At 47.6% G+C, this 72,089-nt stretch overlaps 1 pseudogene; it reads right to left on the minus strand.

The window, feature by feature from the left end:
• Window positions 1–31,879: 31,879 nt before the first annotated feature.
• Window positions 31,880–54,984, minus strand: LOC147670621 (uncharacterized; annotated as a pseudogene).
• Between the last annotated feature and the right edge of the window lie 17,105 nt (window positions 54,985–72,089).

Consider the following 72,089-nt stretch of genomic DNA (forward strand, 5'->3'; position numbering starts at 1 on the left):
GTGTGCTACGACGCCTGATTACAGCGGAGCAGGTATGTCACTGTGTGTGCGGTGAAGGGTGATAAGTATGTGAGTTTAAAAACGGCTTGGCGGGGGTCCCAGTACCCGGAGGGTAAAGACACTTTATTATCTGGGCCTCCGTCAGCAGTTAAAAATAAGGCTGTGGGACGTTAGAGGCGAGTTACGACCTCCCACGTCCTTTATAGTGTCAACATGTTTCAGCCAGTGCCTTATCAATATGCTGGCTTTCTTCAGGACTGATAAAAAGGTGTGTGTAATTAAAACTAGTGGGTGTGTAGTGCGGGCTATGTGTCTACACGCCCTAAAGTGTATCTAAGTGTGAGAGGGGGGATTCCCTTCTCAAGATCACGCTAGTTTTAAGTTGTTTTCTCTTCAAGGTTATTGAAGTGGCAAGGGGTTGGCCAGGATTTCTGGCCAGCACTGGCTTTGGACCTGTTGTGCCTCCTTCGCAGAACCGGTGTTACACACACCTTTTTATCAGTCCTGAAGAAAGCCAGCATATTGATAAGGCACTGGCTGAAACATGTTGACACTATAAAGGACGTGGGAGGTCGTAACTCGCCTCTAACGTCCCACAGCCTTATTTTTAACTGCTGACGGAGGCCCAGATAATAAAGTGTCTTTACCCTCCGGGTACTGGGACCCCCGCCAAGCCGTTTTTAAACTCACATACTTATCACCCTTCACCGCACACAGTGACATACCTGCTCCGCTGTAATCAGGCGTCGTAGCACACCCGGGACACGCTAGGTGTCACTGGGTGGGCCCGATGATGAAGCATGCCACCAACTAGGTTGGTGGGTGAGGGCTTTTAAAAGACACCCAGCAGGTGCCACCACCAATTGACAAAACAAAACTGAGTCACCATGATCCTTATAATATAAATATCATGCCAACCGCATTCTTAGCTAGTCTCTTTTTGATTAACTAACACATTTTCACTCACATCAATATTGAGTAGGTCTAGTTCTCCTAGAGCACCCGCCTCCCCTTGTGTGACCTGCCCCCCCTGTTCCCCATCCCCTCTCCCCTCTGAGTGGGCCCTTACCCATGCCCTCAAGGCTGTACGGAGCTCCTCCTTTGCGGCTCTCCGCCCAACCGGCACCCCCATCCCATGACAAAATTCCCTTAGCTGCCCCACTGTATACTCTTCAAGATCGGCTAGCTGGAACTCCATTTTGACAGGTGGGGACCCAGATAAATCAAGGGAAAGATGCTAGGACGTAGGTAACAGGATTGGGTCAAAACAGGACTCTACACTCTCAGGTTAGACAGTGGTGGGTCAATTGCTTCGGCTTGTATACACAATAGGTGTCTAGTCTAATTGTGGTGCCCTCTGTCTCACTGGAGGGTGCTGTATAGCCACAGGTCCTGATCCCACCACTCGCCACCAATGTAGGAACTGGGGTCACCGGTTCCCCGGGGGGTAGCTTGGCTCGAGGAGGTAGGCACCCGAAAGCTTAGGTGTAAAGTGACCATAGAGCACACACATCCACTGAGGCAGGAAACACACACAATGACTGAGACCACACCAGGAAGTTTGATTCAAATCAATAAGCTTTATCTAAGATCAAGATCACGTCTGGTAAATCATTTAGAGCAAATCAATATTCACGGTAGCAATAACTCATTAAAGGCAGTTCATCAGGGGAGCAAAGGGAGCAGTTCATTAATCAATGTAGCATGTCGCAATAACCATTTTATTAGAAGAATAATCGCTGCATTACTCAGCAATAAATATTTCATGGAGTAGCTAAAGGCCCTCAGGAAACACTGCATTAGGCAGGAGCATAAGAAATTTCATCAAAGACCAGACAACATCTCATTACTCCAGAATAAACAGGTCATTAAGCAGGAGTCAACATTTCATTAGTCTCATTAGCAGTGATGAGCATTTCTTTAGGTAAAATAAACCCTTTCATATGAACTCAGGCCCCAAAGGGGTTGGGAAGGGCCCTGGCCTGGTCCTGGTATGAGGCTAATTGGGGCCAACGGGGCCCAGTCAACATTTTTTTTTTCTCAGGGGAGGGGCAAACTCTGGCCTCCTTCGGCCTTCCACCCTCCTCCCCAGGGGTTTACCTGGGTCTTCCGGCCTAAACGGCCCCTTGCGTCGGGTCTGATAATTTAATTTACCAGCCCTGGCACACTTAGTGCACTTTACTAGGGACCTACTTGTAAAACAATTACGCCAATCATGGATAACCAATCACAATAACAATTTACACAGAGAGCATATGCACTTTAGCACTGATCCGTAGTGGTAAAGTGCCCAGAGTCTTATAGCCAACAAACTCAGGTCAGGAAAATAAAATAGGAGGAAGCAGCAAAAAGTTTGGGGATAACCCTGCAAAAAGGGCCATTTCCAACACAACCCCCTTCCAGCCTAAACCCAGGGTACACCAATCAAAACCGCAATGGGCTTCCCGGCTAGGGATGACAGAACATGGAAACTGGCACGATCATCAGGGTCTATTCCTTTTCTACGCCTTCCTGAACCCAGTTGTATCTCTCTATTCATACTCTCAGGGCCCACTAGGCTAACCCATGGAGGACCCTTCTCTTTACCTGGGGACCCCATCTGTGCAGTGCCTAAACTTACTTTGCTCACAGAGGTGTCCCAACAGGTAGACAGAACCCACATGGCAAACATAGTGGTGTGGCCCAGTCCACCCCCGGGGTGTGACTCAAGCCCCCCTTTCAGGGCCGACTCTGTGCACCAGGACAACCAGCCACAGTGGCCACTGCCAGCTGTCAGTGACGAGAGCCAGGCCTCATGTCTTTCAGGCCTCTCTAACCTCTGTGGCGTTATAAAGTTGGGGGTGGTAGCCCCAGGTGCCTGGCACCTTTTCTCCACTCTCCCTCCTGCTAAGTCAGGTATGGAATCCTGACACTGTCCCACCAGCCCAGGGTCTGTACCCTGCAGCTTGACAAGATGCTGGGGTGGGTTCTCCCACACCCTGTCTTCCTCCCTGGGGGTCTGCACCCTCCCACCTGGAATGGTACCCCTAGATAATAACTTGGTTTGGGCACTGTTAGCAGTCGCCCCTTCCTCCAGAACAGGGGGGGACACCCAGAACCTGGTCCTCCAACCTAGGGTTTGTACCTTTAGGCTGGACCTGTGCCTGGCAACCCAGGACTTCCGGTACACCAACCCCCCCACGGGAAACACACTCCTCATGAGTGGTACGAGAGTTTGCCTGTCCACTTGACCGAGCATGAAGATCCCAAGGCCAGAAGTAGCCTCACCAGGGTCAGTCTTGTGGTGCTCTGACCTCAGAGCTGGTAACCTCTGACCCAATGGTCCTTCCACTGGGGACTGCGTCCCCCCTCACCCTTGTCTCTGGACTCCTGCATCCTCCCCACTGGAGCGGTGCTGCGAGACACCAGAACTGTTACAGCAGCCCCTCTTGTCTACCAGACACTTTGGGATCCCCCTCAGGAAATGGCCTCCCAGCAGAAACTAGGCCCCACTTCCGGTGTTCAGTTATGGAAACAACCAGGTCTTGGGACTGGGTTTCGGCCACCTTGGGACACAGCCCACTCCTCCTCCTCTGAGACAGGGAGTGGGACGCTACACCCCTCCCACTACACTGGGACCTATCTGGGCTACCACAAACCTCCCCTATCTCACTTGGTTGGGGAGAACCTGAGCCACCCCCTTCCCTTCAGGATCACTCCCAAAACCTTCTTCAGACTCTTTGGAATATACCCAAAGACCTGCCTCCAGTGCAAGCTCCCTGGGGTCAGAGAACTTCACCAGTCGTTGGCGTAGCTCTGGAAAATAGGGACTTAAAATATGCTTTCCAACAATCGAACCACACAGCCCCCATAGCTGTTAACCAAGCTACCCTAGAAGCTGCTCTTCCCACAGGCAGATCCTGTGATCTGAAACCATCCCCTTGTGCATCCTCGTCCATCTTTGCATCCTCTGCACCCCAGCCTCGCTGGCATCCCACCAGGCTCTAATGGCCTTCTGTAGCTCCTCCTTCCTGGAGCTGCTCTTCGTGGGACATCCAAAGTTCCTGCAGAACTGCTGGAGTTGGCCTACTTTGTAACTACTTAACATTTCAATTTCAAACTCCAGTTCTGCAACAACTTCTTGCTGGTTTACCCTTTTGAGACATGATGCATGGATTTTTTAGGGTTACTCAAAAATAGAACCATAAACAAAACACAGTATGTGGTTGCGTGGTGGTCTGCACTAAACTAGTGATGTGGGTCAAGTAAAAATACAGGATCAAATCCTCACCGCTGACCACCAATATTAGAAATGGGGGTCTCAAGTTGATAGAGGTAGCTACATTTGTCCTAATAGGGACCCTTGCTTCTAGTCAGGGTAAGGGGGATTACACACTTTACATAACCCCTGCTCACCCCCTTGGTAGCTTGGTATGAGTAGACAGGCTTACCCTAAAGACAACGTGCAAAGTATTTGTACCAACACTCACAGTAACACAGTGAAAACAATACTACAAGAGTTTTGTCCTTTGGGGAAAATATACCTATGTTTGCTATATATTCAAAGTATTCCACTCATTCTCTGTCACTCACACCCTCTGCATTCTTTGGAAGTGAGACCAAAGAATGCAGAGGGTGTGAGTGACAGAGAAAGGACACAACTCTTGTAATACTGTTATATTATACCCTATTCCTTTGGGAAGCAAGGGTTTCCTCTTTATTTTTCTAATTCACAGTTAAAACACCACAAAAGGACACCATACCACTTTAGAAAAATAAAGTATCTTTATCTAAACTAAACAAGACCAGAACAACAAACATCCAACATGCCTTGATCAAGAGCTTCTTGCATTGCCTCCAATAGGTGTGGAGCTAATGTGTTCATGTGTGGTCCAAGGAACTCCATGGGGAATCCATTGGGGCCGGGGCCCCGTCCTGGGCACATAGCGGCCAGCACTGCACTGAGCTCATCTGTTGTGATGGGGGCATCAAGTTGTTCCTGCGCCCATTTTGTGAGCTTTCAGGGAGTAATAGCTCTTAAGAATTTAGCTATTAAGGCCTCCGATAACTGATCATAGCGCGCGTAGAGTGAGGAGAAATAATGTGCAAACTCTCCAATCACCGTCCTGGGGGACGAGCGCAGGATACCATCTGTGTCTCTCAGCACTGGGACGCCCGCAGAGGACCTCACTGTGAGAAGTTAGCCTGGCATATGATGTCCACTATTCTAGTGGGCACCTTGCATCAGTCTAATCAACTCTTATTGATAGTACTTTGTAAAGTCAACCTTATAGAAAGCTATCCTAGTGGTAGCGAGGACCAGCAGTCATAGGCTAAGACTTCAGAGAGCACGTCAAGCTAGTTGTTTTACCAATTATAATCCCTTGAATAACAAATGAAAGGACACCACACAAGGTATAAATCAAATATATATGTATTTATTTCTAAACATAACCCCTCTGCACTCTTTATGAGGTCAGAGGCTAAAGTACATTACAAGATTCTTAATTAGCATACGATAAGTTGCACAATATACAGTAATGCCCTAGGGTCCTCACAAACCATATACTAAAAATGTGGTATAAGAACCACGTCTGGAATAGAAAGTAGGCCTAGGTCCTAGGGAATCGCTGGGGCTACACTAAGCAACCAAAGGTTAGGAAGTAGGAGGCCCACAGGAGACGGGTGCAGTGTCTAAACAGTCGCGAGTTACCATTGACTTTCTATGGGAAACGAAGAAGTTACAATTTAAGGACACTTCCGGATGGACTACGATGAAACCCCTTTAGACTAGGACACTTCGAGAGTCAAGACCCACGGGAGCACCGGAGTACTTGTGTTACCTCACCCAGGTAAGTCGGGTGCATGGAGATTTGCAAACAAGTGCTGCAGGCGACCAGAGGACAAGTGTCCGGGTGGATCCAAGGGTGGATCGAAGATCTGAAGAACCTGAAAGCAGAGGGGACAGAGTCTAGGTCACTAGCCAGTGACCAGGACGGAACCAGGCGATGTCGGGTGCTTTGCAGGTGAGGAGGTAAAGCTTGTCTCTGCAGCCATGAGGTCCAGGAGGCTTCAACGATGATCAGGCGCTGGATTCGAGCTGTCCCACAAAGGATCTAGTTGCCTGGGGTGTCGGTATCCAGATTGGACCCAACAAGCCTTGGCAAACGTAATCCGCGCCGGAGATGAAGATGGGTTTTTTTGCAGAACAGCAAGGTCTGTGGCGCTTCTCCTTTGCAGGGAAGCTGGAGCAAGCGTGGAGCAACCAGGAAAGCAGTTTGGTTCAAAAGGAAAGTCTTCAGGGGGCTCACTAGCCAACGGGCAAGGAACCGGGAAGACAGGTCAAGCTGAAATGCAAGAGCGGGCCCCACGCGGCACACGTGGAGTGTGGAGAGCTGAGCTTCAGTGCAAATGGTGCTCGGGTCTGGGGCTTCTCGTACCCCAAAGCACAACAGCAAGGGTACCTCAGGGGCGAGAAGTTAGCAAAATGTAGGATGTCCAGGAGTTCCGGTCCCACGTTTCCCGTGTCCGCCACGGGTCTCAGCTTTGCTGTGGTTTGGTGTCAGAGATGTCTGGAAGTCCGTGTCTTCTGTCGCAGAGTTGTCGAGTTCTGGTGGGAACTTAGGCAATGCAGACCGGCAAGTTATTTGATGGTGCCTGTTTGCACAGGGTGGTCTCTCCTTAACCACAAGGGAGATGTCTTCAGTCTTCCAGTCGAAATGGAACATCGAAGGTCCAGGATTTGTCTTGTGAAGATTCGCTCAGGATAATCTAAAGTCCTAGGGACACAGCTCCTATACTTATACGAAGGTTGGGGGCTGGATTACCTGTAAGGTCCCTCCTATGGTTGGGACCTGGGCAGGGGGTGGTTATACCCCCTTCCCTTTGTCTAGTTTTGCGACAGAGCGGAGCTGGAGTGCCTCAGCAACTGGTTTGAACCGGACTATGCATGGAGCACGTTGTGTGCCTGAGGCAGTGTCTGAAATGAATTCCCTGAATGCAGCCCTCCCTGCCCCAATACACATAAGCTTGTCTGGGGAGGTGCTGGCACCTCCTTGGGCAGGAAACCTATTGTCCAGGCCTCCCCTGCTGGAGTTTCGTCCAGCAGTAGGAGGTCAGACTTGTGTCTGTGGCAGCAGGATCCATTTTGTGATGCTGAGGCTCTGCTAAATGTAACCGTGTTTTACAGTAACAACAGGTCTTCTCCCTCTAGAAGGGTTGAATTCCACCCCCGCCGCCAGGACTGGCGTGGGGGTAGGATTCCAAAGTGTTTGACACCTTACACGACATGTTTTGATAAAGCCAATCCAAAGTTAGCATTAACCGAGAGGATATAATGCACTTAAGAGTATATGGTATGGCTATATCATAGAACAGCTATAAGGAGATGGTTCTGAAAGCTGCAGATGGGCTCAGCTCCTGCTAGGGCACCCTCTCACATAAAACCAAGCACTCTGCCTCCAGGATTGTCGAGTCCTATCATAGGAGTGGCTTATAGGTGTATATGTGTCTATATATATATATATATATATATATATATATATATATATATATATATATATATATATAGATATAGATATAGATATATGTATACTATATCTAAGTAAGGGGTGATTACACCACCTTACCCAGGTTACAATTGCAGACCTGTGGTGTCAGTTTGGAGGGCAGCCAAGGGTGGCATAATACATGCTGCAGCCCCTGGTAGGCCTTGGATGCACCTATGCACTGGGTACCTATGGTTCACTATACAGGGACTCACAGAGGTGACCCAATACCCAATCTGGTATGCACCTAAAGTACATGTTATCCAGTATTTGGGTGTCTTTCATAGATTCACATGCCTGAATCATTCCCCGTCGTCGAGACGGGAGCCTCCGGTATATAAAAAAGTAATGTCCTAAGACATACATAAAGAGATTGTCAAGTCAAGTCAGAGAATTTATATAGCGCACTACATACCCAGAGGGTCCCAAGGCGCTTAGAGAGGGGAGGAAGATTACTTGTCAAATATCCACGTTTTAAGCTGCTTTCTGAATGCTAGGTGGTTCTGGGTAAGGCGAAGGTAAGCGGGGAGTGAGTTCCATGTTTTAGCAGCCAGGTATGAGAAGGATCTGCCGCCCATGGTGGTCTTGTTGATGCGAGGTACAGTGGCGAGGGCTTGGCTGGAAGAACGTAGTTGGCGGGAGGGGGTGTAGAAGGACAGTCGTGAGTTGAGGCATTCTGGTCCGATGTCGTAGAGTGATTTGTGTGCGTGGGTTAGCAGTCGGAAAGTGATCCTCTTATTGACGGGTAGCCAGTGGAGGTCTTTAAGGTGACCGGAGATGTGTTCGTTGCGTGGGATGTCTAATATGATCCTGGCTGAGGCGTTTTGGATTCGTTGGAGTTTCTTCTGGAGTTTAGCGGTAATGCCTGCGTAGAGGGTGTTTCCGTAGTCCAGTCGGCTTGTGACCAGAGCATGGGTGACTGTTTTCCTTGTTTCGGTGGGGATCCAGCGAAATGTTTTTCTCAGCATGCGAAGAATGTTGAAGCAGGAAGAGGATACGGCGCTGACTTGTCTATCCATTGAGAGTGAAGAATCCAGTATGATGCCTAAGTTCCGTGCGTGGTCTGTCGCGATGGGTGCCTTTCCGAGGGCTTCCGGCCACCAGGAGTCGTCCCATGCAGAGGGGGATGTACCTAAGATGAGGACTTCTGTTTTGTCTGAGTTCAGTTTCAGACGGCTTTGTTTCATCCATTCGGCAACTTCTTTCATTCCTTCGTGTAGGTTAGTTTTGGCGGTGCTGGGGTCATTGGTGAGAGAAAGGATTAGTTGAGTGTCATCCGCGTAGGAGATGATGTTGAGGTTGTGTTGGCGGGCGATGGTCGCGAGGGGGCTCATGTATACGTTGAAGAGGGTGGGGCTGAGTGAGGATCCTTGTGGTACGCCACAGATGACTTCAGTGGCCTCGGACTTGAATGGCGGGAGGCGGACTTTCTGAGTTCTTCCAGTGAGGAACGAGGTGATCCATTCAAGTGCTTTTCCTTGGATTCCGATGTTATTGAGGCGTTGTAAAAGGGTGCTGTGGCAGACTGTGTCAAATGCTGCAGAGAGGTCGAGGAGGATGAGGGCGACTGTGTCTCCATTGTCCAGTAGAGTTCGAATGTCGTCTGTTGCTGCGATGAGGGCGGTCTCAGTGCTGTGTTTTGCTCGGAAGCCAGATTGTGAGGAGTCGAGGGATTTGTTGGCTTCGAGGAAGGCGGCGAGTTGGTTGTTGACAGCTTTCTCGATGACTTTGGCCGGGAATGGAAGGAGCGAGATGGGGCGGTAATTTTTGAGTTCGGTGGGGTCCGCTGTGGGTTTCTTCAGAAGGGCGGTGAGTTCAGCGTGTTTCCAGTCTTCCGGGAAGGTGGCGGAGTTGAGGGAGCTGTTGATGACGTCTCGGAGGTGCGGTGCTATGACGGAGTCTGCTTTGTTGAAGATGTGGTGAGGACATGGGTCTGTGGGGGATCCTGAGTGGATGGAATTCATCAGGCGGATAGTGTCCTCAGTGGAGATTGGGTTCCAGTCGTTAAGGGTGTTCACGGGGGGAGAATGTTCAGCACAAGGTAGGGTGGGTTGGTTTCCGGGTTGGTTGTCGAAGCTGTTGTGGATGTCTGCAATCTTGTTGTGGAAGAATGAGGCTAGGGAGTCGCAGAGGGCTTGAGAGGGGGTGATGTCGTTGGAGTTGGCCGAAGGACCAAAGTAAAAGAAACAACCAATCAGCTACTACCTCCCTCTAGAACCTTCCTGTGAGGAGCCTCAGTCTCTCAGATTTTCTACCGCACGTTGTGCTAGGGAGTCTCCACCTGAGTTCTCCTCAGGAATATTGGATTTTCTTCTAACTTTACAGTTTTTTCGACTTTCTGGCTATGGCTGATAGCAAGAAGAGAGCACTTTTTCGTCCCTGTGCCTCCTGTGGCAAACTGAGGCTTCACGTGGACGACGAACATGAGGAATGCCTATATTGTCTCTATCCTCACCACAAGTCCATAGACTGCAGGATTTGCCGTAAGTTCTCCCACAAGACCCAGAAAGACCGGGAAGGGAGACTTCTAATTTGGCTGAACAGGCTTAAGGACAAACCGGAAGGCGACCTGATTTCTGAAGGTGAGAGCATGTCTGGCGCCTCGCAGTTTTCCCTGAAGAGGCCTAGGGCTTCCTCGCCTGGCCACTCAGACACCCCTCCTAAGAAGTCCAAAAGGTCTTCAGAGGGCAAGCCTACCGTGTCTAGCAAGGACCTTCCTGTCCCCAGGAAGCAACCACTGCTTACTATGACGACGGCGCAATCGGCGACCACCTCATCGCTAAAGACCGTCTCTACATCGACGACGACGGTATCGACGACGATGGCATCGTTGGCGTCCTCCTCATCGACGACCCTAACTCACTCGTCGTCGGCAGGAAGACCGCTTTCATCCTCCGCTCCGTCGTTGACTAGGAGCACACCGTCGACGACACGTCCGTCGACGAGGACGTCGATGACGACACCGTCGACGAGGCCGTCGACGACGACACCATCGACGAAGGTCACACCGTCGACGAGGCCGTCGACGAAGGGCACTCCGCCGACGAAGGGCACTCCATCGACGACGGCGCCGACGACGAAGCAGTCGACAGCGGAAAAGTTACCAAAGGCACCGTCGACGAGAGCGTCGTCGACGGACGCACCGTCGACGAAGACCAAAATTCAACCAGTGACGGAAAGCTCCTTGACGAAGCCATCGTCACAAGTATCGACGGCGGCTGGTACCTGGAAAGAATCTGAGCTCCTATCACATGCGATGGACGCTCAAACATCCCATGTCTCCATCAGAATCTCCAAAATACCGATTACTCCGGAGATGACATCGCCTAGTAAGGTCCAACAGCTGACGCCATCCTGCCTCTTACAGGACCAAGAACCGGAGGAGGAAATGTTTACCCAGGCCACTAGCCCCTCAGACCTGATTGTCAAGTGCCAAAGTACGGACGAAGAGCAGGAGGTTGAAGACTCTGTTCCTCCAGTTGTGTCTACCCAAGTTCACAACCAGGTGACTCCAATGGTGTGCTTGCCAGCCTCCTTAGTTTCAGACTTGCGCTTCCTCATTCAGGACTACAAAGAGCGGTTTCCACAGAAGGCCACTCCTGTTGCTCCGCCAACTCCGCAGCCAGCTGTGACCGTTCCTGCGCAGGTGCCAAGACATAAGCCCCCTCCACTGGTTCTTCCTAGGACACAGGACCCTGCTCAAGACCCCGTCTCGTCCGAGGATGAGGAAAGGGAACATGAAGAAGGGGAAGTCCGAGACGACGATACGGACGTGGATGCAGACCAAGACTACGTCACTCACTCTCCAGCCTCTCCGGAGCCACAATCCTCTGAGTCTCCGCCGGCAGATATTGGAGGTTTCCATAACCTCATGGAAAGGGCAGCCAAAAGGTTCCATATGTCCATGGAAACTCAGGAAACTGACTGTTTCCTCTATGACTTTAAGGAACCAACAAAGAAAACTACTAGATCGATCCCGATCATTGATTACCTACTCAAACAGGGCAAACAGCTCATGCAGTCTCCAGCTTCCCTGCAGGTAATTGTACCCAGACTGGACAAAAAATATAGAGCTACGTCGTCGGCTCCAGCATGCCTTACGGGTCACCCCAAGGCGGACTCTGTGGTCACCCAGGCGGCGCAGAAGAACTTGCGTAACCCTGCATCACCTTTATCGACACCACCAGATAAAGAAGGCAGGAAGTTGGATGCAGTTGGGAAACGTTTTTCCACTACCTCTGCGACGACGGTGAAGATCGCCAATTCCTTTGCCCTTCTCGGGCGCTACAACCGTCAACTCTGGGCGGACATCGCGCCCTACCTTGCTGACCTGCCAGAAGATCTAAAAGCGGAGGCACACTCGCTCCTCCTCGAGGGCCAAACTTCGGCTTCAGAACTGATCGACTGCGCCATTGACGTGGCCATGACTGGATTCAGACAGCTGGCAGGCGCCGCTGTCCTCAGACGCCAAGGCTGGCTTAAGGCCACCTCTTTCAGACAGGAGGTCCAAACCAAAATTCTTGATATGCCTTATGATGGCGATCATCTTTTCGGCGAGAAGATTGACGAAGCCCTCACTGCAATCAAGAAGGACACCGACACAGCCAGAGCCCTAGGCACTCTGCAATCTCGCAATCAGTCCTTTCGTACCAACAGGGGGAGGGGACAATCCTCCTATAGAGGCTCTTATCAAAATAAGTCCTCTTACTCATACTCGCAGGGTAAGACGCAGTTTCAACAGCGCCAAAACCAGTCGGGACGTCAGTCCTCCTTCAACAAATCATCCTACAGAGGAAAAGGACAGAAGAGACCCGCAGGCAATCGCCAATGACTCTACCAATTGGCCAGCCCCTCCACCATCGCTTTCTTTGCGACTTGGAGGAAAACTTTCTTTTTACCTTCAAAATTGGCGGCAAATAACAACGGACCGGTGGGTTCTACAACTTCTTCAATTCGGCCACTCTCTGGAATTCCTCTCAAACCCCCCACGGACACCACCTGTCAAGCGCCCTCACAGACACCTACGGCTGCTTCTCCAAGAACTAGCTTCCATGCTTCAGAAGGGCGCAATAGAAAAAGTTCCACACGCCCAGAAGGGGGAGGGATTCTATTCCCACTTCTTCCTCATCCACAAAAAGGGGAAGAAATGGCGACCGATCCTCGACTTGAGAGCTCTCAATGTGTTTTTAAAGAAGCAGTCGTTCCGGATGGTCACGCTACAAGAGATCCTGGGACTCCTGGAAAAAGGCGACTATATGACATCACTGACCTACAGGACGCCTATTACCACATCCCTATCCTCAAGGGACACAGGAAGTTCCTAAGGTTTGCAGTCGCAGGGGTACACTACCAATTCCGCGTCCTCCCCTTCGGCCTCAAATCTGCTCCAAGGATCTTTACGAAATGCCTTTCTCCTGTCGCAGCCTATCTCCGCCAACAGGGACACCAGGTCTTCCCTTACCTGGACGACTGGCTGGTAAAGGCTCCGTCGAGAGCAGCCGCAGCCGCCTCTTCCAGCGCCTGTCTGCATCTTTTCCGCCGCCTCGGCTTGACCCTCAACAAGGAAAAGTCATCCCTAACACCAACCCAAGTCATCACTTTTCTTGGAGCGACCCTGGACACGGAATGCACAAAAGCCTTTCCATCACAGGAGAGAAAGTCGAGACTCATCTCCTTGGCCAGGTCAGTGGCATCCAAAAAGACTCTGACCGTCCGTGTCTTCAAGTCGCTCCTCGGCATGATGTCGTCATGCATCCTGCTCATCCCGCACTGCCGCCTAAAAATGCGCCCCCTGCAGGAAGAACTGTCAAAACAGTGGACACAAGCGGCGGGATCCTTCGAGGACCGCATACGAGTCACCCAACCTATGATCAACAGTCTACAATGGTGGAGATCAGCCAAACACCTGTCGCAAGGACTACCGTTCCTGCTTCCGGCGCAACCACATATCATCACCACGGACGCATCCTTGGAGGGCTGGGGTGCAGTCCTGCAAGAACTACAGACCAACGGAAAATGGACGCCACAGGAATCCAAACTCCACATCAACATTCTGGAGCTACGGGCAGTCTTCCTGGCGCTCCAATCGTTCCTCCCGCGCATCCGAAACTCCCCAGTGCTAGTCAGGACAGACAACACCACGACGATGCACTACCTGAACAAACAGGGAGGGACGCGCTCGCTCTCTCTCTCTCGAGAATCTCAGAGAGTTTGGAACTGGCTTCTACAACATGGCATCACCCTCAAAGCCGAATACGTTCCGGGCAAAGACAACGTCCTGGCGGACGCCCTGAGCAGAGAACAGTCCCTATCCCACGAATGGGAGTTAGACGCGAGTGCATTGGACTACATCTTCGCGAAGTGGGGGACACCACAGATAGACCTCTTTGCCACCAGGGAGAACGCCAAATGCCCAAGCTTCGCAAGCAGGCTTCCCCAACCAGGAACACTAGGGAATGCATTTTCCATAGCTTGGCAGAACGTGTTTGCTTACGCCTTTCCGCCATTCCCACTGATACCCAGGGTAATCAGGAAAATGAAATCGGAGCCCTGCACCCTGATCCTCATCGCCCCATCCTGGCCGAGGCAGCACTGGTACACGGAGCTCCATCGTCTATCGGTCCGTCCACCTCTTCGCCTACACAGTCACCCGACCCTACTAACGATGTCTCACGGGCAGGTTCTCCACCCGAACCTGGGCCCTCTGAAATTGTCAGCCTGGCTCCTGAATACCGCGAGTTCAGTCATCTAAACATACCACAAGAGTGCAGAGACGTCCTATCCAAAGCTAGAGCTGACAGCACAAAAAAGACTTATACTCTCAAATGGAAACGCTTCTGCGTCTGGTGTGAGAAGGAAGGTCTACATCCCTTCCAGGTCACTCCCCAACAACTCCTGCCATACCTCCTACACCTGGCGCACTCAGGCCTTGCCCATGCGTCCATCAAGGTCCACCTGGCAGCAATTTCTAGGTTCACTCGAACTTCTAGGGGCCCCTCCTTGTGGGCGGACAGGCTCATCAAACAATTCCTAAAGGGCCTTTTTAGGTCCTTCCCTAGACCAAAACCTGTCCCTCCAACATGGCAACTCAACGTAGTTCTTCACCAGTTGATGAGGCATCCCTTTGAGCCTATCCACAAATCGGATATCAAATTCCTGTTGTGGAAGACAGCCCTCCTACTGGCACTAACCTCGGCCAGAAGAGTAGGCGAATTGCAAGCCCTATCCATCCAGGACCCTTTCTTACAATTCAAAGAGGACAGAGTCATCCTGCGTACTAACCCACGATTCATACCCAAAGTCCCTTCAGACTTCCATTTAAATGAGCCCGTGGTTCTTAAATCATTCTTTCCGAACCCATCTACTCCGGCTGAGAGATCACTGCACTCTTTAGACCTTCAGAGATGCCTCAAATTCTATCTTGATAGAACAAGACAATTCAGGAAGTCGTCCCAACTCTTCGTCGCATTCAGCAGACCTAGGAAGGGCATGCCCCTATCAAAGCAAAGTATATCAAGATGGATCTCTTCAGCTATAACTCTCTGCCACGAAAAGGCAGGACGACCTCTGGGCTCACGGGCCACAGCCCACTCCACCAGGGCCATGTCTACGTCTGCGGCACTGTTTGCTGGAGTGCCACTCCTGGACATCTGTAGAGCGGCGACCTGGAAGTCCCCGCATACCTTTACCAGGCACTACTGCTTGGATGCTGAGCTGACGAAAGACGCAGCAGTGGGCAGAGCGGTGCTTCGCCATCTCTTCCAGTGAGGTGAGCCCTCCTACTTCCCACCATCCTGGACTGGTATGCACATTTCTTTATTACTAGATTCTGCATGACATTGTATGCTGTTGTTTATACAGTCACAAATGTTCCTTATTTGCAGGTGTATATGTTCTGTATCAACACAGGATGTGCATATTGTATTGCTTGCTACTCTGATTCAGGCATGTGAATCTATGAAAGACACCCAAATACTGGATAAGAAATGCGTTACTTACCTGTAACTGCAGTTATCCAGTATTAGTGTCTTTCATAGATTCACATGCACCCTCCCGCCTCCCCTGGCAGGACTCACCTCTCTCTAACAGGTTTACACCTACCAACTTGGTGCGTACGAAAATCTGAGAGACTGAGGCTCCTCACAGGAAGGTTCTAGAGGGAGGTAGTAGCTGATTGGTTGTTTCTTTTACGTTGGTCCTTTTTTACAAAAGGACTCAGATAGGCTACCAAGGTGGGACCCTGGAGCCTACTCTATTTGGTCCTTCCTGCATAAGGACCTAGATAGGTTACTAAGGTGAGACCCTTAGACCTAATCTCTTTATGTATGTCTAAGGACATTACTTTTTTATATACCGGAGGCTCCCGTCTCGACGACGGGGAATGATTCAGGCATGTGAATCTATGAAAGACACTAATACTGGATAACTGCAGTTACAGGTAAGTAACGCATTTCGTATCAATTTAGTGAGAGAACATCTAGGCTGTGGTCCTGTTTAGCAGGGCCACAGCCAGTCTAAAGTCGAAAAACCAGAAAATCCCATCAAAAAGTGGGGGTGATCATAGGAAGCAGACCCTACTCTCCTACACTCACTGCCTGGCATAGCCTATGGAGCAATATGCCTGATTTGTCCCCCCACTGGTAAATCCGGTGCTGCAACGCCATCCAGATTTCCTTGGCCTCACCCATAAGGTGTTGTTGTATGTGTTGCTGCGTCTGAAGCATATTACGTTGAAGGGGCGGGCTGGGATCAGGAACTAACTGCGCTTCTAAGACCTTCTGTCGAGTTTCCAATTCAACCAATTGCACGGAGCGTTTATGTTTTTCATTAGAACAAAAACTGATATCAATCCAGCGGATGGTGGGTTTTAAAAGCTTCCCACAGGATACCCTTGGATGGGGCCGAGGCCCCATTGGATTCAAGATAGTCAGAGTGAAGGCAATTTTAGCTTCTTGAGAGACAAAGACTCTTTCTTTTTAAACATATTTTTATTGATAATAACAGACAGCATTGAATATGTCACCCCCCAATCAAAACATACTTTGCAAATAGAAGACGTCATCAAGCTTTTGGTGTATAGCCGTTCCATCTAATGCGAGTTATGTGACATGTATAACAGATACAATGCATAACACATCATGCAGCTCGTCGTCTTTAGGTTTACCACTGGGGTGCGTGCCAATGCAATGAGTTATCCAGCCATTGCATAACGTGTTTAAGAGGACCTAACCTCATTTGAGAAGGGTATTTCTGAGGGGTGCCTTCAGCATATGTCTCAACTAATTTAACAGTCTACTATTCATGCACTTTTGTTCAGCAAATACTATGATGTACCACGTAAACGTTGGATTATTCCAATATTGCCATCTCAGGGCTTGAGGAGATGCCGTCCTGCCCTTCTGGCACTTCAACATTTAGAAACAGTATCAAATGCCAAATGTATAGCAATGTTTCTCAAAGGTTGCCTGAAAATTCGGAGTACCCATGATTAATTATATTCCTAGTGTTTTATTCAAATTGTCTCGGTCGGAATCCATAGTTTTTTATGTATGATACAACACAACTAGTTGGCAGTACCCAAACTTTTTCTCAAATAATAGTAGCTAAAACAAAAGGCTTTATTTTGCTCATGTATTTAACTGTTTAATACTAGTTTTAAATTTGCTTTTATGACTTGTGTATGAAATCGCATATTATGTCTGTCGCTTTTATGATTTTACCTTGTTTTAAAATCGAATAAAGATTTTTACTACTACAACTAATTTAACTTTCAAAAGAACTAATGCATGGCGGCCACAATAAACTGCTGATCTATAAACGGTCAAGGTGGAGGCGATGGGTGGAGTGAGTGGGGTCTGAGGCCTCATCTAAAAACATGTGTGATATATGGCTTCCCCAGTATAATCATGTTTGTGTGGGAGCCTGGGAAGGGGGTGGGGGGGTGGGAAGGTGTCTCTCGTACCTCTTTCCATTTGGGTGAAAAAAGTGTTGTGCAGCGGCCAGGGCAACTGATTCCGGAACCCGGGGGCTCACGGTTCGATCCCCGGCACCGGCGGCAGATTAGCCCAGCACCATGTGACTCTGGGCAATAGCTTGCTTAATCTTCCCGACAGCCACCTGCGCCTTGACACCTTCGGGTAGTTGTTCACACTTTACAAATACCGGATATTACATTTATTTACAATTGTAAAGTGTATTGGAATCTACTATTAGCGTCCTGTCTATTCTCTGGATCGTTAGCAAGGGTCTTCCCTTCTGCCAGTTACCCAAACTATAAGTGTGTGCCTCCACCTATCCGTATCTCACCCCTGTCTTACACTGAGTCTCGGTCAGGGTGTTCCCTGACGTCAATGACCTCCTTCCACTGCTCTGCTATGTGACGTCTCCTGTGATTCCTCTCTAAGTAGAACTCTTCCCTCTGCCCCTTCCCACTGAGTCACATCATTCATCCAGGTACGTACCACAGGCCCACCAATAGCCTTCCAGGCCATTGCTATCCTCCTTCTGGCCAGTACCAAGGCCAGATCAAGAAATCTATTTACAATCTTCCGTTTGGGTAATCGAGGAAAAAGTCCCAATAGACAGACCTCAGTAGTTGAGTCAAGTGTGCATCCTAGTGTTCACTCAGTGTTGGCAATACCGCATGCCATAACTGACGCAATATTGTGCATTCTCAGGTCTGTGTACAAAATCTGCATCAATATGTTTGCTCCTCAGGCATCAGCGACACTCGCCACCATATGAACGAATGAATGAAAGGCGTTTTATAACGCGCAAACTTAGCCCCAAGGGGCATCAAGGCGCAAAGACAGACACACAGAAGTCCAACACTACCAACTGCAAAATCAAAATACCGTTAGGGGCGGAGCCGCTAATATGCCTGAGAGAAAAGCCAGGTCTTCAGGCGCTTCCTAAAAACCACCAAAGAAGACTGGCTGGAGAGCTCCAGGGGGTGGGAGTTCCAAAGTTTTGGAGCCAAGATGGAAAATGCTCTACCTCCCCATTTAGCCTTCAAAAATCTAGGAACCGAGAGCATGTTCTTAGATGCCGAGCGGAGAGTTCTTTGAGGGGTATAGACGCGTAACAGGGACCCAATACCCTCTGAGCCATGAATTGCACCATGGGCTAGACAAAGAAGTTTGAAGGAAATCCGAGAGGAAATCGGTAGCCAATGGAGGTCCCTTCTGGCCATGGTTACAAAAGCAAGCCTAGGAAGATTCAAGACCATCCTGACCGCGGCATTCTGCACCATTTGGAGGTGGTGGATGGAGCTTTTGTTAATGCCACTATATAGGGCATTACAATAGTCTAGCCTAGATGAAACTAAGGCAACAGTGGATTGTTTCCAGGCTGCCTGAGATAAATACGGAGAAATCTTCCTCAGTGTTCTAATGATGCCACAGCAAGTAGACACCGTTCTGTTTACCTGAGAATCGAATGAGAGAACGGGGTCGATTAGGACACCAAGGTTCCTGGCGGAAAGAGTAGGAAGAGGGCAGTCCCCCAGTGAAGAAGGCTACTAGTCTTTTGACCACAGATCTTGACTGCCTCCAAAGAGCATAATTTCGGTCTTTTCACCGTTCAGTTGTAAAAAGTTATGCACCATCCACTGGGAGACTGCCTCCATACATGCTCTAAAATTGGACGCAGAGTCACTGGCCGACTGGGTAATAGATACCAGGATCTGGGTATCATCGGCATACGATAATACCTCAAGACCAAAGGATCTCACCACCTTGGCAAGTGGGGTAACATAGATGTTGAATAATAATGGGCTCAACAAGGAGCTCTGTGGTACCCCACATTGCACTTTTTGAGAGGCGGAGAGAAAATTGCCCATTTTAACTCTCTGCTCCCTGTGATGTAAGAAGGAGGAGAGTAAGCTGAGGGCAGTACCCTCTACTCCGATGTCCATGAGCCTGGAGATCAGGATTGACGGGGACAGAGTGTCAAACGCTGCTGTGAGATCTAATAACACTAGCAGAGTAGGATGTCCCCCATCAACCTCCATGCGGATGTTGTTAATCACAACCGTTAGGGCAGATTCGGTGCTATGAGCTGCCCGGAACCCATGTTGGGAGGCATCTAAGAGTTCAGAACTTTCAATAAAGGTAGAGAGGTTTTGGTTTATATGAGACTCCAGTATCTTAGCTGGGGCTGGGAGCAGGGAACTCCAGGGTCCAAAGAGGGCTTTTTGAGCAGTGGTTTAACAATGGCGGTCTTCCAGGATGAGGGGAAGACTCCCTCACTGATGGCCATGTTCATAACCTCCAAAAGAGGAGGGAGGACCGACCCTCTGCAAGTCTTCAAGGTTCTTAGGAGGTAGGGGTCGAGAGGTGAACAAGACTTGCTGGCATCAAGAAGGAGGTCGAGCTCTTCTAGAGTCAAAAGAGGAAAACAAGTAAGCTGTAGTTTAGAGGAAGCACCAACATTCTCAATAGAGGGAGAGGCAGGTAGAGGAAGGGAACCTACTGCGGTGACATCCAGCTCAAGATTGCGAGTTTCAAGAGAAGTACAGACGTCAGCAATCTTGGAGTGGAAGAAACTCGCAATATTATTACAGAGTTCCTGTTTTTCGATGGTAGGATCAGCTGTTTTAGGTGCCGAGAGTACATCAATTCTATTAAAAAGGTCCCTTGATGATTTGAGGGAGGCCGTAAGATTGGTGAAATGGCTCCTTTTTTCCTCAATGATGGCTTTCTTATAGTCTCTAAGTAGAGCTTTATGAAGGGCTTTTCCCGGTGGATCAGGGTGAACATGCCAGGTCCACTCCTGTTTCCTGCACTTCTGCCGCAGCAATCTTAAGCAATCAGAAAACCAGGGCTGGGAGGGGCTCTTTCGGGCTGAGTTGTGCCGTTTGGCCGGAGCAAGGGTGTCTATAGCGCCGGGAAGGACGTTGGAGAGGTTAAGGGCAGCCACGTTGGGATCAGATGGAGAGAGGTAACTAAGAGCGTCCATGAAGGGTGCTAGAGTATCATCATTGATCTCTCTATAGTTCCTTCTGGTCTCCCACCCGTTACTCTTAGGATTGTTAGGTAGAATAGGATTGATTTTACAATAAAAGGGAACTGCCAGATGGTCGGACCAGGAAAGAGGGATGGGTGTGGCGGTCATAATTCTGGCATCATTAGTAGACTACTAATAGACTACTTGGACTTTGTGGGGCGCCATGTAGGTCATATGCAAAGAGTTAAACTGCGTGTACTTTACACTAGTGTTTCTTGAGACCATTTTAGGGTAGGCTAGGATCTTATTCCACTCCGAGCCCAAACTTTTTCGATCTAAAACTGTCTCCCACCTCTGGCGCAACCTTGACAGAGGTTAACGGGTCATCTCTGACAACGTGCTATAGAAATACTTCACTAAATGCTTGGTTGTGACCAGGGTGAGCAAGGATTGTAGTACTCTATGCGTCTTGGGTTCCTCACGGCCTCCTCTCTAAAGTCCTCTGAAAGTGTGAACCAGGGCCTTACCCCGGAGGAACTGACCATCCTGTAGACCAGGGACTGCAACTAATTCCCTGAAAGGACATGGGTGATTTGTTGGTAACAGTCCCCTACTGTCTCCAACCTTGCGTCCGTTCAGGCTGATAGCGGTTCAGCTGTGAAAACCGTTAATGGGTTCCCATGTGGTAAGCCCACTAAGGGTAAGTCTGGCATGTATAAGGGAGTCCCTTTTGGCTTTACTATATAGCGCTTCCAGCACTGCAAAGCAGTAGTCCGCAATAGGGTCGGGCGAGCAATCTCACCTGCTCGTTTGAGCAGTCTAGCCAACAATTGGCTGGTGCGTGCTGTGGTCTCTGCCAGTTCTAACTCTTCTAGCCTAAGCCCGTCCAACTACTGCACAACCCACTGTGTTTGGGAGGCTAGGAAGTATAACTCGGAATTTGGAACTCATAAACCACGCTTTGCAACTGGGCACTGCAGAGTTTCCAAGGAGACCCTTTGCTGGCTCTAATCCCTGACCAGTTCTCGTAGCAAAGTATCAAGCTGGCGCAACCAGCACGAAGGAACAGTCACCGGGAGGTTGAGAAAAAAAGTACAGCAAATGTGCAAGCATGACCATTTTGAACAGCGATACTCGGGCCATAATCGACAGCCCTCATTCACTGCAGGTCGTATAACATATGTCCTGTGTGTATCCTCTGATGACTTGTTAGAGACTTGATGGATGACTAAGACTTTTCCCTCATTCACTGCAGGTGTATGTTTTTTCTCCTGTCTGTGCTTGCCGATGAATCTTCAGCTCTGTTGGCTGAAGCAAAATCTTCTCACATGTACTGCAGCTCTATGATATTTCTCCATTATGTGTTCGCTGATGTTTCTTGAGGTGTGATGACTGACTAAAAGGTCTTCCCACAGTCACTGCAGCCGTATGTTTTTAGGTCTCGCCTCTCAATGCGCATGCGCATTGAGCGAGACTATAGGGGCGTAAATAAGGTTTACCTAGACTGGCGATTGACTGACGATTTGATGCTGTGCCTGTACGCTTTTAGGTCAATGCACAAGCGCATTGACCTAAAATGCGCGTGCACATCATCAAATCGCCAGTCAATCGCCAGCAGCACTCCTCCCACACCTTTGAAGTGAAGCTTAGCTTTACTTCAAAGGCCCCTGCTGCTTCACACCCTCATCACCGCTCTCCCCGCTCGGCCCCCTCCCCTGCCCGCCGTGTCGCATTTCTCCTCCACCCTCCCCTTCCCTCCGTTTTTTTTTTTACCCGCTCCGCCCCCTCCCCTGCCCGCCGTGTCGCATTTCTCCTACCCCCTCCCCTTCTCTGCCTTCCCTCCGTCTTGTTTACTCTATCACTCCTAGGTATGGAAAACCAGTGACAGTCACCCGGTCATAAGTAGGGAAGTGAGGGGCGCAGCAGGGAGAGCAGCTCTTCCATCCCTCTCGGTCTCAAGGGGTCTGTTAAAAACTTTGTAATGAGCCCTTAATGTGCCTCAGGCTCAGCGTAGTTGTTATTAACCCCCTGCCCTCCTCCCAGTCCCTGCCCTCACATCGCAACGACTCCCGCCTCAACAACAAACTCCAGATTTTCTTAGCGTCCAGGACGCTGTCCCGGGGTCGATTTAGGGCCGACCCTGGTTCTGCTTCTAGTGTTTCACTGTTTACTAGTAAAACCAGTTCTGGAGGGCAGGGCGGGTTGTCAGCAAAGCAGACACTTCTAGACAACACTTGCAAGCCTGACATTGGCTGCTTAGCAAAATGACTTAAGTAGAAAGTATTGTTGCTGGCAAAACTAAAAGGCTTAGGAATTTATACTGCGCACGGACATGGCTTACGCTCTCATTTCTTTGCCACAATGCCTCGCCGCTCCCCGTCCGAGGCAGCAGCCAACTGACTGAAATACTCTAGTAAACAAGTACAACGTGTGGTGGGAATAGTGTGTTTTCTCATATTGACAACTACACACAGTTACATGTGCCTGTAGATTTTTAAAAAAATATTAGTTTGAATCCGTAAAGTCTATTTTGTAATGTTTACGTTTGAAAAAATAAAATCGACTTGTACAAACAACTCTATATTTTCTTCAGACAGCAATCCGTATATTTTTGCTAAATTTGAACGCATGGTGGTGTTAGTACATGTTTACAACCCAACTCCGTTTTGCAGTGGGCTACATTTTTTTAAACAATTTTATATAGCGCCAACTTGGCCCGAAGGTGTTGGTGCGCTCTTCGCACCGTTTACATTACACAAGGACACGTTCATTTGGTTGGTAGGGGGCGAGTAATGTGATTTTGCCTAGAATCACAAGATGTCCAGCTGACGCTGAGACTCGAATCTGGTTCCCCAGTCCCTACCTCCGCTGCTCTGGCCGTAAAGCCACAACCATGCTTAGCATAGTTTTAGAACTGGGCAAAGTGCCAATGGCTTTTTATGTAACAGAGGAGCAAAACCGTTTTGTCGGAATTTTGTTTTTAAATCATTTTTACTCGCCTTCAAAATTCCCGAAACGCACTGGAGAAAAGGCAGGCATGGCTGCAGCTCTTGGTTAACGTGTCCTCACAGCACAGTCCCAGCCAGAGGCATGCATATATATGAATAACAATTAAGCGACTCCAGGAGCTCTGTGAAGCCCTGGAATGGCCTCTAATTGCATCACTTTGCCTTGGATTTCATTTCCTGGCTCTCCCTCGGCTTTTCATTTCTCTTCTTTACGGCCTCTGTGCCTTCTCTTAAACAATGTAAACTTCGATCTGTCTTAATTTTCACGTACCTGAAGGGGGTAGTGTCATTTTAGAAAGTTGTATTTGGTCATTTTGTATGTCTTTCTTAACTCGTTTTGGAAATGTATACTATTATAGTTGATGCTGGTTGCTGGTGGCAGCCGTGTCTTAGCTATTGGCACACAGTGTAGCTGATGGGAACGATTTTTGCTGCTGGCGACGAGCTTATTTCACAAGGGTGCTTAGAACAGTAGCCCTTTTGTTTCTTTGATTTGTGAAGTAGTTCATAGACTAAGTGTTTTTATTCCACTGGGCCGCTCTCCTCAGATGTAGCATCTTAACCGAGTTAGTACTGAACATAATCGTCTTAAGAATTTAGAATTCTTACTTTGGCTCAATGTATTTTTCCTGTTATAATGAACTTTAGCGATAGGTGCATTATTTGGGGAAGAGTGTAAAGTTTACTAGGAGCCGTTTTCACTTTTTAGGCCTGAAACTCTAAAGTCTACACATTCTTTACAATACCTAGAGCTGTCTTTTGCACCTATCAGGGTAGTATTAATTCCCTCTTTGATGTATCCTTTCCCCTTCTATTAAATGCTTCCATTGCAGTGCACAAAGGACTGTTTTACATCTAAAATGTAATTGTCACTGTTTTTTATCTCATGATGTATTGCATACAGAAAATTTTAGTTTTTTTATCACAGTAGTCTTTTTAAAATATTTTAAATCAGTGCTCAATGTGCGAGCCAGGTCTATTGCCTTTGTCAATGCTTATTATCTTTGATAACAACATATACTTTGTCCAAACTGGTGATAAACTGAGTGTTTGGATTAATTTTTATTGCTTGGATGTTAAAGGATTTAAATCAAAATAACCTGAACAATGGTAGAAATTGATTGCAGCAAAGAATCAAACGTGTCTATTTAATGTTACTCTTAAAACTTACCTCTCCGGTATGTCCCTCCGCTGACATTTTCAGCTATTCCATCTTTTATGTAATCCTGGCCACTTTAGGCCACGTTTAAGACCAAGATGGTGTTCCAGGTTTCGTGTTGTGCACATCAGCAACAATGTAGTTAAAAAAATAAAAATAAAAAAATACCGGCTTCAGTACTTCCGTATGAACTAGTCACACCCTAAAATCATGAGTCCAAGGAATACGCATTTCTGGAATGAGTGATTCTAAAGCTGAATTGCTGGCTGTTGCTTCCAAGCTATGCTACTTCCGGGCTAGGCCACAAAATGACAGAACATACCCTTTGTTCAGACCAAATGTATGTTTCAGCGCTTTGGCACAAACACCCCTTCACCATCTTTAATATGATGCTGGTTAAGATGCCTGACTGGTTTTCAGCGAGGTGCTCCTGTTTATGAAGAACTGAGGCAAGCGTGACAGATGGCAGGCGCAATTACTTTAACTTAAAACAGTCCTTGTATGTTTTTGGACATTGATAATGCTCTGCCTAACTTCAAGCAATGGAAACCATGTCGAGGATGCGTGACTGGGTATTGCCTTGCTCTTGATTCTGTAAAGCGCTCGGATACCTTAGGGTCTAGCCAGCGCTATATAAAACTCATAAATAAATAAATAGCTGATCCATTATATTCTTGTGTCCCTCGGTAGCTGCCTTAGGAGAAGATACTATAATCGTACAAACTTTTTGCTCATCTTACAAATTGTTGTTTGTCTTAAACCCTTGGCATTAGAACACTGTTGTTTATAGCCTCTTAAGTTGTATGACTTGAGCACCTTCAAGCCACTAGGATCTTCGATACATAGACACCTTTTACCAGGCAACATTGTATGGTGTAGAATTCTCAGACGATACAGCCCACATTGAAGTAATATTATGCCATACAAATTACACAACTTACAAAAAAGGGTAGTGATGGGAAACTGATCGCACTTCTTTTGACATGTGCAAATTTAAGTAACATTTCGATTCATTTGTATTTTTCACGGTGCAGTTGGGTACATTTGCATCCAACTACCCAAAATGCAAAACCCACTTGAGCAATGCCTCTCGTGTTACACAGAAAATCTAGAGACCAACGCACTCCTGTAGACAAACTTAAAATAGTCAAACATACATATGTGTGATGCAGTCTGTAGATAGTTCAAGTTCAAGTTCAGAAATTTGTATAGCTCACTACTCACCCAGAGGGTTTTAAGGCGCTTGAGGGAGGGTAGGTGCTTTACTTATCGAATAGCCAGGTTTTTAGTTGCTTTCTGAAGGAGAGGTGGTTCTGTGTAAGGCGGAGGTGGGTGGGGAGAGTATTCCAGGTTTTGGCCGCTAAGTAGAAGGATCTTCCCCCCATGGTGGATCTATGGATGCGCGGAATATCGGCAAGGGCTTGATTGGACGATCGTAGTTGGCGGGTGGGGGTGTAGAAGGACAGTCGTGTGTTGAGGCATTCGGGTCCTAGGTCGTAGAGGGCCTTGTGTGCGTGGGTGAGGAGACGGAACGTTATTCTCTTGTTGATGGGGAGCCAGTGGAGGTCTTTCAGGTGACCGGAAATGTGAGCTTGACGGGTGATGTCTAGGATGAGTCTGGCTGAGGCGTTTTGAATGCGTTGGAGTTTTTTCTGTAGTTTGGCTGTGGTTCCGGCGTAAAGGGTGTTTCCGTAGTCCAGTCGGCTTGTGACCAGTGCATGGGTGACCGTCTTTCTTGTTTCAGTGGGGATCCAACGGAAGATTTTTTTGAGCATGCGTAGGATGTTGAAGCATGATGATGAGACGGCGTTGACTTGTCTAGTCATCGAGAGGGAGGAGTCCAGGATGAAGCCCAGGTTACGTGCGTGATCTGTCGGTATGGGTGCTGTACCCAGGGCCGGTGGCCACCATGAGTTGTCCCAGGCGGAGGGGGATGATCCTAAGATGAGGACTTCAGTTTTGTCCGAGTTAAGTTTTAGACGGCTGTTCTTCATCCATTCGGCTACTTCTTTCATTCCTTCGTGTAGATTGGTTTTGGCGGTGTTTGGGTCTTTGGTGAGGGAGAGGATCAGCTGGGTGTCGTCTGCATAGGAGATGATGTTAAGGTTGTGTTGTCGCGCGATGGATGCGAGGGGACTCATGTAAACGTTGAAGAGGGTGGGACTGAGTGATGATCCTTGTGGTACGCGGCAGATGACTTCAGTGGGCTCCGATCTGAAAGGAGGGAGGTGGACTCTCTGGGTTCTTCCGACGAGGAATGAGATGATCCAGTCCAAAGCTTTTCCTTGTATTCCGACGTTGCTGAGGCGTTGTATAAGGGTGTTATGGCAGACAGTGTCGAAGGCGGCGGAGAGGTCAAGTAGGATGAGGGCAGCTGCTTCTCAGTTGTCCAGTAGCGTTCGAATGTCGTCTGTAGCTGCGATGAGGGCGGTCTCGGTGCTGTGTTTGGCTCGGAAGCCGGACTGTGAGGGGTCGAGGGATTTGTTGGATTCGAGGAAGGCGGCGAGTTGACTGTTGACGGCTTTCTCAATGACTTTGGCAGGGAATGGGAGGAGCGAGATGGGGCGGTAGTTCTTAAGTTCAGAGTGGTCCGCTGTGGGTTTCTTCAGAAGGGCGCTGAGTTCGGCATGTTTCCAGATTTCCGGGAAGGTAGCGGAGTTGAAGGAACAGTTGATGACATCACGGAGATGGGGTGCGATGATGGAGTCTGCTTTGTTGAAAATGTGGTAGGGGCATGGGTCGGTTGGCGATCCTGAGTGGATGGAGTTCATCAGGCGGATGGTGTCTTCAGTAGTGATTGGGTTCCAGGCGCAAAGGTTGTTGGAGTGCTGTATTGGTTCGGAAGTGGGTGGAGTTGACTGGTCTTCGGACTGATTTTCAAAGCTGTTATGTATGTCGGCGATTTTGTTGTGGAAGAATGAGGATAAGGAGTCGCAGAGGTCTTGGGAGGGAGTGATGTCGTTGGTGCCGGCGGTGGGGTTGGTAAAATCTTTTACGATGTTGAAAAGTTCCTTGCTGTTTTGGGCGTTGTTGTCAAGTCGATCTTTGAGAGCTGATTTCTTGGTGGACCGGATCAGTTGGTGGTGTTTGCGGGTGGCGTTCTTGAAGGTGGCCAGTGTGAGAAGGTGGCCTGATATGCAGTGCTCACTATTCTAGTGAACACTATGTATCAGTCCAGCAACCCTTATTGATGATTGGTTGTAAGTCAACCTTATAGACCAGCTATCCTAGTAGCGTGGATACGAGCAGTCTAAGGCTAAAGACTCGAGAGGGCGTGTTAAGCCAGCTGTTATACCACACATATACCCCTTGAACACCAAGTGAAAGGACACCACACAAGTGTTATGAAAATAAACAATATATTTATTAAGAATCACAACAGCCCTGTACTCTTTATGAGGACAGGGTACTTCGCACAAAACAAAACTCTTACGAAAATACTTAAGTTAGCACAATATATACAAATGCCCGAGGGGCACGGAAAACCATATACTCTGGAAGTGGAATGCGAAATTACTAGCAGGTAAGTACAGTACTAATAGGCTTTGGAATCGCTAGGACTTGACTATAGAATCTTTAGATTACTTCTAGGAGGCCCAGGGGACTCGGGTGCAGAGTGTGCACTCTCACGCGTGATGCGGGACAAAGTCTATGGTAGCTAGATTTCACAGAGTTAGTGTTCTCGGGCGAACCCGACCTGGTAGGAGGAAAACGAAAGTGGATTCTGACCCTTGGATAGTGAGGCTATGCTGGGGCACCGAAATGCCGAAGTTACCTAGCCCAGGGGCTGCAGCTGCATAGGTCTGAAAAGACGTTGGGAATCCTCGTAGACGGACCAGGAGCCTGAAGAAAAGATGCTGGCAGGCGACCAGTGAAGAGAGTTCGGAGTGATCCAAGCCTGGATCTTGAAGATGGACGATACCTGAAAGCAGAGGGGACCAAGTTCGTGACTACTAGCCAGTAGTCAGGTGGCACCAGGAGGGCACCGGATGGTAGTCACCTCAACTAGGTGAGTGGGTGACGCTGTGCTCTGCAGATCTCACGGACCAGGAGGCGTTGTCGGCGACCAGGATGGAGGAGCGAGCTGTCCCACGATGGATGAAGCTGTCGGCGTCGCTGGACCCAGGATTGGGCAACAAAGCCTTGGCAAATTCAAGCCCACGCGGTGGACTCAAAATGGCGTCTGGAGTGGACCAGGAGGGTCCGGGGTGCTTCTCTGTTGCAAGGAAGCAAGGGCCAGTCTGGAGCAACCAGACCAGCAGCAGTGATGTCGTCGGGCGTCGTGAAGAAGGCCACAAGCCAGCCGGCTAGTAGCCACACAACGCGGTGAGCAGGCAAAAGCAGAAGGGCCCCACGCAGATCGTGGAGATGCTGGAGGGCTGATCTTCGGTGCTGGAGCTGCTCAGGGTGGGGGCTTCTCGGACCCCAAAGCACTCACCAGTGGAGCACACGGTGGGCTTGTTGCAAAGAAGTCGTGCAGTCTTGGCGATCATCGGTCCCTCGAGGTCTCGTCGCACTCACGGTTCTCAGCTTGGCTGTAGAGGTGAGTAGAGGTCAGAGGTGCCAGGGAAGCCGGGTCTCGTCGAGCTGGGCAGTCGGATTCCGGAGGAAGGACTTGCAGCAGACCGCAGTGTTCTTAGGATGGTGCCTGCGGATGCAGGGTGACTACTCCTTAGCCACAAGGGAGAATCTTGAAGAAGGAAATCTTGATGTCCTTTCGCAGAAAGTCGTGTCTTGATTCCAAAGATGATCTAATTTTAACAGGGGGCCCGCTCCTATCTTTTTACTAAAAAAGGGGGCTGACCCGGTGACTAGGTTCTGCCTATGGGTGGGACTAGGAGGGGGGTGGTTACACCCCTCTCCCATGCCGGACTTCCCCCAGGCCAGGGGCTGGTGTGCCCCTGGAACTGGTTCTGACCGGCCTATGCGTAGTGAGCACCGGGGTGCCACTCAGCAGTCACCTTCCTGTAAAGCCCTGCCTACCCAGGATACACAAAACCCTGTCTGGGACGGTGCTAGCACCGCCCTCGACAGGAAACCCTTTGTCCAGGCTCCCCTCCCTGGAAGGACTCCCAGCTGCAGGGGGTCAGACTCGTGTCTGTGGTGGCAGCATCCATTTTGTGGAGCTGAGGCTTCGTTTAACTTTAACCGGGGTTCACAGTTACATACATGTCGTGTCCCTCTAGAAGGGTGGAATGCTAACCCAGTCGCCAGAATTGGCGAGGGGTTAGTATTCCAATTCGTATGACACCTTACTCGACATGTTTTGATAAAGCCATACCAAAGATAGCATTTAACCGCGAGGATTATAATGCACTTAAGAGTATATGGTATGCGATATCATGGAACAGCTATTAGGACTTGGTTTCGCAAGCTGCAGACAGGCTCAGCTCATGCCAGAGCACCATCTCACACGATTCCAAGCACTCTGCCTTCAGGATTGTTAAGGCCTGCCATAGGAGTGACTGATAGGAATCTGTGTGTCCATTTTAGGGCTAGATATAGGTATACTATATCTACAGCAAAGGGTGATTACACGACTTTGCCCCAGCTGTCATGCAGCCAGTTGTGTCAAATTTAGGAGGCCAGCCAGGGGTGGCATAATACATGCTTCAGCCCCTGGTAGGCCCTGGGTACACCTATGCCCTGAGTTACAGGGTCTGATAAGGTGGCCCAGTCCCAATTGGTAAATGCACCTGGGTACATGTTGTAATTTAGAGAGAGAACAGCCAGGCTGTGGGTCTGATTGGCAGGCCCACAGCCAGAGAAAGTCGTAAACCAGTGAAACAAAAGCAAAAAATCTGGGTGATCATAGGATTGCAGACCCTACTCTCCTACAGCCAGGTTGTCAGTGGTTGGGTTTTTTCTCCAGGCTTTCTCGAGGGTGCGGCAGAGTTTCTTGGATTTCTTAAGGTCATTGTTGAACCAGGGGGCTTTTTTGCTACCTTGCTTGATTTGATGGTTTTTCAAGGGTGCTAGTTCGTCGGCGCTGAGGGTGATCCATTGTGTGAGGTTGGTGGCTGCTTGGTTTGGGTCCGATGATTTCGCAGGAGGGTTTAGGTGAAGCGAAGAGGAGAGCTGGGCGGTGGTGATTTTGTTCCAATTTCCTCTGGGGATAGGTTGTGGGGGGTTGTGAGACATGTTCCACACTGCAAATTCCAATGTTATTCAGAAGTTTATGTATTTCTCTTAGATGGTACAAGCAACAGTTGACATGTGTTTCGTCACAACAGTGACTTTTTCAAGGCTAGATGGTCACAGTAACGGAAGCTAGTTCACACCTCTAAATAGTTCTTTTCACCCCATCCTTTCCTGCCGTGCTCCACCCAGCTATCAGAGCAGTGTCCGTGTGCACTAATAAGTGACTTCAGGACCAGGGCGTGCCAAGTGCGGATAGAATTATGGAAAACAAGCCAGCATCCATCAACGCCAAAAACAAAAAATGCCACAGCATCACTCAACGACACAAAAACAACAAAAGCCACAACATCACTCAACACCACAGCATTACTCCACACTACAGCATCACTCAATGCCACTGCATCACTCAATGGCACAGCATCACTCAGCACCACCACAGCATCACTCAGCACCACCACAGCATCACTCAGCACCACCACAACATCAAACAGCACCACCACAGCACCACTCAGCACCACCACAGCACCACTCAGCACCACCACAGCATCACTCAGCGCAACAGCATCACTCAGCGCCACAGCATCACTCAACGCCACAGCATCACTCAGCGCCACAGCATCACTCAGCGCCACAGCATCACTCAACGCCACAGCATCACTCAGCGCCACAGCATCACTCAACGCCACAGCATCACTCAGCGCCACAGCATCACTCAGCGCCACAGCATCACTCAGCGCCACAGCATCACTCAGCGCCACAGCATCACTCAGCGCCACAGCATCACTCAACGCCACAGCATCACTCAGCGCCACAGCATCACTCAGCGCCAACACAGCATCACTAGTTCAAATATGTTTTCTCAATGTTTCAAAATTTATTCAAAATGTCAAACTAAATCTTAAAACTTCCCTTCTGTTCTTGGATTTTCGCCACAATAAAATAAACATAATCTTCACTAAAGATATTTCATAAACTTTAAGCTATTAGCAATATAAAATACAATCCGTTTTATTTACGTATTAATTATTTAAAAAAATTTAAAGCCATTGATTTTTTTTTATATCAATACATATGTCACGTTAATACAAAACATGTTGCTTTACAAATGCTAGAGGTGTCACATTTACAAAAATTATAACTATTGGCTTTGTGAAAAATAAAGCTATTAATTTAGCTTTTTAGAAAAAACAACACATAAATAAAAAAAATAACACCTATAGCTCTAACTTTCCTACTGCGAGACCTTTGCATTACCAATGCTTGTTTCTCCTGTATGTGTTCGCTGATGGTCCTTAAGTACTCATGACCGATTAAAGGTCTTCCCACATTCACTGCATATGTATAGTTTTTCTCCAGTATGTGTTTGCTGGTGATTCATCAAGTTTGATAAATGAGTAAAGATACTTCCACATTCACTGCAGCTGGATGGTTTTTCTCCTGTGTGGGTTCGCTGATGGATCTTTAGTTTTGATGACTGACTAAAGTTCCTTCCACATTCACTGCACAAGTATGGTTTTTCTCCAGTATGTGTTCGCTGATGGTTCTTTAGTGTTGATGAACGTTTAAAGGTCTTCTCACATTCACTGCAGCTGTACGGCTTTTCTCCTGTATGTAATCGCTGATGGACCCTTAGGTATGATAAAGTATTAAAGCTCCTCCCACATTCACTGCACACGTAGTTAGTTTCCAGTATGTTTTTGCTGATGATTCTTTAGTGTTGCTGAATGAGCAAAGGCCTGCCCACATTCACTGCAGCTGTACGGCTTTTCTCCTATATGGGTTCGCTGATGGATCTTTAGATTTGATGACTGACTAAAGTTCCTTCCACATTCACTGCATAAGTATGGTTTTTCTCCAGTATGTGTTCGCTGATGGCTAGCTAGATTTGATGAATGAGAAAAGGCCTTCCCACATACACTGCAGCTGTACGGCTTTTTGCCTGTATGTAATCGCTGATGGACCCTTAGGTATGATGAAGTATTAAAGCTCCTCTCACATTCACTGCATACATATGGTTTTTCTCCAGTATGTGTTCGCTGATGGCTCGCTAGATTTGATGAATGAGAAAAGGCCTTCCCACATTCACTGCAGCTGTACGGCTTTTCTCCTGTATGTAATCGCTGATGGACCCTTAGTTCTGATAAAGTAGTAGAGCTCCTCCCACATTCACTGCATACATATGGTTTTTCTCCAGTATGTGTTCGCTGATGTTTCTTTAGGTGTGATGATTGGCTAAAGGTACTTCCACATTCACTGCAGCTGTAAGGTTTTTCTCCGTTATGAGTTCGCTGATGTTTCCTTAGGTCTGATGATTGAATAAAGCTCTTTCCACATTCACTGCACACGCATGGCTTTTCTCCAGTATGTGTTCGCTCATGGTTCTTTAGTGTTGATAAATGTGTTAAGGTCTTCCCACATTCACTGCAGCTGTACGGCTTTTCTCCTGTATGTATACGCTGATGGTACCTTAGGATTGATAACTGGTTAAAGCTCCTCCCACATTTGCTGCACTCGTATGGGGTTTCTCCTGTGTGCATTCCCCGATGAATCATTACAGTAGATGAATTACTGACACACTTTGCACATTCACTGCATGGGTGTGGCTGCTGATGCGTTAGGCACATATACATTTTTCCTTTTGGTGTTCACACCCCTAAGGTGAGTATGGTTTTGACATGTGCGAGGCCTCTCACTGATGACTGGTCATCGTGGCTGATGAAACGTAAAGCTAATTCCAGAGTCATGGATCCCTAAACATGCTAAATAAAATAACAGTAGAGTTGAGATATCACTAATTTATTGTCACACTCACACCATGGTCATCTTTGCCTCTTCACTCCTGGTCATCTTTACTTTTCTGCAGTATGATTTTAAGTATGTGACATTTGTATTTCACAAACCTAGCCAGAGCCAGCAGAGAGTTGTTAGGGTAAGAACTAACTACATTGAAAAATCAGAACATGTTAGGCCAGCACCCCTTCCTTTCAATCATCAGTTCTTTGGCTCACAATTTACTTCTGGTTATGCCATGGACCAACTTCTCGACTTTCTGTGGTTTGAGCTGTACTGGGACTTGCTTCTATCAAAACCACACCAGAGGATAATTATATAAATAAATGTAGGCCAGTCAGTGGGTGGAGTATATCTGGGGTTCAGATCTGAGTAGACGAAAAATCCAGTCTTTGTGTTGAGCGGATCTGGTGCACCTTGTAATTTCAGTAAGTCATCTTCAGGTCTCAGGGCAAGAGGAAGGGTGCTCCAGAGGCAGGATGTCTTTTAATAGAGACGTCTGCTACCAAATTGTTGATCCTCAGTGGATAGACGGCGGCTTCAATATTAATTCTTGGAGCAGAGTCTTAGCTAGGCAGCCTTGCAGGGAAAGCTCTCTTCGATCATGAGCTGGTATAGCAGCCAAGGGCAAGAGTAAAGTGGCTATTGTGTCTTTAGTCAAACTGAGGCAATCAGCTGTGTTTTTGGATAATTTCCCAGTTGCCAAAGATTTTTTGGTAAGCCACTTTAGAATGTCGATGTAGCAATCGAGGTGTGATGACTCTGTTGCAAGTACCAGGGTGAATTTTGGACGGTGCAGTAGGAAGGAGAGGATCCTCCTGAAGCAGATATAGAGGGTGGAATATGCATTTATTCACTGTGTCCACATGAAGGATGAAGAGACCATTGTCGTTCCATCACATGATGTCTCTTTGATCAGACTCTTCATCCCGTGGGTTGGTCTTGCCTTATTTCTTATTGAGTTTTATCTGCTGATGTGTGATATCTCTGCTATTACTGGCTTCAACAGTCTCTGAAATATTGAGTCTTTATCTTCAAGATCTCTTTTAAATACTTGCTAGCATTTTAGTATTTTCTTCATTCTTCAGGACTTTTTTGTGTGTTGTGTGTTCATAAGTCAACTCCCTGTTGGATAAAAGAGATCTGAAATCACTCAAGCGTAAGTGTGTGGAGTAAAAATAATATTTCTACAAAAACTATATAAAAATTTTTTATTAAATGTAATTAATTATATTTATATTGCAATATGTTTAAGAGCTCTCAAACATAATTTAACTAGATTCTTTTGAATTAAACAAGAAAGTATTTGTATTACATTAACCACTCCCCTCTGTACTCTAGATCAGAAAAACCTAGTACAAGCATCAACAAATCTCCACAACAAGAAACAAAGTCCAGTGGCAAAGCACAGAAAAGCATAGATTGTTGCTTGGAATGTTATTAAATGGATATACGGAGGTTAAGGAACAACAGCATAGTTCCCAAACCTGTAATAAAGGAAGAGAGGTATACTATTGCAGAATACTGAGCATTGGGATCCTGGAGCCTGCACTCAGACCGAGTGAGCTTATTTAGAACATGTCTGAGTTAAATGCATGCTGGCAATGTTTACTTAAAGATCTGAAGAGCTGGCAGGTCATCTATACATAAGGCAATGAGGTGATGCATCTCACTCAACTATAGAAGGGTATATCCAAATCACCAAGCAACTTCAGGCAAATAATAGTAAAAAACATTTTAAGAATTAGAGGATAGGTGATGAAAGAAAATACAGTCGGATCAGAAAATGGTAAATAAGTAGACAATAGGTTGCAGAAAAGATGTCCATGAATGCTAGTTTTGGGACCTGTCGCTAGGGCTCTCCAGTGTAATCAACTTTCATAATATAGTTTCTAACATTTCTTTTTAAAGTTCATTTTGTGGCAGTGAGGATGCCATTTATGTATTAGCACTCTCACTTTTGCAACTCTTTGATGTCAGTACCTTCAACCGACAGCCCAGCAATGACTGCAGTACTGCAATGAAGGGCAGGCGAGGCACTTTCTTATAACTTTAAAGAGCCTCGATATACAAGACACACGGCCAACTATTGCATTGCGGCGATGGCACTAAATAGGAGAATTGCATATATATTTTTTTCAAACATATTTTATTAATTTTCATTTTTATCACATATTCATACAATGTTCCTTTCACAAGTTATTTGTTTCATGCAATCGTATTACACAATAACCACTAATCATTTTATTTGTTCATACCTACGACAATATTCCAAGGATCTCCGCCAGTGTCAACGTAATACCTGAACTTATTACATTCCCAACAGTTGAGTGGAACATGGAATATGTACTCTTCTTGATAACTTTCAACCCTCGTAACTTCCTCCCTCCCCAAACATCCCTGGTCACAATTCCGTTTTTACATTATCCCAGAACCATTTGCACCATACCAAAGTCTCAATTTGCATGTGATTATATATACAGTATCTCTGTATTACACATTGGGTTGAGGCATGGGCATGACATGTTACCAGTTGGCACACAACACAGCTAAACATCTATATCTATATCAGTGGACTTCAGCTCTTCTAACATAGTCTCCCATTCGAGTGCTATTGGTGTCTTGGGCAGTCCTCTTACTTCTTCCCTATGCAACGCTGCACCCTCTGCACAGCTCCAGCGTAGAGCATTGCACATATATGTATACATTTTTTATTTCATTTCACTGCAGTGTGTTCAAACAACAGTATTACAGAATGTAATTGGACGCATTTCTTGATTACATTAATTTACTTTTCAGACGTGTCGATATTGCATAAGTCTTAGAAATGGGGGTCTCTAGTTGGCAGAGGAGGTATCTTTGTACTAATAGGGACCCTTGTTTCTAGTCAAGGTAAGAGGGTACACACTTTAGTTAACCCCTACCTACCCCCTTGGTAGCTTGGCACCAGCAGACAGACTTATCCCAAAGACAATGTGTAAAGTTTTTGTACCAACACTCGCAGTAACACAGTGAAAACACCACTAAAGGATACCACACCAGTTTAGAAAATTAAAGTATCTTTATCTAAACTAAACAAGACCAACACAACAAAAATCCAACATACACAGTTAAAAATATGACTTTCAAAAGGTTTCAAGAAGTTCTCAAGCAGCCGCAGAGTATGAAAACAAAGAGATGAGACTCTCCTGGGAGCATGGGGTGGTGATGCGACAGTTCAGCGACAAGCAGAGGACGAGTTGCGTCGAATCCGGTCTGTATGGGGGGGTGATGCGTCAATGCTTTATGATGTTTCCGGTTTGCAGGTGATGCCCCTGGAAAGCGCACCGCACAGGTATGATGCAGCAATCGATGTGGCGGCGCCGATTTGAGCTGCGTCGGTCCTATTCAGCTGCGATCCCTCGATGCGTCGATTCTTGCAACAGTGACAGGCGCTGCAATGGTTTTCGCAGCGGCACGGCGATGCATGGAAATTCTTCTCACACCATGGAGATGCGAAGAGAAAACAGCTGCAAGAAGAGCGGTGCATCCATTTCTGTAGTTCTTCACGCTTCTTCTTTCTTCCAGCTCCCAAACAGCAACAAACTCCAGAGGCCCAAAAACTGGCACAGGCACCTCAAGGCAGGTCAGTACTCACAACAGCAGAGTTCAGGGGAGCTGGGGGTGAAGTCTTTGTGTCCCTGAGACTTCTGAACAGGAAGCCAGCTCACTTCAGGCCCTTGGAGATCTCCTTCAAGCAGGAGACACAGCACACAGCAAAGTCCTTCTCCCTTCCTTGACAGAAACAGCAACTGCAAGCCAACCACAGACACACAGCAAGGGCAGTACTTCTCCTCAGTATCTCCAGCTGTTCTCCTTGGTAAAGGTTCCTCTTGAATTCCAGGAATGATCTAAAGTCTGTAGTATGGGGTCTGATACTTATACCCCATAATTATTTGTTCTCCTTGTGCAAGGGGCTCGGAGACCAGTTCAAACCAGTTCTGGGGGGGGGGGGGGTACCCTGCTAGTGCACAACAACATCCATTGTCAGTGTGAGCCTTGGCTCCAGACACACCTCAAGGGGGTGGAGCCAGCATTGTGGAAGGCATGCACAGCCCTATTCAGGTACAGGTGCTATTCTCCCACCTCTTCAAATGCAGATCAGGGATATTCAGCCGAGTGCTGCCTCATCCAGTCGCCTGGAGCCACTGCACCACCCCAGCCCCTGTCACTCCAAAGCCAGACAGTCAATCTACAAACAGGCAGAGGCACACAGGATGGTTGAACAAGAAAATAGCCACTTTCTAAAAGTGGTATTTTCAAACACACAATTTAAAAACCATCTTTACTAAAAGATGTGTGATCAAAATCTGAGTTAAGAGATACCAAACTCCATTTTTCCATCTTATCCCTATGGGAAGATATGCTTGTAAAATGTCACAAAGCATTCCCCATTCTGTCCTGTGGGGCAATATAGCCTTTCAATAGTGCAAAATTAAATTGCCAGTATTTCACTATCAGACGTTACACACACCAGTACGTCATACCTTTCACTTACACTGCACCCTGCCCAGGGGATACCTTGGTCCTACCATATAGGTGCCCTATTTGTAAGAAAAGGGATGGTTAGGGCCTGACAAGTGGGTGCACTTGCCAAGTCAACATGGCAGTTAAACTGCGCGCATGCAATGCAGTGACAGGCCTGAGATCTTTTCAGGACTACTCATGCGGGTGGCACAATCAGTGCTACAGGCATACTAGTAGCATTTAATTTACCAGCCCTGGCACACAGTGCAAATTAATAGGGACCTACTGGTAAAACAAAGACGCCAATCATGGATAACCAATCACAATAACAATTTACACAGAGAGCATATGCACTTTAGCACTGATCAGGGGAAAACCCTGCAAAAAGGGCCATTTCAAACACAACCCCCTTCCAGCCTAAAGCCAGGGTAGACCAATCAATACTGCAATGGGCTTCCCGGCTTGGGGTGACAGAACATGGAACCTGGCCAAAACAGCAGGGTCTATTCCTGTTCTACGCCTTCCTGAACCCAGTTGTATCCCTCTATTCATACTCTCAGGGCCCACTAGGCTAACCCATGGAGGACCCTTCTCTTTACCCGGGGACCCCATCTGTGCAATGCCTAAACTTACTTTGCTCACAGAGGTGTCCCAACAGCTAGACAGTACCCACATGGCAAACAGAGTGGTTTGGCCCAGTCCACTACCAGGACAACCAGCCACCGTGGCCACTTCCAGCTGTCAATAACAAGAGCAAGGCTGCAGGCCTTTCAGGCCTCAATAACCTCAGTGGTGTCATAAAGTGGGGGGGGGGGCAGTAGCCCCAGGTGCCTGGCACCTTTTCTCCACTCTCCCTCGAGCCAAGTCAGGTATGGCATCCTGACAATAGCCCAGCGTCTGTTCCCTGCGGCTTGACAAGAGACTAGGGTGGGCTCTCCCATACCCTGTCTTCCTCCCTGGGGCTCTGCACCCTTCCACCTGTAACGGTACCCGCAGAAAACAATTTGGTGGGGGCGCTGTTAGCGGTCACCCCTTCTTCCAGATCAGGGGGGACACCCAGAACCTGGTCCTCCAACCCAGGCTGTGCCTGGCAACCCAGGACTTCCGGGGGAGTACACCCCCCCCCTCCAAGGGAAACGCACTCCTCATGAGTGGTGAGAGAGTCTGCCTGGCGCAGATCTCCAGCCTGCTGTCCACTTAACTGAGCATGACCCCAAGGCCAGAAGTGGCCTCACCAGGGTCAGTCTTGGGGTACTCTGACCTCAGAGCTGGCAACCCATGACCCATTGGTCATTCCACTTGGGACTGCGTCACCTCTTACCCTTTTCTCTGGACTCATGAACCCTCCCCACTGGAGCTGTGCTGCCAGACACCAGAACTGGTGGGATGCTTGTTACAGCAGCCCCCCCCTTGTCCACCAGACACTTTGGGATCCCCCTCAGGAAATGGCCTCCCGGCACAGACTAGGCCCCCCTCCCGGTGTTCACTTATGAAACCAACCAGGTCCTGGGACTGGGTTTCGGCCACCTTGGGACACAGCCCACTCCTTCTCCTCTGAGACAGGGCGTGGGAACCTACACCCCTCCCACTACACTGGGACCTATCTGGGCCACCACAAACCTCGCCTACTTCACTTGGTTGGGGAAAAACTGAGCCACCCCCTTCCCTTCAGGATCACTCCCAAAAGCTTCTTCAGACTCTCTGGAATCCACCAAAATACCCGCCTCCAGTGCAAGCTCCCTGGAGTCAGAGAACTTCACCAAGTGTTGGCGTAGCTCTGGAAAACAGGGACTTAAAATATGCTCTCCAACAACTGAATCACACAGCCCACAGTGTTAACCAAGCTACCCTTTGCCTAGCCATCTAGTGCCTCACACAAGTACTCCACATCACTCTCCTGAGACTAGCAAGATCGTGTCTGACTGTCTCTGTCACTCAAGCCACACTCTTCTGGGCGGTCTCTGCACATACATACCAGGACTTTTACCATGGGGAGCCCCTCTCCCTGCACCTCTCATCTAGAGTCAGCAGAGTGTCCCTCCCACCACAAGGAACATGATCCCCTATGCCAGTTCCCCTATTCCCTTCAGGGACACTGCACACCACTGGAGCTACCTCATAAACCTGAACCCCCTGGTGTAAGTTAACCCCCTCCCTCAAGTCAGGTGCCACATCTCTGGGTGTGTGTACTTTTCCCTCAGCACTAGATAACACCCTTTTGCTGCTGCCATTTGAGCTGGACTCCACATCCAAACCAGCCAAGCTCACTTCCTCAGCTACACACGTCTCTTTTTGCTTGGTTGAGACACTCAGGGCCTCAAGCCTCGCAAACTCCACATTGAGCTCTCTCATTCTCAGCTCATATGGCAAGATCAAAGTTGTTAGAAATGGGATTTCTGGTTGGCTAAGGTTTGCGCCAATGCCAGGTAGAAACCGCCACTCTAGTCATGGCAAGGAAGTCCCCCGCCAAAGATAACCCCTGCTCACCCCCTTGGTAGCTTGGCACGAGCAGTCAGGCTTATCTCGGAGGCAATGTGTAAAGCATTTGCGCACACACCCCCAGCAACAACATCCTAGGCCCCCCACAAAAGGAACTCCACACAAGGTTATATAAAAATAGCCTTTGTATTATACCAAACACATTAGATGGGAAACACACACTTTACAATGTGCCATAGGCACGGGCGGAATTTACAGGGGATAATATACATGGTACAGGGCCACATGGACCACTGTCAGGAATAAGCACTTTTAGAACTAGCACTTGGTAGAACATAGGATACTTGAAGGAATAGCGCTTAGAACATAGAACAATAATCAACCAGTAACCACTGGTAACAGGTAAGTATCACCTACGCAACCATAACCACCTTAGGACAATATCACGCAGGGAACCATGAACTCACTAGTATAACCTATACTATGAAAAACAACCACCTGAGCATAAAAATACATTTAGGGGTATAGGCCAGAAACTTCACACATGATGCATAAAACCACATTCAGAGGTGTCAGAACAAGGGGTGCGCAAAACATACTACACACAGTACATTTCCTAACACCCAAAGCGTTAGTGCATAAATCATAATAGCACATAAATCACATTTAGCTCAGAAATCACATGTAGCACATAACTCACATCAAAGTCCAGGTTGCGCCACTGCACCAAAACCTAAACGTAGCAGCTGCCCACTACTTGCTGGGCAGCTGAGGACAAAACTGCGACAGGGGGGGCTCTCGCTAGCCCTCAGGACAAAGACTGCGCATGTGGGAGCCTTCCAGGCTCTAGAAACACAGATTACACAACACGGTGGAGCCCCCTAGGCTCTAAGCAAATCATGTCAACTGGGGGGAGTGGCCCGCTGCCAGCCGGGGTCACTCTACCTCCCGAAATGCCCCCCTTCTTTGGGGGGGGGGGGGTCTCTCAAGAACTCATGCGGCCGTGCTCCTCCTGCCCAGCCCTCACTTACCGGGCTCGGCAGGATTCCTGGGGCGGCGGTAGGGCTCGGTGGGGCTCTCTCTCCTCATGGGAACCCCGCCTTCACCATGTGCCCGCTCTTCACCCGGTCCCACATCTCGGGACCGGGACTCTATGTGGAGCCTTCGTGGCTCCGGAGCAGCAGTTCCCTAATCAGACAGGAACCAGCCAATCACAGCGCGGCGACGGGCGGGACTTCCTTGCAAAACCGTAAGTCCTGCCCCGAGTTCCTATTTTTGCGGCGTGAGGGCCACGGCGGTGGTTTTAACGGGGCACAGAGAGGGGTAGGCACCCTCGAAAGTCAAAACAACCGTAGAAACGGGGTGGGCACCCGTTAAGGCGCATTTGAAAAGGGGTGGCACCCTTAAATAAAAATATAACTGCAGCCATAATCGGGGTAGGCACCAGAGTTTTAAAAATACAAATGCGGGCATACAAAGGGCAGGAGCGCTTCCCTCCGAGGGAAAACGACAGCGCTCTGCCCAGAAAGGAAAAGTAAAGCGCTCTCAAGGCGCTGGGGAGTCCAAGGGGTCCTGGGGCAGGGAAATGGAGCAGGCAGCTCCTAGTAAAGAAAAAGTCCTCCAGTCCCCCCCAGGTAAGGCAGAAGGGCCCCACAGGGAGAGAGCTTTACAGGTATCCAGGATATCCAGGGGCTGGGCAGGGCCCAGGGAGACAAGCCTTCCCCTGGGCTCCAGCAGCAGCACGCCCCTGGTAGATTCCAGTCAGAAACAAGAACATTTTACAAGAGGTCAAAGCCTCTTTTTATACACACAATTCCTTTGTCTAAAGAGGCAGGCAAGGGGTGGACCAGATACAACTGGTTCCTGAGCACTTTGTTTTGCTCAGGCCCCTCTGCCTATTCAAAGGATGGGTCAGGGACATCAGACACACCACAGGGAGTGGAGCCAGCATTGTGAGGGGAAATCCCAGCCCTATTCAGGTCCCAGGTGCACTCCTCCCCAGCCATCAACATGCAGATCTCCCATTCACCACCGGGGCAGCCCCATCCTGACTCCAGGAGCCTGGCACACCAGCCAGCCCCAGTCAATCACAAGCCAGCACATTCACTGCACAGACAGGCCAACTTCTAGAAGTGGCACTTCCACACTAGACACAATAATGCCGAACACATCATCGAGCAGCATTTAATCACACGAGTCCGCACATACCAAACTCGCACCTGCACTCCCCATGCATCAGGAATTACCATGGACACATACATTCCCCATGCATTCCTATTGGAGGGCAGGCCAACTTCACACATGCACTCAGAGAGCGCACACATGTTGCACTGCGCCACAGTGCAAAGACCAGAAATCATTATAATTATGTAATACTAAAAGGCAAAAAGTTCAGGGGTGAACCTGCCAGAAGGGCCACGTCCAACAAATGTCCTTTCTTCCAAGGCATAAGCTCTCCTGCTCTCCTCTGCCTTGGCCTGGATTTCCATTTCAATCTGCTGTGTTTTGATCCTCAGGACTTCTAGCTCCTGTGCCCGGACCCTTTGGTTCTCCTCCAGTTCCTCTGGGGAAAAACTGCTAGAGAAATGATTGCTGCCGGCCCTAGAGGCTGCTCTTCCCACAGGCAGATCCTGTGATCTGAAACCATCCCCTTGTGCATTCTCGTCCACCTCTGCATCCTCTGCACCCCAGCCTCTCTGGGCTCCCACCAGGCTCTAATGGCCTTCTGTAGCTCCTCCTTCCTGGAGCTGCTCTTCATTGGACATCCAAAGTCCCTGCATAACTGCTTGAGTGGACCTACTTTGTAACTACATAACATTTCAATATCAAACTCCAGTTCTGCAACAACTTCCTGCTGGTTTACCCTTTTGAGACATGATGCGTGGATATTTTAAGGGTTACTCAAAAATAGAACCATAAACAAAACACAGTATGTGGTTGCGTGGTGGTCTGCTTTAAACTAGTGATGTGGGTCAAGTACAAATACAGGATCAAATCCTCACTGCTGACCACCAGTATTAGAAATGAGGCTCTCTAGTTCATAGAGGTAGGTACTTTCGTTCTAATAGGGACCCTTGCTTTTACTTAGGGTAAGGGGATAAACACTTTAGATAACCCCTGCTCACCACCTTGGTAGCTTGGCTCGAGCAGACACGCTTATCCTAAAGACAATGTGCAAAGTATTTGTACCAACCCTCACAGAAACACAGTGAAAACAGTACTACAAGAGTTTTATCCTTTGGGGAAAATATACCGGTTTGCTATATATTCAAACAATTCCACTCATTCTCTGTCACTCACACCCTCTGCTCTGCATTCTTTGGCAGTGAGACCAGAGAATGCAGAGGGTGATAGTGACAGAGAAAGGATAAAACTCTTATAATACTGTTATATTATACCCTATTCCTTTGGGAAGCAAGGGGTTCCTCTTATTTTTCTAATACACAGTATTAGAAAAGGACACCATACCAGTTTAGAAAATAAAGTATCTTTATCTAAACTAAACAAGACCAAAACAACAAAAATCCAACATGCCTTGATCAAGAGCTTCATGCATTGCCTCCAAAAGGTGTGGAGCTAATGTGTTCATGTGTGGTCCAAGGAACTCCATGGGGAATCCATTGGGGCCGGGGCCCCGCCCTGGGCACATAGCGGCCAGCACTGCACTGAGCTCATCTGTTGTGATGGGGGCATCAAGTTTTCCTGCACCAGATCTGTGAGCTTTCCGGGAGAATCTCTCTTAGGAATTCGGCTATTAAGGCCTCCGATAACTGATCTTGGCATGCGTAGAGTGAGGAGACATAATGTGCAAACTCTCCAACCACCGCCCCAGGGGACGAGCGCAGGATACCATCTGCACCTTTCAGCCACGGGATGCCCGCAGGGGACCTCACTGCCTGGCATAGCCTATGGAGCATTTTGCTTGATTTGTCCCCCGACTGGCAAATCCGGTGCTGCAACGCCATCCAGATTTCCTTGGCCTCACCCATAAGGAGTTGTTGTAAGTGTTGCAGCGTCTAAAGCATATTACGTTGAAGGGGAGGGATGGGATCAAGAGCAAACAGCGCTTCTAAGGCCCTCTGGCGAGTTTCCAATTCAACCAAATCCGCAGAGCGTTTAGGTTTTTCTTTAGAACAAAATCCTGCGGATGGTGGGTTTTTAAAGCTTCCAACGGGATACCCTTCGATGGGGCTGAGGCCACGTTGGATTAAACATAGTCAGAGTGTGGCAATTTTAGCTTCTTGAACGGCAAAGACTTTTTTTTCCAACATATTTTTATTGATAATAACAGTTAGACAGGTGCATTTACAGCATTGAATAGGTCACCCCCCAATCAAAACATATTTTGCAAGTAGTAGACGTCATCAAGCTTCTGGTGTATAGCCGTTCCATTTAATACGGGTTATCTGACATGTATAATAGATACAATGCGCAAAATATCATGCAGCTCGACGGCTTTGGGTTTACCACTGTGGTGCGTGCCAATGCAATGCGTTATCCAGCTATTGCATAAAGTTTTTAAGAAGACTGTAACAGAGTGACAGTACAGGATGACCCCGTATACTTTAAAGAGACATTGCAGGACATTGTTCCCTCTTCAACACCCCTCTTCTACCCTTCACAGAACGTCGAGACCACAGACAGCACGCAAGAGAGCGAGGAGAGACACTGGCCCTTTAACGAGGATACAGCAGAGGAGTGGGCGGGGCTGTATGGTGAGGCGGAGACGTCTTATACGGAGGAACGCCAGCACCAGGTGTGAAGAAGACGTGCGGAGAGAAGCTGACGAGGAGCGGAGGAGTACGGACGTGGAGGCAGAAAGGAAGAAAGACTCTGAGTGTGAGGAAGCTGTGATCTCAAGAACGGACGTGAAGCCAGGTGGCCAACGACTTTATGAGTCGCCCCGCCACACACCCAGGGAAGGTGTGTGGCTAATTCAGGTACGCAATACTATCCGGAACTGGGTGGGACGTAAGGGCGGTTCGCCTAATCAACCCTGATCCTTCCTTGACCCGGTGTACCTTTCCCCGAGCACTATCCTGCACTTCCAGTAGTCCGACACAAAGAATGTTACAAGGGTTAATGTGTCCTCACTCCCTTTCCCCTTCACGTAGATATAAGTAAAGCACCCCTCTCACGAAAGACTATTTCTGTCTGTTTAATCCGAGAGACAAAACGGACCCAGACGTAAAGCCTCGACGGAGTCCGGAGGTATTTCGACGACTCGATTCATCTGAACGTCATCACAGGAGGCCGAGTAGAAGTAGATCTCTACGACGGAATACTTCTTTAAGGAAGAAGTGTACTGACCACTTGTACAACACAATAAAACCTGTTAAAACTAAGACCCGCCTGTTGCCGATTCCTCTTGACCCCGTCACAAAGACCTAACCTCATTTGAGAAGGGTATATCTGAGGGGGTGCTTACAGTATATGTCTCAACTAATTTAACTTTCAAAAGAACTAATGCATGGCGGCCACAATAAACTACTGATCTAGAAGTGGTCAAGGTGGAGCCAGTGGGTAGAGTGAGTGCGGTCTAGGGCCTCATCTTAAAACATACATTTCATATGGCTTCCCCAGTATAATCATGTTTGTGTGGGAGCCTGGGGGGTAGGTGTCTCTCGTACCTCATTACATTTGGGTGGAAGAGGTGTGGTGCAGCGGCCAGGACAACTGACTCCGGAACCCGGGGGCTCACGATTCAATCTCCGGGCCCGGCGGCAGATCAGCCCAGCACCATGTGACCCTGGGCAATAGCTTGCTTAATCTTCCCGAGGGCCCCCAGCGCCTTGACACCTTTGGGTAATGGTTTGCGCTTTACAAATACTGGACATTTACATTAATTTACATTTGTAAAGTTGGAATCTACTATTAGCGTAAAGTCTACTCTGTATCGTTAGCAATGGTCTACCCTTCTGCCAGTCACCCCAACTACAAGTGTGTGCCTCCACCGGTCCGTATCTCACCTCTGTCTTTCACACCGAATCTCGTTCAGGGTGTTGCATGGAGTCAATGACCTCCTTCCACTGCTCTGCTATGCGACGTCATCTTATCTCCCCTGATTCCTCTCTAAGTAGAACTCCTCCCTCTGCCCCTCCCCACTGAGTCACATCTCTCATCCAGGTACCTACCACAGGCCCACCAATAGACTTCCAGGCCATTGCTATCCTCCTTCTGGCCAGTACCAAGGCCAGATCAAGAAACCTATTTCCAATCTTCCGTTTGGGTGATCGAGGGAAAAGTCCTAAAAGACAGACCTCAGCAGTGGAGTCAAGTGTGCATCCTAGTGTGTCACTCAGTGTTGCCAATACTGCATCCCAGAACTGATGCAATATGGTGCATTCGCAAGTCTGTTCACAAAATCTCAGACAGCATCGCGGGTCGCCACCATAGACTACTTGCACTTCATGGGGCGCCATGTAGGTCATATGCAAAGAGTTAAACTGCATGTACTTTAATCTAGTGTTTGAGACCATTTTAGAGTAGGCTAAGATCTTATTTCACTAGGAGCTCGAAATATCTCGATATAAAACAGTCTCCCACCGCTGGCGCAACCTTGACAGAGGTTAACTGGTCATCTCTGACAGCGAGCTATAGAACCACTTCACTAAATGCTTGGTTGTGCCCGGGTGAGTAGGGAAGGCAGTACTTTATGTGTCTTGTTTTCCTCACGGCCTCCTCTCCAAAGTCCTCTGAAAGTGTGAACCAGGGCCTCATCCCCGAGGAACTGACCATCCTGTAAGCAAGGGCCTGCAACTAATTCCCTGAAAGGGACATGGGTGTTTTGTTGGTAACAGTCCCTGTTGGACTTGGCCCTTTTCCCTAAAATGTTTAGCTTTTCGCTCCCCTAATTCACGATGTTCCTCCCCTCGTAATAAAGTTGTATAGGCCCTGTGAGGTTGAGATGCCCTGTGTATTATTAAAATCAATGCTAAGGTGCAGGTGCCCTCTTCCCCCAACATGGCTGCCACTGACCCCTGCTACTGCAGCGTGGTCTCGTTGACGCACTCTAGTAGCCAGGAGCTGGCTGGAACCCTTAAACAATGTTGCGAAACCAGCCTGCCAACCTGCCCATAGCTAGAATGAGGAAGCTCCTGGAACCTTCTAGAACAGGGGAGGTGACACCAACTGCCACTGCCAACTGCAAACTGTCGCTATATAAAGAAAGGGAGGGAAACTTTCCAGTCAGTTGGGGCATCACTGACCTGGGGGACCCACGCAGGAGATTTAGGTGGTAGCGCCTAGTCAGGGACCTATGCCACTGGGAGTGACAGGGCTTAGGTTCTGCCTTCCAAGTAGAGTGAGGTACCTTAAACTAGCCCATGGATCTGGCCCGGCGGTAGGGGAACCCAGGGACCATCTACAGCAGAGGTCTTCAATCTGTGGGGCGCGACCCCCAGGGGGGTCGTGGAGTCCTTTGAAGGGGGTCGCAGATTCTGTCCCTGGCTTGGGCTGATGAGGGTGCTTATGGCGAGGCCTAATTCACACCGAGGTGTGAAAAACATCGAAGCCTCATTAACAAGTAAAAGACTTGTCAAGTACTCGGGTGTGGCTGTATGTGTCCCTGAAGCCGTTTCGAGCTGGGGGAAGTCGGGGAGGGGAGCTGGGGGAGCAGGCTGTAGTGTAGCCTGCCCTTTGAGGTCAATGGATTTTGCGCGCCTGGGGCCTCATTTATGAGCCCCTGCGCCACTTTTACGCCGCTGGTGCATCACTTTTTGTGACGCACCAGCGGGGTAAAAAATGTGCCTCGTTGCGCCATATTTAAAAAGTGACGCATCTAGGTAGATGCGTCACTTTTTAAACCCCTGCGCCACATTATACCTGCGTCAGGTATAATGTATGCAGAGGGGACGTTCCCCCGCAAAAAGCCTCATAATAGTGACGCAGTGAAATCTATGAGATTTCACTGCGTCACTTTTAGGACGCTGTTGCGTCAAAATCTTGCGCCTGCCTCACAGCAAGCGTAAGACTGACGCAAGCCCTTTCACATGGGGCATTCCCCATGTGAAAGGACGCATTGCTGGAGTTGCGTCACTTTTGTGACACACTCCAGCAATGCGTCACTTTTGCGCTTGCAGATACGTCAGAAATACTGACGTATCTGTAACTCCTTGCGACATGATGCGTCATACTTTAAATATGACGCATCAGGAATGTCGCAAGGAGTGCGCACTGAGAAGTGATGCATCGCTGCTTTCACGCACCGATGCGTCATTTCTCATAAATGAGGGCCCTGGAGCTGTGGGTCCCGTGACACATCCCCCGCCACCAGCAGGGAGGCACAGAGATGCCGTCCCATGATCGGGAAAGAAGGAAAAACACGCAGAGAGATACTGACCCCCCCCCTCCCCCATGAGAAAGGCACAGAAAAGGTGGGTGAATGAATGATGGGTGGATGGATGGATGTAAGGATGAAGGATGGGTGGATGTGTGAAAAGGTGGGTGGATGAATGATGAATGGGTGGATGAAAGGGTGGATGGATGAAAGGGTGGAAGGAAGGATGGAAGGGTAGCTGGATGAAGGATGTATGGATGGATAAAAGGTTGCATGGATGAATGATGGATGGATGGATGGATGTGTGAAAAGATGGGTAGATGAATGATGGGTGAATGGATGGATGAAAGGGTGGATGGATGAACGATGGATGTATGGATGGATAAAAGATTGCATGGATGAATGATGCATGGATGGGTGTGTGAAAAGGTGGGGGATGAATGATGGGTGGATGGATGAAAGGGCGGGTGGGTGGATAGATGAAAGGGTGGATGGATGATGGATCGATGTATGGATGGGAGGATGAATGGGTGGATGGATGTATGTATGGATAAAAGGTTGCATGGATGAATGATGGATGGATGTGTGAAAATGTGGGTGGATGAATGATGGGTGGATGGATGGAAGGGTGGATGGGTAAAGGATGGATGTATGGATGGAAGGATGAAAGGGTGGATGGATGAAGGATGGATGTATGGATGTAAGGATGAAAGGTTGGATGGGTGAAGGATAGATGGATGAAGGATAGATGTATGGATGTAAGGATGAAAGGGTGGACGGATGAAGGATGGATGGATGAAAGGGTGGATGGATGGAAGGAAGGATGAAAGGGTGGACGGATGAAGGATGGATGGATGTATGGATGGATAAAAGGTTGCATGGATGAATGATGCATGGATGGATGTGTGAAAAGGTGGGGGGATGAATGATGGGTGGATGGATGGATGAAAGGGTGGGTGGATGAAGAATGGATGTATGGATGGATAAAAGATTGCATGGATGAATGATACATGGATGGATGTGTGAAAAGGTAGGGGGATAAATGATGGGTGGATGGATGGATGAAAGGGTGGGTGGATGGATGAAAGGGTGGATGGATGATGGATAGATGTATGAATGGGAGGATGAAAGGGTGGATGGATGTATGGATGGATAAAAGGTTGCATGGATGAATGATGGATGGATGTGTAAAAATGTGGGTGGATGAATGATGGGTGGATGGATGGAAGGGTGGATGGGTAAAGGATGGATGTATGAATGGAAGGATGAAAGGGTGGATGAAGGATGGATGGATGGATGTAAGGATGAAAGGGTGGATGGGTGAAGAATAGATGGATGAAGGATAGATGTATGGATTTAAGGATGAAAGGGTGGACCGATGGATGGATGTATGGATGGATAAAAGGTTGCATGGATGAATGATGCATGGATGGATGTGTGAAAAGGTGGGAGGATGAATGATGGGTGGGTGGATGGATGAAAGGGTGGGTGGATGGACTTATGGATGAAAGGGTGGATGAATTAAGGATGCATGTATGGATGGGAGGATGAAAGGGTGGATTGATGTATGGATGGATAAAAGGTTGCATGGATGGATGGATGTGTGAAAAAGTGGGTGCATGAATGATGGGTGGATGGATGGAAGGGTGGATGGGTAAAGGATGGATGTATGGATGGAAAGATGAAAGGGTGGATGGATGAAGGATGGATGGATGGAAGGATGAAAGGATGGATGGATGTGTGAAAGTGTGGGTGGATGAATGATGGATGGATGTGATGAGGTCTAGCAGGCGCATTTATGGTTGTCAAAAGATGATGATGAGGAGTACCAGTTTCTAGAAACTTTTGTCAGAAGGGGGTCCTTACCCCTAAAAAGGTTTTACAAGGGGGTCTTGGCATCAAAAAGTTTGAAGACCTCTGATCTACAGTGACCTGCTGGGGAATCCTGTCAGCAGCCCTCAACTCAACCCCCCTTCAAGAAACAAGGAACTATCCACAAGGGCGCCAAATCCATCAAGCACGAAGAAGAAGTCTAACTTCCACAGGACTACTGGGGAAAACACCAGGTATTGGGCTGTGCCACCCCCTGCGCTCCCTGATGCCACCTGGGTCCCCTTTGCTGATCTGCCACTGTCGTGTGGCCTGTCCTGTTTGAACTGTGATCTGCCTCCAACTTAAATAAACTACCTATGAAGCGCTATTGCTGAAACTGCCCAAGTGCTGAAATTGCCGAGTGCTGCTCTGCTTTGTGCCCTGGCGTGGAGGACCTGAAGCGCTATTAAAGAAGCTGCCCAAGCGCTGTAGCCTGTTAACCTGTTGATTGGCTATCTCTACCAAGCGCTGGCCTCTCCAGACCTGCGGTGCCTCCCCACTGCGCTGTATTATTCCCCGCTGCTGGGTGCTGGGCCGTGTTGTGTCCCGCGAACTGCTGTTGCCCCTGAAGCACCGTGTTCTCCAAGTGCTGGTGCCAGGACTGCCGTGAGGGGCTGTGAAGCCCAACGTCCCCAGTGCTGTGGCCCCGAGGCGCTATAGCCTCCCAGGAGCTCTCCGGCCTGAAGCGCCGTGACCCCCGTAAGAGGAAAACTCACCGCCGTCGTCCTGCCTTGTCCGGGATCTAACCCCGCGCCGCCCCGGAGTATGAGAAGGGCCGCTGCGGGATCACGGAGAGGCTGTCAAGGCCTTGGAGGCAAAGAATACCCCCATCACGTGACAGGGGACTCCGGCCGCGCCCCGTCATTGAGGCCTACTACTGGAAGGGAGGTGGGCCCGCCTGAGGGCCGTGCTGTCATTGGCGGCCCAGGCGTGCTTTCCCCAATCACTGCATTCTGATTGGTCCTGGGCCCAGGGAAGCCTCTGGAGGCCCGGGACCAGGAGAGGGGCCAGTGCTGACGCCCCGGAGGAGCTCAAGAGCTCGCACCAGCCTCGGGAGGAGCAGCGGAGCGAGCGGGCTCCCTAGAAAGGATCCCTCCCTCCCGAGGCCAGCTGAAACCTCCGCCCGACTAACCAGCAGCGCGGGGCCCTGTGTGGCCCTGTGTAGCCCTGCTGTGCAGTAACCGGCCCAGACAGAGTGGTGCACATCGGAGGGCTCAGGGAAGAGAACGAGCCCTCCCCCAGCTTGCCATCACCGTCGCAAGGGCCCGGGAGGGCCGAGGAGTGAGGTAACTCCCGGAGTGGGGGTTGGAGGGACTGAGATCACCCCCCCCGCTCTGGGGAACAGTGTTGTTGGGCCCCGTTGGCCCTAATTATTTAGAGGAAGCCCCCTCTGAACGGGGCAGTTGCCCCTAGGGACTGGGTAAGAACCCCAAATTCCTCCTTGAGTGACTGGTCTGCGGAGGAAGTAGTCCCTGACTGTGGAATTGTTTTAGCCAGATTGCCTCTTAACCGAAGCGGAGTTCCACGAGGGAAATACCCTGCTGGGTCAATGCCTTACCTATGCTTAATGATATGATTTGCCTACTAAAGGGGTTACTTACTGAATGGAATGTCTGCCTCTGCTGAATAAGTCAGCTTAATGCCCTGTTGGCTCCTGATTAAGGAAATGTGCTTATTCCCGCCTGATTTTCTCCTTTAATGGCCTGTTTATTCTTGGGGGATGGAATGTTGGTTTACCCCTGAGATGTTTATCTTTGCATAAGGAAATGTTTATTCCGGCTAAAAAGGGATTACTGAAAGGTTTACTCCCGGATAATGAAATGTTTAGTCCCGCATAATGGGGAAGTTGCCTGATCTTCCATAAAAAGTTTTACTCCTGCGTAAAGAAGGGTTCTATACTCCTGCCTAATGCAGTGTTTTCTGGAGGCCTTTAGTTGCTCAGTGAAATGTTTACTGCTGAGCAATGCAACGTTATTCCTCTTGCCTAATGAAATGTGTAGACCTGATCCAGGAAATGCTTATTCCTAATCGGAGTGATGCTGAAGAGGTTTTATCCCTGACTAGGGAAAGGTTAAGGCTGACCTAATGAGATGTGTAGCTAAAGGCATACGCATCCCTGCTTGATGATTTGGTTATTCATGCCGGAGTACATAAGAAAGGCTTATTGCTGGGAAATGAACTGTTTCTTCCTGCCCCAGTGTTCTTACTTCAACCTACCAAAAAGGTTACTCTCGGGTGCTGAAATGTCATTCCTGCTGAATGAAATGTTTATGCCTGCTTTGGGTAGGTACTAAAATGGTGATTTTGACCTACTGACCTGGGGTTTGAAAGCCTACAGTTAACTCCGGAATTGCTCATATAATGAACTGTCTCCCTTACTGATCTAGTGAAAGGTTATTCTTGCCCGATGAGAAGTTGATCCATACCTAAGGAAATGGTTTTCAGGTGCACGTTCAGGCTGATAGCTGTTCAGCTGTGGAAAACGTTAATGGGTCCCCATGTGGTAGGCCCACTAAGGGTAAGTCTGACACGTACTAGGGAGTCCCTTTTGGCTTTACTATATTGTGCTTCCAGCACTACAACGCAGTAGTCAGCAATAGGGTCGGGCGAGCAATCTCAACTGCTCGGTTAAGCAGTCTAGCCAACAATCGGCTGGTGTGTGCTGTGATCTGTGCCAGTTCTAACTCTTCTAGCCTCAGCCCGTCCAACTACTGCACAACCCACTGTGTTTGGGAGGCTAGGAAGTATAACTCAGAATTTGGCACTCCTAAACCACCCTCTGCAACGGGGCACTGCAGAGTTTTCTAAGGAGACCCTCTGCTGGCCCTTATCCCTGATCAGCTCTCATAGCAAAGTATCTAGCTGGTGAAACCAGCAGGAAAGAACAGTCACTGGGAGGTTGAGAAAAAAAGTACAGCAAATGTGGAAGCATGACCATTTTGAACAGTGATACTCGGGCCATATTCAACAGACCACATTCACTGCAGGTGGTATAACATATGTCCTGTGTGTATCCTCGAATGACTTGTTAGACTTGATGGATGACAGACTTTTCCCTCATTCACTGCAGGTGTATGTTTTTTCTCCTGTATGTGCTTGCTGATGAATCTTCAGCTCTAATGGCTGAAGAAAAATCTTCTCACATGTACTGCAGCTGAATGTTGTTTCTCCATTATGTGTTCGCTGAAATTTCTTGAGGTGTGATGACTGACGAAAGGGCCTCCCACATAAACTGCACACTTATGTCTTTATTTCCATATGTGTTTGCTGATGTTTCATTAGGTTTGATTACTGAGTAAAGGTCTTCTCACATTCACTTCAGTTGTATGTTTTTTTCCAGTATGTGTTCACTGATGGTCTTTAAGTACTCATGACTGATTAAAGGTCATACCACATTCACTGCATATGAATAGTTTTTCTCCAGTATGTGTTTGTTTACTTCCACATTCACTGCAGCTGGATGGATTTTCTCCTGTGTGGGTTCGCTGATGGATCTTTAGTTGTGATGACTGACTAAAGGTCCTTCTACATTCACTATTCACTGCACACATATGGTTTTTCTCCAGTATGTTTGCGCTGATGTTTCATTAGGTTTGATGATTGAGTAAAGGTACTTCCACATTTACTGCAGCTGTATGGTTTTTCTCCTGTATGGGTTCGCTGATGGATCTTTAGTTGTGATGAATGACTAAAGGTCCTTCCACATTCACTGCAGCTGTATGGTTTTTCTCCTGTATGGGTTCGCTGATGCATCTTTAGTTTTGATGACTGACTAAAGCTCCTCCCACATTCACTACATACATATGGTTTTTCTCCAGTATGTGTTCGCTGATGCTTCGTTAAAGTTGATAATTGAGTAAAGGTACTTCCACATTCACTGCAGCTGTAAGGTTTTTCTCCTGTATGAGTTCGCTGATGTTTTCTTAGGTCTGTCGATTGAATAAAGCTCTTCCCACATTCACTGCACACATATGGTTTTTCTCCAGTATGTGTTCGCTCATGGTTCTTTAGTGTTGATGAATGAGTAAAGGTATTCCCACATTCAATGCAGCTGTACGGCTTTTCTCCTGTATGTATACGTTGATGGTACCGCAGGATTGATAAATGAGTAAAGCTCCTCCCACATTCGCTACACACGTGTGGGTTTTCTCCTGTGTGCATTCCCTGATGAATCATTACGGTCGATGAATTACTGACGCACTTTCCACATTCACTGCACGGGTGTGGCTGCTGATGCGTTAGGCACATATACATTTTTCCTTTTGGTGTTCACACCCCTAAGTTGAGTATGGTTTGGACACGTGCGAGGGCTCTCACTGATGACTGGTCATCGTGGCTGATGAAACGAAATGCTAATCCCAGAGTCATGGATCCCTAAACATGCTAAATAAAATACCCGTAGAGTTGAGATATTACTAATTTATTGTCACACTCACACCGTGCGTACTGCCTCTTCACTCCTGGTCATCTTTACTTTTCTGAAGTATGATTTTAAGTATGTGGCATTTGTATAGCACAGACCTAGCAAGAAGCCGCAGAGAGCTGTTAGGGTAAGAACTAACTACATTGATAAATCAGAACATGCTAGGACAGCACTGCTTCCTTTCAATCATCAGTTCTTTGGCTCACAATTTACTTCTGGTTATGCCTTGGAACAACTTCTCTACCTTCTGTGGTTTGAGCTTAACTGGGACTTGCATCTATCAAAACCACACCAGAGGATAATTATATCAATAAATGTAGGCCAGTCAGTGGGGTTCAGATTTGTGTAGCATGAATAATTCAGTCTTTGTGTTGAGCAGATCGGGTGCACCTTAAGACCTCTTTGTAATTTCAGTAAGCCATCTTCAGGTCTCAGGGCAAGAGGAAGGGTGCTCCAGAAGCAGGATCCCTTTTGAAAGAGACCTCTGCCACCAAATCGTTGATCCTCAGTGGATAGACGGAGGCTACAAGATTGATTCTTGGAGCAGAGTCTTAGGCAGCCTTGAAGGGAAATCTTTCTTCGATAATGAGCTGGTATAGTAGCCAAGGGCATGAGTAAAGTGGCTATTGAGTCTTTAGTCAAACTGAGGCAATCAGCTGTGGTTTTGGATAACGTCCCAGTTGCCAAAGATTTTCTTGGGAAGCAACTTTAGAATTGCGATGCACCAATCCAGGTGTGATGACTTTGTAGAAAGTACTAGGGTGAATTTTGTACAGCGCAGTACGAAGGAGAGGATACTCGAAGTAGATATAGAGGGTGGAATATGCATTTAGTCACTGTGTCCACAGGAAGGATGAAGGGACCATTGTTGTTACATCACATGATGTCTCTGATCCTACTCTTCATCCCATGGGTTGGTCTTGCCTTGTTTCTTATTTGAGTTTTATTTGCTGATGTGCAAGAACTCTGCTCTTACTGGCTTCAACAGTCTCTGAAATATTGAGTCTTTATCTTCAAGATCTCTTTTCATTTAAATATTTGCTAGCATTTCAGTATTTTCTTCATTCCTCAGCGCCTTTTTGTGTGTTGTGTGCTCATAAGCCCACTCCCTGTTGGATAAAAGAGATCTGAAATCACTCAAGCGTAAGTGTGTGGAGTAAAAATAATATTTCAACAAAAGCGATACAAAATCTTTTAATTAAATGTACTTAAATATATATATTTTGCAATGTGTTTAAGAGGTCTCAAACACAATGCAACTGGATTCTTTTGAATTAAACAAGAAAGTATTTGTATTCACAACAAACCACTGCCCTCTGTACTCTGGATCAGAAAAACCTAGTACAAGCATCAACAAATCTCCATGACAAGAAACCTAGTCCAGTGGCAAAGCACAGAAAAGCATAGATTGTTGGTCGGAATGTCATTAAATAGATGTATGGAGGGTAAGGAACGACAGCATTGTTCCCAAACCTGTAATACAGAGAGGTATAGCTAGAGAGAAATAATATAAATCCTAGGGAGAACCTATTGCAGAATACGGAGCACTGAGATCCTGGAGCCTGCACTCGGACGGACAGAGCTCCTTTAGAACATGTCTCAATCAATCACAGGCATTTATATAGCGCACTACTTACCCGGAGGGTCTCAAGGCGCTGGGGGGGGGGGGGGGGGGAGGGGGGGGGAAGTGCTGGTACTGCTCGAATAGCCAGGTCTTGAGCTTCTTCCTGAAGGAGAGGTGGTCTTGGGTCAGGCGCAGGTCGGTCGGTAGGGAGTTCCAGGTCTTGGCGGCCAGGTAGGAGAAGGACCTTCCTCCTGTTGTCGTTCTCCGGATGCGGGGGACGGCGGCGAGGGCGTGGCTGGCTGATCGGAGGTGTCGTTTGGGAGCGTAGAAGTTGATGCGGTTGTTGAGGTAGCTAGGGCCTTGATCGTGTAGGGCTTTGTGTGCGTGGGTGAGGAGGCGGAAGGTGATTCTTTTGTTGACGGGGAGCCAATGCAGGTCTCTCAGATGTCCGGAGATGTGGCTGTGTCGTGGGATGTCGAGGATGAGTCTGGCTGAGGCGTTCTGGATCCGCTGGAGTCTCTTCTGGAGCTTCGCGGTGGTTCCGGCGTAGAGGGCGTTGCCGTAGTCCAGTCGGTTGGTGACGAGGGCCTGGGTGACCGTCTTCCTGGTCTCGGTGGGGATCCACCGGAAGATCTTCCGTAGCATGCGCAGGATGTTAAAGCATCCTGCGCATGAGTTAAATGCATCCTGGCAATGTTTACTTAAAGACTTGGAGAGCTGGGAGGTCATCTACACATCAGGCAATGAGGTGATGCAGCTAACTTAACTATAGAAGGGTATATCCAAATCACCAAGCAACTTCAGGCAAATATTAATAGTAAAAACCATTTTAAGAATTAGAGGATAGGTGATGAAAGAGAATACAGTCGGATCAGAAAATGGTAACTAAGTAGACAATAGGTTGCAGAAAAGATGTACATGAATAATAGCTTAGGACCTGCCGCTTTTGCTCTCCAGTGTAAACAACTTTCATAATATAGTTTCTAACATTTCTTTTTAAAGACCATTGTGTGGCAGTGAGGATGTCAGTTATGCATTAGCACTCTCACTTTTGCAACTCTTTGATGTCAGTACCTTCAACCGATAGCCCACCAATGACTGCAGTGCTGCAATGAAGGGCAGGCGAGGCACTTTCTTATAACTTTAAAGAGCAGAGTGTATGTTGAGCAACAAGCTCTGTCCTCCCCACAACATTACTCTGTTTCCATGCTCGTACAACTTTTTGTGCTGCTAACAACAAATATCTGGAGTGTGAGTATTCCTGCCTCGATATACAAGACACAAGGCAAACTCTATTGCACTGGGTCAATGGCACTAAATAGGAGCATTGCACATATATGTATATATTTTTTATTTCATTTAATTGCAGTGTGGAGAGGTGTGGCTCACTGGTTCGAGGCGGCAGACCTGTAAGCAGAGAACGGCCCGGGACCAGGGTTCAATTCCCGACGCGGCAGGATCGTGGACCAGGGGTCAACTGACTCGTTAATTCTCGCCTCAGTGCCTACTCTAACCAGCGAACACACTCGGTAACTCTGGGCATTAAGCTTACCTCATCTCTACAACGGACCCCCACAGACGCCGGGGATGCCTGGTTTCACCCTGGAGATACACAGCAAGGGACCATCTCACAGGGAAAACCAGGACGGGTTCCCCAGCAGTCTGCAGCGCCAGGACACTCGGTTAGAGTAACAGTGCGCTTTACAAATACCCCACATTTACATTTGTGTTCAAACAACAGTATTACAGAATGTAACTGGACACATTACATTAATTTACTTTTCAGAGGTGTCGATAATGCATAAGTCTTAGAAATAGGGGTCTCTAGTTGGCAGAGGTAGGTACCTTTGTAATAATAGAGACCCTTGCTTCTAGTCAGGGTAAGGGGGTACACACTTTAGATAACCCCTACCTACCCCCTTGGTAGCCTGGCACGAGCAGACAGACATGTCCCAAAGACAATGTGTAAAGTTTTTGTACCAACACTCACACTAACACTGTGAAAAAACCACGAAAGGATACCACACCAGTTTAGAAAATAAAGTATCTTTATCTAAACTAAACATTACTAACACGACAAAAATCCAACATACACAGTTAAAAATATGACTTTCAAAAGGTTTCAAGAAACAGCCGCAGAGTCGTAAAACAGAGGTACAACACTCCTGAGACCTTAGGGAAGCGTTGCGACAGAACTGCGACACGCAGAGGACGAGTTGCGTCGAATCCAGTCTGTATGGGGTGTGATGTGTCGATTCTTAATGACGGTTCCAGTTCGCAGGTGATGCGCCAGGAAAGCGTGCCACACAGGTACGATGCGTGGGAATCCGGGCTGGGTCTGCAATCGATGAGGCGGTGCCGATCGGCGCTGCATCAGTCCTCTTCAGCTGCGATCCCTTGATGCGTCAATTCTTGCAAGAGAGACAGGTGTTGCAATGGTTTTTGCAGTGGCACGGCGATGCATGGAAATTCTTCTCACGCCATGGAGATGCGTCAAGAAAACAGCCAAAAGAAGAGCGATGCATCGATTTGTGTAGTTCTTCACGCTTCTTCTTTCTTCCAGCTCCCAAACAACAGCAGCAACCTCTTAACAGGAGGCCAGCTCACTTCAGGCTCTTGGAGATCTCCTTCAAGCAGGGGACACAGCACACAGCAAAGTCCTTCTCCTTTCCTTGACAGACACAGCAACTGCAGGCCAACCCCAGGCACACAGCAAGGGCAGTACTTTTAAGTATCTCCAGCTCTTCTCCTTGGTAAAAGTTCCTCTTGAATTCCAGGAAGGATCTGCAGTCTGGGGTTTTTGGTCTGATACTTAAACCCCATAATGTCTTTGTTCTCCTTGTGCAAGGGGCTCTGAGCCCAGTTCAAACTAGTTCTGGGGGATCACTCTGCAAGTGCACAACAACATCCATTCTCAGTGTGAGCTTTGGCTCCAGACACACCACAGGGGGGTGAAGCCAGAATTGTAGAAGGCAGGCACAGCCCTAATCAGGTACAGGTGCAACTCCACCCACCACTCCAAATGCAGACCAGGTCTATTCAGCCTAGTGCTGACTTATCCAGTCTCCTGGAGCCACTGCACCACCCCAGCCCCTGTCACTCCAAAGCCAGACAGTCAATCCACAAACAGGCAGAGGCACACAGGATGGTTCAACAAGAAAATAGCCACTTTCTAAAAGAGGTATTTTCAAACATACCCAACTCAATGTGTCCACCTTATCCCTATGGGAAGATATGCTTGTAAAATGTCACAAAGCATTCCCCATTCTGTTACATGGGGCAATATAGCCTTTCAATAGTGAAAATTTAAATTGCCAGTATTTCACTATCAGAAAGTTACACACATAAGTACATGTCATACCTTTCAAATACACTGCACCCTGCCCAAGGGGTTACCTTTGGCTACCATGGGGGTGCCCTATATGTAAGAAAAGGTAAGGTTAGGGCCTGACAAGTGGGCGCACTTGCCAAGTCAAAATGGCAGTTAAACTGCGAGCAGGCACTGCGGTGGCAGGCCGGAGATCTTTTCAGGGCTACTCATGTGGGTGGCACAATGGGAGCTGCAGCCACACTAGTAGCATTTGATTTATCAGCCCTGGCACACCAAGTGCACTTTACTAGGGACCTACTGGTAAATCAAAAAAACTCCAATCATGGATAACCAATCACAATAACAATTTACAAAGACAGCATATGCACTTTAACACTTATCAGCAGTGGTAAAGTGCCCAGAGTCCTATAGCCAACAAACGCAGGTCAGGCAAAAAAAATAGGAGGAAGAAGCAAAATGTTTGAGGATAACCCTGCAAAAAGGCTGGCACCATTGGCGTGGGTGTCCCTTCCATTTTATTGCTATTGCCTCATGTATTTTTACTGGTGTTAGATGCTTTGGGCACTGTGCCACTGCTATCCAGTGCCACAGTACAAGTGCTCGCTATTGTAACTTGATGTGTTAATCCGTAGTTCCATGTTTGGCTATTTGGTTTACTTGTCAGACCCTTGTACAGTGCACTGAGTGTGCCCAGGGCGTGTAATCCAAATGCTGCCGGTAGGCCTGCAGCACTGGTTATGCCAGCCACAGATGCAGCCTTGTAAAATGTGTCTAAGGTCTGCCCTTGCAGAGCCTATGTGAAGTCTGGTACTGTCCTGCTGACTGGTCAAGTGCACCCACTTGCCAGTCCCTAAACCTTCCTTTTTCTTCATATCTGTCACCCCTATAGTTAGCCCAAGGGCAGGGTGCATTGTAAGTATAAGGCAGGACAAGCCCTGATGTGTATTGCATGTCCTAATAGTGAATTACAGCCATTTTCGTTTTTCACTATTGCAAGGCTACCTGTTCTCCATAGGCCAGACGGGGCTGTTATAATTATTACATTTTATAATCCTAACAGGCTTAGAGAACATGGTAGAAATTCGAGTTTAGTATGCCTAAACTCAGAATGATAAAATACATCTTTTAGTGAAGGTTATTTTAATATTCTGTGTTTGCAAATACCACTTTTAGAAAGAAGGTATTTGCTTGTCTAACCATTCAAACCTGCCTCTGCTAGGATGTGTATTCCTTTGTCTGGTTTTGTGAGTGACAGGGCTGGGAGATTCCAAGAGACAGGTTGAGTCAGCCAAGTGGTGAATAGAGAGATCTGCATCCAGATGGGAGGAAGGAGCTGCACCTGAACTCTGAATAGGGCTGTGCCTGCCTTCCACAATGCTGGCTCCACCTCCTGGGGAGCGGCTGATGTCTCTGCCCTGCACACTGAAAGAAGAGGGATTCCTGTCAACAAAGTGCTCCAGGACTGTACTTACCTTCCACAATGCTGGCTCCACCTCCTGTGGGACTTCTGATGTGTATGCCCTACACTTTGAAAGGAAAGGAGAAGTCTGATAAACAGAGTGCTTCAGAACTGGTTTGGACTGGGCAGAGGCCCCTCTCCCCTCAGAGAATAAAGGATTTCTGGGTATAAATATTGGGAACCTGATCCCATGAAATTAGATCACTTTGGACTACAAGAAGAAACCTTGACTGAGGAGAGGAACCTGAAGAAACTGAGGAGAGACTATTCCCAAGCTGAAGGGCTGCTTGGGGGATTGGCCTGCAGTGGTTGCCTTACTGCCAAAGGTAGGAGAAAGGAACTTTGTGTACTTTGCTTTCAACTTGTGAAGGATCTCCAAAGGCTTGGAAAAGAGCTTGTCTCCTTATGAAGTCTCAGGGACAACAGTCTTCACCCCCAGCTCCCCAGAGTTCTTGCGGAAGTGCCTGCTGTTGTTTTGGACCTTCTGAGGAACTGAGTGTCTCAAGGAGCTGGAAGCAAGACTCAACAAGACGAATTGTGTCGCCGTCGCTGTGCCTGCTGTCGCAACTCCGGAGAAAGGAGGGTGTCGCCGCTGAAACTGTAGCACTGCACCGCATCGGAGAGAAGCGTGCTGCAACGAAGAGGAAGCGTGTCGCCGTTTCAACCACTCTAAGTAGGGTGTCGCCGCTGTGTTCGCACTGCACCGCATCAGGAGAAGAATCTCGCAACGAGGTTGGAGCGTGTCGCCGTTCCTGCCGGTGCAACTCCAAAGGAGGGTGTCACCGCTGGAACGGTCGCATTGCACCACATCGACCAAGAGCACCTCGCATCCCCCGAGAAGCGCGCCGCCGTCGGAGATGCTGCCGTCGCATCTTGGATGTTGCCGTTGTAGTCCACGCATCGAACCGAGAACTTCTCGCACCCCTGAGAAGCGTGCCACATCTGCAAGATCTTCACGTCTTTATTTCTTTGCACCTGAACTTTGCCGCATTTCTATCGCTGCAACATTGCCGGTCCTGGAAGCGCAACGCAACTTAAGGTACATTGAGGCAAAGTGTTGCATCTAAGAACTGAACTGAACTAAGCTTAAATCTACCATCTTAAAGTAATCATAGGTTGTATTTTTGTTGTTTATGGTCTTGTTGGATACTGGTGCTGAGAAGAGTTCTATTATCCACTCTAAACTCCCTGGCGCACCTTTGTCTGGCTTCACGAATGTTTCAGTAGGTTTTTCTGGCGCCCCGGTTACGAATCCGATTTCTAGTCCGTTGTCTATTTCTGTTGGCCCTTGTGAATTCGAAGCACCCCTTATTTTGACGACAGGTTGTGGTGAGAACTTGTTGGGATTAGACTTGTTGAAGAGATTGTATGCAACGCTATATTGTTCTCCGTCAGGAGTACACCTTACATTGGGTAAGAGAGTGATCTCTCCGATGTATTTATCTAAAGATCGACTTCCACCTGAATTGTCTTCTCTCCCTGATTCTCTTTGGGCTACTGGTCCTTATGATGTGGGTCTCCTAGAGATTCTGCCATATGTTGTGACGCTGAAAGCGAATGCTAGATTGCCACGTATTCCACAATATCGGATTTCCAGTGATGGCGAAAGAGCACTTCTGGCGATCATCTATGATCTGATTGAGAAAGGTGTGATTGAGGAAACGAGAGGTAATGTGTGCAATAGTCCGTTTTGCCTGTTCTGAAAAGAACTGATTCTTCACAGCCTCCTGTATATAGGTTTGTGATCGATCATCGCGAGGTGAATAAGATTGTAGTTCCGCAATTTCCTGTTGTGCCTGATATCACCGCTTTACTGGCTTTGATTCCGGCTACAGCCACGTGGTTTTTGGTGATTGACTTGAAGAATGCTTTCTTCAGCATCCCGATTGCCGTGGACAAACACACACACACACACACTGCTCTCCCTACACACACACACACTGCTCACCCTACACACTCACACAATGTTCACCCTGCACACTCACACAATGTTCACCCTGCACGCTCACACTGTTAACCCTGCATACTCGCACACTGCTCACCCTGCATGCTCACACTGCACGCTCACACACTGCTCACCCTGCACGCTCACACACTGCTCACCCTGCACACTCACACACTGCTCACCCTGCACACTCACACACTGCTCACCCTAGGTAATGCGAAAAGACCTAGCTCTGCCCTTTGGCCTGTGTTGTAATTGTACAGTAGGTTGTGAGTAGTTGCGCTTGATTGGTTGGGGCGTCCCCTCCTTGCTGCTCCCCTCACAGAGGGCCGGCTGCCTCTATGAAGCTCCCAAGACACGTGTTCAGCTGTTCTTTGTTTTAGCTCCTGTGTGTCAGTGCACCGTGTAAGCGCACAAGCATACCCTGCTCTCTCTGGAACACTCACTCTGCAGTCACTCTCACTCTGCAGTCACTCTCACTCATGCAGTCACTCTCACTCATGCAGTCACTCTCACTCATGCAGTCACTCTCACTCATGCAGTCACTCTCACTCATGCAGTCACTCATGCTGTCACTCATGCTGTCACTCTCACTCTGCTGTCACTCATGCTGTCACTCTCACTTTGCTGTCACTCATGCGGTCACTCACTCTGCTGTCACATGCTGTCACTCTCACTCTGCTGTCACTCATGCATTCACTCATGCTGTCCCTCTCACTTTGCTGTCACTCATGCTGTCACTCACTCTGCTGTCACTCATGCTGTCACTCTCACTCTGCTGTCACTCATGCTGTCACTCTCACTCTGCTGTCACTCATGCTGTCACTCACTCTGCTGTCACTCTCACTCTGCTGTCACGCATGCTGTCACTCTCACTCTGCTGTCACACATGCTGTCACTCTCACTCTGGTGTCACGCATGCTGTCACTCTCACTCTGCTGTCACTCATGCATTCACTCATGCTGTCCCTCTCACTCTGCTGTCACTCTCACTCTGCTGTCACTCATGCATTCACGCATGCTGTCACTCTCACTCTGCTGTCACTCATGCTGTCACTCGTGCCGTCACTCTCACTCATGCGGTCCATGCTCCCCATGTAGTATTTTTATTTCAGTAATAGACATCTTCTGAAAAGCATGAGTAATCTGTATTAGACATGTTTCCATATCGAGAGAGTCTAGTCTCCCTTTAGAAAATAATAAGATTGTGTGTGTTAAAGAAACAGAAACGGTGAGGGTGACATTTAGTGCTATACAGCCAATGAACATAAAGTTACACATGGTCCTTTTGCAAAGATTGTTAAATGGAAAAAAAAATCTCAAATGCTTTCCCAAATATGAGTTTTATCACCTCCATCGTGATACAGTGTTCACTGGTGTGTGTGACACACTGAAATCTCTAGCAAGCACGGAGAATGGGGGAGGGAAGAAGATGGGACACGGGCCACACACGGCACTTGCAAAGCCCTCGACACTCCCTCTGAGGGGAACTGGGCCGCGTGGTTGCTTAGACCCGTATACTCCAGAGGATTCTGGGAAACTCTTGCCAGCCTCACAGAGATTTTTCTTGGAATCGGCTCATGCCATACAAGCCCAAGAGCAGACATTGTGGTAGAGGGGCGGGATGGAGGGTTCAGCAGGGAGAATTTGAAGAAGTCCAAGCAATTTTTCGGGAAGGAAATTGTACGACCATTTAAGAGGGAACAGGGTTAGCTGAAGATTGGGACAGTTGCTTATTATTATGGTAAACACTGCATTTATATTTCCTTGGCTCCCTTACTGTTCATTTAACCAGAAACTTCTCTCAAATTACAGACTTCTATTTCTGTGCCTTTGTGTTAATCATTTCCCCAGAGAAATGGTGTTTAATTGCTGCTTAATTTGCATAAATATGCATATTAACACCCACACCTAATGAATATTCATAATTCTCATTTAGATTTTATTTTCTAATCAAACAATTCCAATGTGACCACTGTGCGGAGCAGGGTTAAGCCTCTAATACCACCTTGCGTACTTGGAAGAATTACTGCCAACTCTCCCATCTCTTACACTTCGTAGAATAAACTTTTGCTTTGCTAATGTCTTATTGAAAGTAATTTATGTCCATACCCATGAACATGTCAATGGAAATAATTTTAAACACGTCGTGCACCGCTCGAGAATTTCACTGCAGTATTTGCCGATCCGGTTACGTGTCTAGCCCGCGCAGACTATATGCCAAGGTAACTACTAAGGTGACTGAAACAGTAGCAGACGGTACCCAGTTTTTATTCAAGCCCCATTAACCGATCTGGCCTTGCTTTTGACGACCGGGCGATACATCAATTTTCCAACGCCCAGTGCCGGCCAGTGAGGGTTGAGGGTCCTAGGTGGGCGGGAGGGTCGAACGCAGGCGACAAAGACGGTTGGGGGTCGTTTGTAAGCGCCAACAAGGAAGAATAAACAGAAGTAAAACAAAAGTTCTGAAAAAACTACCGTAGATTTGGGGTCTGTAGGGATATTTATAGACCACTCAGTGTGCGTTCCCCACTATAAGCACAACACAAAATTGCACAACTATGGTCTTAAACATATGTGTGTAACAAATGTGCTAAGTTGCCTCTCTCATAACCGATGTGATGCTACAAACATGACTGGGGGAGACATCCCTTAAGGATTAGAACCCTCACTCACCCGAGGGTGACATGCTTCATCATATGGGTCCTCCTTACCAGTGTAGAAATCCTAGTCAACACTGGGAGATACTACTTCGGTGTTTAAGGGAGGAGCTCAGAGATGTTTTTTTGACAAAAGGATGGTAATCCCATATGTGAGTGAATAGGAGTAGTGAGGTGTGCAGCGCTGTGTGAAGGATAAGTGAGTGAGTATTAAAACTATCTAAGTAGATACACTAAGATCCTTTATTGTTGTGTTCCGCTTGACAGGGTTAAAAAGTAACAGCACAGTGGTATAGAGGTAGAACCACTGTCACTTAATGGTCAACATGTTTCAGCCTATTGATCCAAAAGGTATCATCGGCTTTCTTCAGGACCAGATGGAAATAATGTGAAACTGCTGCTGCGATAATATGTGACAACAAAATACAGAATAAAGTGAATTTGTATACTCCACCGGTATTCCAGTCTTTTTTTAGTGGATCAGGTCATACCCAGGTATCTAAAAAGGTAAGTAGCAAAGCAAGGGGAAACAAGAGAGAAAAACATATACACATTGTTTAGATTACATATGTATAAATCAACAATCTAAGGTGATATGTCATTGATTTCCTGGTGTATTGATTATGTACACTCAATGGGACTTACCCTCACTAGTATGAAAATTCTGCCTTACCTCTACCTGGCTGGCTGCTCTGGGAGGAGGCCCGCGCTATGGGGAGGAAAATGTAGATAAATATATATATGTATATGTAAAGACCTACAGGTGTCTAGACTAGTACACCTAACAAAAACTTCCAAATCTAAGCTCTACAGTAAAGCAAAGGTCACAAAGTTACTCAAAAGGCATTAGGTACTACCCCATAATGTATATTAAAATTATGAGGGATTCAGTTTAGAATTTAAAGGCTAAGAAGAATGTAGTTAGCTTTATCAAATGATTTTGCCCAAGTGAAAAAGCCCTTACTGCAACTACAAAACTTCACACAAGCCCTTACAGAAGTAGGTGCAGCAAAGATTAGCGCTACAGCAGTCTTACCTGTCCGTCGGTACCTCGTTGCTCGGTAGAGCTAGCCCCGGGAGGTACCGAACGGCAGGAAGACTCGATGTATAAATAGCGCTTTAGTAATGGCTAGCAGCTGTGAAAACGGGGTCCTACCCACTGAGAGCCGTCTTCTCGTATTGCCTGCATCAGTACTGCGCAGGCGCGGAGGACGAGTGTTAAGGTCCCGCGCATGCGCATTAAGGGAAGGCGGACTCTGGTATCTAGTACCTTTTGCGCAGGCGTCGTGAAGCACTAGTAATACAACACGCATGCGCAATGTGTCAAGAACGCGAGAGCGCCGTAATTGAGGCAGTGTTAATGCTTAACCTAGTCTACGGTTCTCCTAGGTATAGCATAAAAAACGAAAGGCCATGGCAGGGAGAACTGGAGAAATCCCCATCTGCATCTGGGAAAGACTATTGTTGTAGAAACACGGAATAGATACTGTGCAGAAAGTGACACTCCTGCCTTGAGTATAGTCAACTACACATGCAGCATAGTGTGCAGTGTATAATGCTATGATGTGTATATATATCGTGATCAAGGCTATCTCTAGCCGAAACGCGTCATGGCGGATTGGTGCTGGGCTGACATCTAAATAAATCCATTTGCACCACAACTGGGTCTTGCCTGTTCCTGACTGACGGTGTGGCTGACTGCGCTGCGCTGCGTTGTACTGGGAACTGTACATACCTCATATATATATATATATATATATATATATGTGAAAGGATGGAGGTTGGATTGGTAGATGGGGTGGCCAGATTAATGGATGACTAGATGGAAAGGTGAAAGGGCAGATGGCTAAATGGATTGACGTGGTGAAAGGGTGAAGGGAGATCTCTCAAGGAGGCTTAGGTTTGGTTGCTTCACGTGCTCTGTGTAATTAGAGGCATAGTTCAAGTGGGCTATATTTTAGTTTTCTAGCTACTTCCCTTTGTACGTGCAATCTAATTAACAACAGGATAGACACTAGCAAACAGCTGAGAACTGCATGAAAACGCACAGTTCTTTAAGGAGTTGGCAAGCAAATGTTGGCAAATGATGACGACGGGCACCACATGTTTAAATTTAAAAAAAACACACAACTCAGACTCATAGAAAAATGGAGCATAAAGCCCTTGTGCTTACAAGGAACTTGATTAAAATCTATCATTGGCTAGATTTGAAGGAGCAACAGAGACCAGGTTAACAGTTTAAACTGTACCAGCTATTATTACTGATAAACAAGACACAGCCTAATAATTCAACCCATGCCCCGAAGAATGTTTGTGTGTCTCGTTTTCAGCAATAAAGGTGGCTAACAAGGCTGGACTGGAAAACAAAAGCAGACCTTGCAAAAAAATTCAAACCAGCCTTGCTGTTCAGGAGGCTGAGGGCGAAATGGGGCCATGGGGCATCCATGTGTCATGGCGGCCCATCCACCCTAAAAGCAGCCCCCAAACGTGCAGCCTGCTGGGGACATTGGCTAGTCCAGCTCTGGCCAACAGAAGAATAACTGATGAACATTTCTGACATTTCTAGATTCCACCAACACACCCCATCCTATTGCCACACCCAGTATTTCTATTTGCAATCACAGCCTAGATAGAACTACTTAATTATTTTAAAAGTCCACCTCTGACCGAGAGAGTCTTCGAACTGTCACAATCCATTTGCAGAGTTGAAGAATTTGAGGAAATCTAGCTTGATTATGAAAAAATAACTAACTTGATCATACCCAAAAAAATCATCTACAACTGTGACTTTCCTCTACATTTTTCCAAATTACTACTTCAACAAAAGGCGAGGTATATGCTATTCACAACATTTCCTACGCTTGCTAGAAATCAGTACCTTGCATGTGACTTCCAATTATTTCTGTTCAATTTTATGAACATTGAGAAAATGAGCAAGGCAGCTCTTTTGAACAATCCCATTTTCTTTAGGTAGCCACATACGGCGTTGTATGGCACGAATAACAGGATGTTTGTGAAACGCAGACATTATCCTTCAACTGTATTCCAGTCAGCGGCTTGTCTATTATCGCTACTTTATAAACTTGAACAAAATAATTTCATGCATGGAACTGAAGCAGAATGCGGACTAATTTTAGTAAAAGATCATATGTCATTCTAACCTCCTGAATAGATAGAAATGTGCACTTTAATTGTTCAGGGAGCTTCAACATTAACATCTGTTAAACACGTTCAACAGCTTCATCCATTGAGTAAGATACCATAGTCAGAGAATTCCACAATTTACAAGGAAAAATATAACAATTCTGATTTAAAGTTTTTGAGGAACTGGGATATTTCAAGGAAAAAGTGAAATTATAAATTCATCAACACTTTTTGAGGGTGAAAAACTTATAACTTCACAAACTTCAAAAATGTAATTAAGTATAGGAAATCTACGTGTAATTGAAAATTTAAGGTAGGACCATGCAGATTTGATGCATTTTAGATCCGCAGTTTATTTTAAAATAGCTTTTTAATGTAAATTTGTATTTTACTTCTGTGCTTTTTTGATTTACTTTAAATCGAATAAAGCTAATTCTGATTCTAAACTTGTGAAGTAGTTTCCCCTTCACCAGTTTGTGAAGTTGTAACTTTTTCACCCTCAAAAACTTTACTTGCAGGTGAAAGCTTCAGCAAAAAAAAGTTGTTGAAATATTTGTGACGCAAACACATTTAGAGATGAAAAAAAAACTAGAGTGTGGGAGATCGAGTCTGTGGGGACTTCATACACCCCGGACCCTCACCGAATCAAGAAGCAGATTAAGGAGATAAAACACAGTAAGTGTATATTACACTTCTCCAAAACCACTGAACCAGTGAGACATACTTGGGTATTAGCAATATTATGTGAGGTGCCGCTCTAAGTTGGGAACTTGTGCCTCTGCTCTCTACTCACCGAGGACCTGACCACGCTCACTCCAGGCTGAAAACGCCGTTTTGGGTGCACTTCTGCAGCACGGGACTGCGACTACCACTGTGCCTTGCGGCTGACTAACCTGCCGCATCTGTGGTGTCTTCCCGCCTCTTTCTATAAAGTCACTTACCCCTCCGCGCACGCGGAACGCGCCGGGCGAAGCCCGGGCCAAGGGCGGGCCCGTTGTAGCCCGTTAGAGCCCGTGTAAGACCGGACCGGGCCCACTCTCTAACTCCATTTACTTTATGCTATAAGATTTTGTGTGCATGTTCTCCTGCCCCTAGTATTAAATATTGGTGTATGGTGTCAAGTCAAGTCAAAAGATCTTTATTCGGATTCAACATCCATAAAAGTACATAAAGTCTCAACATCATGGAATATCATACAGGAAGCCAAGTCCAGTGCACTTACATGAAGAATTATTAAAATCACAAAATAAAATCAGCAAGTTCATCATAGTGTGTATGTACAATGAACTTCAAAAATAGAAATATCAAGTTTTTAAGTTCATATTAAAAAGAACTACGATTGGCGACTCTACAAAAGATAATTCTATAATGTGTGCAAAATGCAATTATTTGTGCAAAATAAGGCGATGTGCAAAATCAGTAATTCACAGTACAAAACTTTTCAAGGCAAGTTCAATGACACTCTTGAGCGGACTGCAGATTTAAGAAAGCAACTGACTCTAAAAATGACTTCGTCACAGCTTAACCGTAATAAATCTTCAAAGGCTAATTCAAAGTCAAATTGGTCAGTATTACGGAAGTATGGCATTAAAAAATGTTTGGTTTATTGGACATAAAAAACACAAAAAAGTGTAAAGTGCAAAAGGCTTTGTTTGCCACCTTGGCTACATGGACAATTTAGATGCTCCAAATTCCTATTAAATCCTATTGAGAAGCATAATAGGTTTTTAATGCTCCCGTCCCTGAACCGGAACAGCAAGCTCCTGTTCCATCTACTAATCTTTCTGCACAGGTAGCTTTCAGGTAAATTAGGAGGCCTGTCACTTGGTGTCAAAAATGATAGATACCTTATGACGGCCGGTTTTGTAAGGACTTTCTTTTCTCTCTCACAGTTGTAGTGGCTATACAAGGCCCTTTTTACTAGGTTCTTATGTGGGGAGTCTATTATGTGGGGAGATGTGAATAAATGTCCCTGCTCCACACTCAGTAGGCTTTTTTCCACCGCCGTGAGCCACGGTATCTGGGTGGCCCGGTCACATTTAAAGCAGTTCTTAATGATGTCACGGGTCAGGGACGCGGCTTGATTCCTCCATATTTTCAGCCAAAACGGAGCAGGTCTGGCTTTTATAAAATTCTCTGTATATTTAATGAGCAGTTCTTGGTGGCACAAGTAAGTTGGGGCAGAGATGATTCCCCCCCGCCCCCCCCCAAGATCTTCCTGCAAAACCGGTTCTCCTCTGTTTGTATGTTGGTACAATTTGTATAGCCCCATACCTCAGCGCCATAAGTTCCTGTGGGTAAGCATTGGGTCTTGTAAATATGTAACATTGATGCGATGACCTCAGCGCTTTGTGGTTGGCGGAGGGAGGTGACAGAATTTATGGCTTTGCTCAGTTTATTTCTACCTTGTGCTACATACGGTTGCCATGAACCAGAGTCAGCAAACAACAAGCCTAGGTAAGGAAAAGTGTTAGTGCGTTTTAAAACATTATCCCCTATTGAAATACAATTAATCTTATGCTTTTTTGGACCACAACACATTATGAATGATTTGTTAAAATTTGTACAGAGCCCCAGATCTGCCATATAGGCAACAAATCCTGAAATTAAAATTCGTAGTGCATTGGGTATGCGGGCCTAAGTACCGCGTCATCCGCGTAGAGGAGAGCTGCAAGTGGTCTGCCATTCACTTGCGGGACATCAGATGTCAATTTACACACACAGTTACTTAATTCATTTATGTACAAGATAAAAAGCAGGGGGGCCAAGACACACCCCTGTCTGACCCCCCTGCCAATAAAAATATCGCTGGATACCTCGTCTAGGGTGTTCAAACGGACGCGGGCTCTCAAATCACTGTGCAAGTGAGCCAGGAAGTGAACTAAAGATTCATCTAAACC

This window comes from Lissotriton vulgaris, unplaced genomic scaffold (assembly GCF_964263255.1).
Source record: "Lissotriton vulgaris unplaced genomic scaffold, aLisVul1.2 SCAFFOLD_519, whole genome shotgun sequence".
Classification (NCBI taxonomy): Eukaryota; Metazoa; Chordata; class Amphibia; order Caudata; family Salamandridae; genus Lissotriton; species Lissotriton vulgaris.